Source organism: Neovison vison, chromosome 3, assembly GCF_020171115.1.
Source record: "Neovison vison isolate M4711 chromosome 3, ASM_NN_V1, whole genome shotgun sequence".
Taxonomy (NCBI): Eukaryota; Metazoa; Chordata; class Mammalia; order Carnivora; family Mustelidae; genus Neogale; species Neogale vison.
In genome coordinates, this window is record NC_058093.1 from 146,911,567 (window position 1) to 146,983,655 (window position 72,089).

Genomic DNA, 72,089 nt, shown 5'->3' on the forward strand with positions numbered 1-72,089 from the left:
GAGCCTGGACTTGGTTTGTGTGTAAAATAAACTTTTTTTTTTTTTTAAGATTTATTTTATTTATTTGACAGACAGAGAGGCAGGCAGAGAGAGAGGAGAAAGCAGGCTTCCCACAGAGCAGAGAGCCCGATGCGGGGTTTGATCCCTGGACCCTGGGATCATGACCCGAGCCGAAGGCAGCGGCTTAATCCACTGAGCCACCCAGGTGCCCCTAAAATAAACTTTTTATTGATCAACACAGTGTAAAATGAAAAGTGAAATATTGGAAGGTAGGACTGGGTCATGGGGAATTGGGGCCTTCTTCTGACAAAGCCAGATTTGCCTCTTGCTGTTAGCTGTTACGTGAAGGATGGATTTCACAACGGTGAGACCAAAAGGAGCCCAGGTAGAAGGCCATTGCAAAGCCCTAGGCAAGAGTTCGTGGTGACCATAGGACGGGGAGAAGGAGATGAGTTCAAGGGACAGTTAAAAGTAACATCATTAGGACTTGATGACCATCACTGACTGTCAGGGATGTTGGGAAAGGAGGATTCCAGAATGACTCTCAGGTTTCTGAATTGAGCAGACAAGGTGGGAAATGGAACCATTAACCAGGATACCAGATGTGGTGTACCTTTGGGAGAGAAAGATGATGGGTTCATTGTTGCATAGTGTGTAAACCAGGACTTACTGGCTGCAAGCCATGGAAACCCATGTCAAACTACCTTAGGCAATTTCGCGGTTCATAAAACTGGATGATGGAAAGGTAGAGATAGCAAAGACTTCACAACTAAATCTAAAACCATCAAGACTTGTTCTCTGTCCTGCACTCTCTCTCTCTCCACTTGACTTCTACCTATAACTTAGGGCTCATTCTCTCAAGGCCCTCCAAGTGGCAAGGGACATGTCTGCCAGCAGTTCTGGAATCTAAGAAGAGAGTTACACTGCTACATTAAAAAAAAAAAAAAAAAAAAAAAAAAAAATCCCAGGAAAGATATCCCAAGGAATAAAAGAATGAATGAAAAAATCTAAGTGTCTGGGGCACCTGAGTGGCTCAGTGGGTTAAACCTCTGCCTTCAGCTCAGGTCATGATCTCAGGGTCCTGGGATCCATCCCCGCATCGGGCTCCTTGCTCAGCGGGGAGCATGCATCCTCCACCCCTCTCTCTGCCTGCCTCTCAGCCGACTTGTGATCTCTGTCTCTCAAACAAATCAATAAAAATCTTTAAAAAAAAGTAGAAACTTAAAAAAAAAAAAAAGCATAGAAACTTGAGGCCATCTCTGGTACCTCCAGGAGGCTGAAACCTGGTGCATATTAGGAGCTCGATATTATGCTCGTTAAATCAAAAGAGGACTAATGGCAGTTTTCATGAGTAAGATCATTTGGCATTTATGAAAGTTTGGTTGCATACACTTTGTCTATTACGTAGATTAAAGCAAGGCAGTCCTCTGTCCCCACACCTAACTCATGAGTTAAAATACAACACATATGATAGGATTTTCTCTTTTTCTAAGATTTTATTTATTCATTTGAAAGAGAGAGAAAGCACAAGAAGGGGGAACCGCAGGCAAAGGGAAAAGGAGAAGCAGGCTCCCAGCTGACCAGGGAGCCCGATGTGGGCCTCGATTCCAGGACCCCGGGATCATGACCTGAGCCGAAGGCAGCCACTTAACCTTCTGAGCCACCCAGGCATCCCCTCCCAGGTGAAATCTTCAGGGCCACTTTCTGCCTGCGGTCATATGCCCCTCACAATGCCTGGGAGAGCTCCTTTTTGCTGCAGGAGTCAGAAGACATGTCATGCTTCTCATCAAAAGTTCCTTCCTACCCACCACCAGCCCCACCATGTCTACACCACCACTGAGATTTTCCCAACTTGCCCTCCACATTATTACCCACCAGTTAGGAGAAAAGGTTCAGAGCCCTAGCAGACTGCTTTTAAACACCATAAAACAAACTTGAAACTATCACAATAAAAGCTGGTTTCTCTTCATAACTGAGTTCCTTTGACGGCAAAGACGGGGTGGACACACTCAACAGTTATAAAGGGAAACCAGCTTCCAGACCTACAGTCTTAGTATTATGGTACGTGACACTGCTTGCCTATTGTCTGAACCTCAACATTTTCTTTTAGTTAGTTTGCTCAGGCTGTCAGTAGCACTTACTGAGCCCTACTCTGTTATGCATGATACCACACTAAACACCAAAAGACATAGAAAAGCAGCCAGGCTTCCCCAGGGCACAATCGAAAGAGGGACAAGGGGGCGCCTGGGTGGCTCAGTGGGTTAAAGCCTCTGCCTTCGGCTCAGGTCATGATCCCAGGGTCCTGGGATCGAGCCCCACATCAGGCTCTCTGCTCGGCAGGGAGCCTGCTTCTCTGTCTCTCTCTGCCTGCCTCTCTCCCTACTTGTGATCTCTGTCTATCAAATAAATAAATAAAATCTAAAAAAAAAAAGAAAAAAAAAAAGAAAGAGGGACGAGAATGGTAATTTTTTGCTAGATCTAGATCAGACCCCTCCATCTCAGTGTTTAGATTCTGGTGCCCCTGAACCTCTTCCTTCTGATCCTATGGGACCCCGCACAGATTCGTAAGTGGCCACAATCATTTTTTTTTTCTCCTACTTTATGGCGGCTTTTAGTTCACTCATCATTTTGAAAGTGTATCTGCTTTCTCTGCTGCTACTGCCACACCTCCTGTCATCATCAGGTTGTCGTGGCCTTGGCTAGAGCCACACATTTATTTTGTTCTAGCTGAACAGTGGCATCACACACACACACACACACAATGTACTCTATTATGAGGCCACAAAATAACTCTACTTCCAGCTGTCCTGTCATAGAAAAGTCTAAAGATCTAGTTCTTCATTCCACTTGTTTTTTATTACAACCCTTCTGCCAACGAAGCTGGCACTTGTCTACAGACACTACCTTATCAAGATAACACTGTTGGGGCACCTGGGTGACCTCAGTCCATTAAGGGTCTGACTCTTGATTTCGGCTCAAGTCATGATCTCAGGTGTAGGAGATCGAGTCCCAAACTCAGGCTCCATGCTGAGCACGGAGCCTGCTTAAGACTCTCTCTCCCTCGGGGCGCCTGGGTGGCTCAGTGGGTAAAGCCGCTGCCTTCGGCTCAGGTCATGATCTCAGGGTCCTGGGATCGAGTCCCGCATCGGGCTCTCTGCTCAGCAGGGAGCCTGCTTCTCTCTCTCTCTGTCTGCCTCTCGGTCTACTTGTGATTTCTCTCTGTCAAAAAATAAATTTAAAAAAAATCTTTAAAAAAAAAAAAAAGACTCTCTCTCCCTCTGCTCCTCACCTACTCCCTCTCTAAAACAGAGAAACAAACAAGGAAACAAAAACTGTTTTAAAAATCTCTAGGGGCTGAGGCAGAAGACCTTCTGGAAACCTTCACTCCTATGATCCCTGAGCCTCCTGATTTCCTGTGTTCCTTCTTTCCTGCCTTAACACTCCCTCTCCCCATTCAGGCCTGTTATTTGCCTTTTAGGTACTCACTCTAAGGGGGCTTGTGGTTTCTCTAACAGCTCAGAAGTCTGGGGCCTGAGTGAGGGCAGAGTGAGCTATTCCCCTCAAAGGGGCCCACACCAGTCTGAATTCAGAGCAAACAAAAATTGGGCCTCTGTCCCTGGGATTCCCTCTACTCAAACACAAGGTATGGCCAGCTGTTTGGAATTCAGAGCCATTTTCCTAAGGAAAGAACCAAAAAGGAGTATGTAGGGGCCCAGAAGAACTCAGAAAAGTCCACTCGACTCCCATACCTCATCTGGAGTTCTAACTGTACTCTAGAACCTACCTAACAGCACACCATGGTTCCTATGGTTTCTGCGGAAAAATGAGTTCTGAATTCCAGCCGTGAACATAGCTCTGCCTCGGCCATCAGCAGGAGCAGCCCAGCATTCACCCTCCACAGCCTGCCAACCCAATGGTAGGGAAACGCCAGCAGCCTAGAGTGTTTTATTTTTAAGAAAGGAGTTGGGGTGAGGGAAACTCTGGGAGGTGGAACCAAGCTATGGGGAATGGGGTCTGGGAGGTGGAACCAGACTGTGGGGAATGGGGAGTCGGGTTCAGGGTGGGAGATCCCAGATGCCTCTGGGTTTTAGGGTCTTCCAGAGACGCAGGCTTCTCCCCTGAGCTTTAACCCAGAAAACACGTCTGGCCTGCACTACAGCATTGCTGCCACAAGAGAACAAAGGTTGAGGGGCAGGGCTTGGGGGGGGGGCTTCCAGTGGAAGAGGGGTAGGAACTAAGGAAGATGTGTCTGTGGGTTTCTGTGGGAGGTCAAATAAGGAATTAAAAAAAATAACTTTTAAAAACTAAAGCTAGATTGGTACTATGATCAGCACTATGTTTGTTAAGGAGGTCAGATCAAATTTAATACACTTTATCGTAGCCTTCTGAAACACACAGCTCACAGAAACATTTAGTGTTGGTAAATCCCCTTGGATGTGACCCATTTGCAGACATGAGAGAACATTTGACTTCTACGTCCCATCTCTCTCTCATTTGCCCTTTAATTAATACTTGGCTTGTGTGAAGTCAGGGTGAATTTACTTACAAATAAAAAAAAATTTACGTGTGGAGAAAACAAGTATGAACCTCTACTTTACTTCTCTGGATCTGTCTGAAAGGTCAAGAAAAAAATGTTTCCCTGGGTTGTGGAGTACACAGATGTGTTCCATACAGTAGTCCCCCCTTATCCACTAGGAATAGGTTCCAAGACCCTGGGTGAATGCCTGAAACCATAGATAGCACTGAATCTGATATAGGTTTTTTCGATACCTATGTACCTATGATAAAGTCTTTTTTATAACGGGCACGGTAACAAACTAAGAATAACTAATAATAAAAAGAACCATTATAAATTAATGTAATGTAATAACAGTTAGGAGACCGTGATCTCTGTCTCTCAAAATATCTGACTGTACTCACCCTTCTTGGGACGATGTGAGATGAGAACTGGCCTACGTGTTGAGAGGAAGTGGTGTGAGTGACACAGACGCTGTGTCGCAGCCGCAGGCGCTGTGACGTAAGGGTAAGCGACTAGGAACCTTCCGACCCCGCATCAGCAGGAGCACCACCTGCCTCCAGTTGGCTATTGATGGGGCTGAAATCAAGGGAAACAAACCTGCGGAGAGCAAAACCACAACTAAAGGGGGACTGCTGTATGTTTAATGATTCCTGTTCCCGGAGACTCAAAAAGGTACTTTTTAAAAAAGATTTTATTTATTTGATAAGAGACATAGCAAGAGAGAGAGCACAAGCAGTGGAAGTGGGAGAGGGAGAAGCAGGCTTCCCACCCAGCAGGGAGCCCGATGCAGGGCTCCATCCCAAGACCCTGGGACCATGACCTGAGCCGAAGGCAGATGCTTAATGACTGAGCCACCCAGGCACCCCAAAAGTACATTTTATTTTTTTTTCAAAAGTACATTTTAAATGACAACAGTAATATGTGTTTTTTTTATTGCAAGTACAAATAATTTTTTTTTAATTCCAGTATAGTTAACACACAGTGTTATATTAGTTCCAGGGTACAATATTGTGATTCAACAACTCCGTACATGGCTCACGCTCATCCTCGTTAAGTGTACTCTTCAACTCCCATCATGAATTTCACCCATCCCCCCACCCACTGAGTGGATGTAGATAAGAATTGTTTTCTCTTACCCGAGCCCACTCTTCTTTTCTACATGTTCGATATTCTGATGTCAAACTACTTTCATCTGACCACATACCAGAAGTGAAAAAGAGAAAGATGATTTAGAAAATTTACCAGATTCAGGAAAGGTTGGGTCCGATGGGCTATTTTATGCACCAGAATCCTAGTAGCTTTGGTAATGAGTTCCATAACTTCTTTGGTAATAGTTCCATAACTTCTCGGATTCGATTAATTCCACAGTAATTTCTGAGATGATTATGTGCTAAACAATTTAGTGTGTGACATGGAGCTATACACAGAAACACACAGCACGGCCCCATCACCTGTGGAATTCATATACCTTTATTCAATTTACATGCATGAAAAAGTGGAGAGCTCTGTTTCACATGCAACCAACTCCCACACCGAGTGCCTCTTGCCCTCTGAAAGGAGAGAAGGGGCAGGAACCCAGGTGAGCTCTAGGAAATGGTTATTATTTGAATGGACTGAACGGCCACTTGGGAAAACGCACATAGGTTAAGCCTCGCCCCCAGACTGTAAAGAAACTGGCCTGCTTTTGAAGCAGGAGAGTGTTGGTCATTGGAGAGGGATGGGGAAACAGTGCGAGAGAGAGGATGTTGTTTGGAAAGATGGTCCCACCAGTGGTGTGGAGGTGAGTAGGAGTCAACTCACTAATTATGAGCTCACTGCAGTCTCTACAGGGAGATGGGAGGGTCAGCACTGGCGTCAAGGCATAAAAATGAAGCGAGGGAGACACGCAAAAGACGTGTACATGGATCTAACTAACTCACAGCTCACTAGACCAAGGAGTCCGTTCGATTCCCTTTAAAAGTTCTAATCTTGGGTCTTTTCTTTTGAGCCATTTCCTCTCCACCTTTCTTTTTTTATATCTGTTGAAATTATTATAAAAGTGCACATGTTTTTAAAAAAAAACAAAAGTGCAGGTGTTTTATTTTGGAAAATTTGAAAAATAGAGAGAAAATATCATGAAGGCATTGAGATGCACCTGTCCCCTCACCACCCAGAGATGATCTCAGAGAACCATTTGGGTGTATATTTTCCCCGAGCCTTGAGCGAGGTGGAGTACAAAGATAAAGCAGCTTGATTTTTTTCCCCTCACCATTGCTTTCAAGTTTGCTTCCTCAGTTCTCCCTGCTCGAACCTTTGCCGTGATGTAGGCCGAGCTACACCTGCCCCTCACTCTCCGATACTGGAACCCTTGCATGCCCGGAAATAAATAAGTCCAGTGTGATCTACATCAAGGCAAGGCCTTTCTCTTCCTGGAGCTGAGAAGCAGGCAATGGCCTGGTCTTTCCTGCTTCTTGTCCCACCCGCACAGATCCCGTGGGAAAATCCACATGCACTTACCCCAAAGGTAAAAGCAAGGCCTGGGTGCCCCTCCTGCCCGCACCCCCACCACCAGCACCTGCCCAGCCAGCTGCCCAGCTTCAGATACCTCCAAGGGCAGCAGGTAGCACACTAGAATCTAACCCTATAAATGCACTTCAAATAATTCCTTCTGAAGAATCTCTTATATAGATTGTTCCTGGTGGGAGTGGTGAGTACTAGGCTTCTTTAATTTATTTATTTATTTATTTATTTGACAGATAGATCACAAGTAGGCAGAGAGGCGGGCAGAGAGAGGAAGGGAAGCAGGCTCCCTGCTGAGCAGAGAGCCCGATGCGGGACTCGATCCCAGGACCCTGGGATCATGACCTGAGCCGAAGGCAGAGACTTTAACCCACTGAGCCACCCAGGCACCCCTTTTTTTAAATTTCTAATTAATTTTTTGAATTTAATTTTTAATTTTTTTAATTCATTTTAAAATTTATACTAAATACTGTGGGACAATGTCTTAACCCCTTTCTTGAGAAGATGAGGATAGTCTTAACCACAGCTTCTATCTATTCAATAATAGACAAAAGAGAAAATTCCATTTCACATCCTAGTACCTATACACACACACACACACACAATAATACTAACAATTGGAACCACATACATCATTTTGCATCCTACTTGCATTCCATTAGTATCGTGTGGTGAGCATTTCCCATGTCAAAGAAGTATTTCCCAAAAATGTGATTTTTACTAGCTCATAAGTTTTCATTATATGACTGTCCATTTCTCATTAATTATTCATCCATCACCCAATTAGACATTTATAATTAGGCTAAAATAATTATCACTGCAATAAACATCACTGCATATAACCTTGTTCACATCTTTGATTGTACCTTTAGGATAATTCCTGGAAGGAGAATATTACAATCAAAGGTTATGAAGACTTTTTTTTTTTAATTTTTATTTATTTATTTATTAGCTTGCAGAAATTACCTACATTTTAATATGGAGATTTTTTTTAAGGCCCTTGACACATAAAGCAGAGAAAAGCCTTCAAGAGAAATGGAATACCACTCACACACATTGTACCCGAGCACTTTTACCATATTTTTCACCTTTGCAATTCGATTAGTGAAATAGAATATCTAACGGTTTTTATTTATATTCTTTTGGATTGTTATTGAAGCAGATTCTTACTTATTGATTCTTTGTATTTTTTTCTTCCACAACTGGTTCATGGCCTCATTTTTTTTTCTTGCAATGTTAGTATTTTCTTACTGATAAGTAAACTCTCTCCTTGTAATAAGAAGAGCTACCCTTTCAATTTTTGTCATATTATATTTGTTGCAAATGTTTCCCAATTTGTTTGTTTTGATTTTGTTTTTAATATTTTCTCTTGCAGAAACATTCAACTTCTGTTCAGTCAAATCTGTTGATGTCTTTTTTGTATAACCTAGCTTAAATGGGAAGGGATTTATTAGAAGGGGAGTAGTTAGCTCACAGAAATTTTAAAAGAAATTCTGCAGAAATCAGGGCAACTCTGTGGATTTTAGGAAATGAAACTAATCTCATGATCAAACCTATAAATCTGTCCTTCTGCTTTTTTCATTTCCTCCGGTCTCCATTTGGCTTTATATATTCCTACCATCAATTTTCTCCAGATTGATATCCTTTTAGCTTCTATACCCAGAGAGGGCAAGAGGACTTATCTTGAGGTAAAGAAATCCTAGGGAAGGACTCTGGCTGGCTTAGCCATGTGCCAAACTGACCTCCAGACCAGTACTGTGCCAAGAAAATAAAGAACCCTGGTTTGCCAGATAAAGGGTTTATCAAGAGAGAACAGAGCAGTTAACCTGAAGGAAAGAGTGGATTGAAGCACTAGGCAGACAAAGTAAAATAAAACAGAAACAAAAAACCACTTGTCCATTAAAGATTTTTCCTTAGTTCTTTCTTCTCCTAGAACGATGCTTCTTTCTTCATCCTGAAATCGAGAAATTTTTCTCCTGGATTTCATTTTTTACATTTGGCTCTATCTTCACCAAATCCCTCATCCCTCCTTCTGATAGTGTCTTCATCATTTCCACTGGCTTGGCCATGGCCTAGTTCAGGGTCCTGTGTATTTGCGTACGACCCACTGAGCTCATTTTCCTGAATCCCCCCAACCTCTCCCACACACGGGCTCCCCTTCCTTAATTCATGCTGCATGCCAGCATAAAATCGATGGTCCCAAAATACCACATCCATCCCTTTAATGATGTCATCGTCTTCCTCTTCCAAGCCCCCAGTGCCCCACCCATTCACTAGAGAGGAGAGGACAACTAACGTGACAATAAAATGTCTCATGCAGCCTTCACAACTCTGCTTGGCGGATAAAATCTCCATGGGATAGAGGGGAAACTGAGGCTCAGAGAAGCAAAATGACTAAATAACATGTTGTTTGGATGTGGTGGAGCTGGGAAGTAATCTATGCTGCCTGAATCCTTACTCCAGAAACCAAGCTCCTCACAGTGGACAGGCCTCCAGGTCGAGTCTAAACACCTTAAACCTTTTCAAATTTCCAGGCTTTGCTTCCATTTGTTGCCACACCTCTATCTCTCACTACCATCAAATCTATTTGCCTCCCAGGCCTTCTGGCTTCTCTTTTGCCTTCTTCTCTATACTTGAGGTAAAGAAGTACTTTCTCACCAATGTTCTGCCTACCCACCCCATACCCCTGACCCCGTTTTCACCTACTGAGGGTTCACCTCCCCTGAGTCTCTGTTTAATTTCACTCCTTCCAAAAAACCTTTCCTGATTATCTCACAAAAATAGTTCTTTCTCAAAATGCCTACAATATGTTTCTCTGATACCCATTAATTTCTCTTTTTGCCCATTTATTTTTTAACTCTTGACCATCTTTGACCATCTTGCCAGCTAGATTGTGAGCCTCTCGGGATTAAGTCCATGCCTCATATGGCTTTGAATTCCCACATGCCTTATAAGAAGAAATGAGTCAAGACTTGTTGATCCATGTCCGTCTCCCAACCTGCTGTATGAGGTGACATAATAATTCTGAAGGATTTTCCTCTTCTTTCTCTCCTCTTAGTTCAGTGTTAAGCCTTTCAAATCTTTGGCTTTTCCCATTAGGATCAGTGATTTTCACGAGTGAAGAGCATCAGTTATAAAATTCTGAGATTGTAGAGAAATATATCAGGAAATTTTCACTAGCATATATGTAGTTTACCTCCTCATAAATACGCAAAGGGAAACTTGCTATCACAAGTTACTGATAGATCTTTTTTTAAGACTTTATTTATTTTTTTTTAAAGACTTTATTTATTTATTTGACAGAGAGACAGCAAGAGAGGTAGGGAACACAAGCAGGGTGAGTGGGAGAGGGAGAAGCAGGCTTCCCGCTGAGCAAGGAGCCCTACGTGGGACTTGATCCCAGGACCCCAGGATGATGACCTGAGCCAAAGACAGATGCTTAACAACTGAGTCATCCAGGCACCCCAAGTTATTGATATATATTAATAATAGTTCATAACATCTAAATAGAGAGGAAATCAATTTTAAAGGACAGTGCATTAAACTTTCATCCATTACTATTCACATTCTAGTAGATTTTATAATATTCTCGGATATAATAAATTAGCCATTTTGGGAAGACAATATTTTCAAACAAATGTAGAGAAATCACAATTTTCGAAAAATGTAGAGAAAGATTGTTTTGTTTGATGGAGGTTCAGAGCATCCATTTAAATTGCATTGCTTTGGAAATTGCAAGAAACTTTGAAAATTATAAATGTTTACAATTTGTATCCACATTGTTATTAACACAGTAGCCTGTTAAATCCCTTGCCATGAATATGAACAGACTGTGGGCCATCCACATTTACCAAGAGGGAGACAGACATTATTCACAAATTTTAATTGCTCCTATGGCACCAACAGTCTGAAAATGAAGCATAAAAACATAGCCTTGGGGAACAATGACTTTAGTGCAAACCTGACCACAGGCACCAATGCCTCTATCACAATTTTGTAGGGACGAGAATAAAACCAGTTTATCGTTTAACCCCAAGTGCTAGTGGACAGTTAGCATATTTTAAAACTCATCCTATCCACTACAAACTCAACAATTCCTACACATGACCCAAAATAAAGAAGTCAGAGATTAGACTGATATGGAAAATGTCTATCATGCTCACCCTTAAAAGGAGTTTCTCCTGATCAAGGTCCAAACATTCTACTAAACACTGGAATTATAAATCCTCTTTATTCCAGAAAAATTAACCATCTAGTATTGCAAAATGAGTATCAAATTTGCTTCCAAAAATTGAACTATTATAAAATACAATTTTATAAAAAAAATTTTTAAGAAAAAAATGAATCTTGTGAAAAAATAGTAAGAAAAAGAGTGAACTATTGAGAAGTTTTGGTTGGTTGTTTCTGTTTCTGTGTTTTCCAACTAGAAAGTATTCATATTCCCTCAAGGACCAGTGTCCTATGGGAGAAGGTTTAGCAGAGAGATTTACAATTAAGCATGCAGTATGAGAAGAACCAGCCAATAGGCTGCCTGGAAAATTAAACTGATCTACCACCCTAAAGCTAAGATTTGAAGGGTTGCAAAGCTGAGGGGGCGGATGAGAAGCAGGGATGGTGAGAAACACCAAATCTGAGAAGAGCCACAAAAGAGGCTACCATCGATCATGAAATCTAAAAATACATTCCCAGTCTTACCCTGACTTTGGCTTTCCCCACTGATGGCATCACTATAACTCTGATTGCTCAGGTCAAAACCACAAAGCCAGCTGGCAATGTTCTCAGAAATATGGACTGAATCCTACTGCATCTCATTACCCTGCTTCTGTCTGTCCCTCCTACAGAAAATTATCAGCACCTTTGAAAACGTCGCTGCTTTGCTTAACACCCAGCAATGGTTTCCATTCCACACAAAGTGAGGCTAACGTCCTTAAAATGGCCCCCAAATCTTTGGTATCATCTGCTCCCAACTTAGACCTTTACTGTAGATGTGTTGCTCTATCTGGCTCGTTCTTCCCCCACATTTCCACTTGGCTAACTTCTTAACCTACAAGTCTTTGCTCAGACGTCTCCTTCTCAGTTAGGCCTACCTTGACCGCCCAGTTTAAAACAGCACTATGGCCTGGGACCCTGCAGTCCATACCATCTTCACTGTGTTCCATTTGTTTCTTTTTTATGGTATGATCACCTTCTAACATACTATGTAATTTATGTATTACATTTGTTCTTTATGTTTTTATGCCCCTTCCCTTATAAAATCTGTAAGTCCTCAGGAACAGAGATCTTTCTTTTGTTCACTAATTCATTCCAGATACCTTGGAGCATCCGGGACATAGTAGAAGTTAATTAACTATCGCTTGAATGAATTAATAAATGGCTCCATATTTTATCTGTCAAGAAACTGAGGCAAGACAGGATAAGCAATTTGCCAAGATGTAAAGTAGCAAACTTCCCTTTGTTTGGCTCATGTTTCCCACTATCTCCAGAAGACATACTCCATGGGTTAGAACTTGGTAGAGAAGCAGAGTTTTGAATGGATGAACCTCCAAAGTTAGGAAAACCAACAGCACACAATAGATTTTAAAGGCGGGAGTATAATTGGAAGTGGAGTAGTATACTAGGGAGTGAAGAGTCCTCCTGGATGCTGATTATCACCCAAAATAAGGGCAAAAATTTAAAAAGAACATAATTATTTACATGTTCGCCCATCAAACTTATTTACATAGTTTGACTATTTCTTAAACATGAATTTATAATCTATTAAAATCATGTTTTTTATTTGCAATATGAGTGTATAATCTGATTTCCTTTACAGTTTTATAAAGACATTTTCTTTAGCATCTCTTATCAACTAATATTTACTTACTTATTCCAGATTCATTCCAACATTTTTTCTTTCTTGTCTACAACTTGTATTTTACTTCCTCCTTTAGTTTTTCTCATTCTACCATTTATCAGTCTTTATTATTTTATATATTTTATGTGATATCTGCCACAGCTTATCTTTGCATTAACTCTTAGTTAACTTAACTTATTAGCTAATTAAACTCTTCCTACCTTTTCAACATTTTGATACTTGTATGTCACTTTTTCTGACTGTACCTTTTTGTGATAACTACTCCTTTATAGTGAGACTTTTAACCCAGTTTGATATAAATTTGGTAATCAATGCTGCTGATATCTCTTTGATTTTGAAACCAGAAATTTCTTATCAAGATGGTCTTTCCTTTTGGGTTTTCAACTTTCTCTTTATATTTGATAATTCCATCTGAATAGTCTTCCTTTCCAATCTGCATATCTTTTGTTTCTTTCTCTTGCTTTATTGGTCTGGTTAAAACTCCCAGTACTACACTGAACAAGAACATGAAGAGTAGATATCTTTGTCTTGTTCTCAATCTTAAGAGAAAAACATTCACTCTTTCACCATGAAGTATAATGTTAGTTATTGGTTTTTTGGTAGATTTTCTTTAGCAAGTTGAGGAAATGCCCCACTATGCTTAGTTTTCTGAGAGTCTTTATCACAAATGGGTATTGAATTTGTGATATGCTTTTTCTGCATCAATTGAGAGGATAATAAGATATTTCTTTAGACTGTTGATATGGTAGGTTACATTTATTGGTTTTTTAATTGAGAAATAATTAACATACAACATAATGCACACATTTAAAGCATACAATTCTGGTGACTCAGTTGTTAAGCGTCTGCCTTGGGTTGGGTCATGGGATCAAGCCCCCCACTGGGCTCCCTACTCAGCAGGAAGCCTGCTTCTCCCTCTCCCACTCCTCCTGCTTGTGATCCCTCTCTCACTGTGTCTTTCTCTGTCAAATAAATAAATAAAATCTTTTTTAAAATAAAATAAAGCATAAAATTCCATGGCTTTCAACATATTCCCAAGATTTTAAACCATCACCACTAATTCCAAAACATTTCATCACCCCAAAAAGAAACTCCATACCCTTCAGCAATCACCGCCTTTCTCCCCACTCCCTAGTCCTTGGCAGCAGCTAATCTCATTCTGATTTTATGCATTTACCTATTCTGAATATTCAAATAAATGAAATCATCCAGTACGTGGTCCTTTGTAACTGACTTCTTTCCCATAATGTTTTCAAGGCTCATCTATGCTGTAGCATATATCACTAGTTTATTCATTTTTATGACTGAATAATATTCTATCGGATGAATATAGCATATTTTGTTTATCCATTCACTGGTTCATAATATTTGGGTTGTTTCCACTTTTTGGTCATTATGAATAATGCTGCAATGAACATTCCTGGCAGGTTTTTCTATGAACATATGTTTTCCATTGATGAACTTTTAAATATTGAACCAGCTTTAAATAACTGAAGTAAATTCCACTTGGTGGTGATGTACATTTGCTTCTTTTTATATGCTGCTAGGTTTTATCTGATAAAATTTTATTGAGGGTTTTGTGTCTATCTATATTCATGAGAGATTTTGGTCTCTAGTTTTATTTAGTTTTCCTTACATTGTCTTTGTCTGGTTTTAGCACCTGTGCTGCCATCATAAAATGACTACAAAGTATTCCTTCCTCTCCTATTTTTTTGGAAGAAACTGTATAAAATTGGTCTTAATTCCTCTTTAAATATTTAGTAGAATTCTCCAGTGAAACCATCTGGTCCTGGAGATTTCTTTTTCAGGAGCTTTTCAATTATGAATTCATTTTCTTACCAAGACACAGACTCTTAGCTATAGAGAACAAACTGGTGGTTACTAGCGGGGAGGTGAGGAAAGGGATGAGGTAAAGAGGTGACAGGGATTAAAGAGTGCCCAGTGTCATGATGAGTACCGTGTATTCTATGGAAGTGTTGCATCACCAAATTATACGCTGAAACTAATATTACACTAAATGTTAACTAAATGGAATTTAAATAAAAACTAAAAAAAAGGTTCCATTTTCTTAATCATTATAGAATATTCAAATTGACTATTTCATGTTGGTTGGTAGTTTGTGATTTTTGAAGAGATGGTTCATTTCTTTTAAGTTGTCAAATTTAGAACATAACAATGTTTGTAGCATTCTCCTTTTATTCTCTTAATGACTGCAGGATCTGTAGGGATAGCCACTGTTTCATCACTAATATTGGTGATCTGTGTCTTCTCTCTTATCTTTGTCAGTCTTGCTAATCACGGTGTATCAATTTTACTTGGTTTATTTCACTCTTCTTCTTTTTTTTCCCCCTTCGGTAGGCACTTAGGTTACTGATTTGAGACCTTTCCTCTTTTCTAATAAAAGCATTTCATGCCATAAATTACATTCACCTCTGCTTTAGTTGTGTCCCACAAATTTTGAAATATTGTGTTTACATTTTCATTCCATTCAATGTATTTTTTTTAACTTCCCATTGATTCATGAATTAATCAGAAGTGTGTCATTTAGGGGCACCTGGGTGGCTTGGTCATTAAGCATCTGCCTTCGGCTCAGGTCATGATCCCAGAATTCTGGGATCAAGCCCGCATCAGGCTCCCTGCTTGGCAGGAAGCCTGCTTCTCTCTCTCCCACTCCCCTTGCTTGTGTTCCCTCTCTCACTGTTACTCTCACTGTCAAATAAATAGAATCCTTGAAAGAAAAAAGAAGTGTATCATATAATGTCCATGTATTTCAAAAAATTTTTTGTTCTCTTTCTGTTATTGATTTCTAGTCTGATTCTATTCTGATCAGAGGGCATACACTATATGATTTCAACTCTTCTAAATCTGTTGAGATTGGTTTCACAGCACAGGATATGGTCTATGTATGTGAAAGACGCATGGGGAGTTGACAAAAATGTATATTCTGCTGTTGGTAGAATATGCTATAAATATCAATTAGATCCCTCTTGGCTGATAATATTATTCAGTTCTTCTACATTTTTTCTGATTTTTTTTTGGGGGGGGGTCTAGCAGTTTTATCAATTGCTGAGAAATGGGTGTTGAAGGCCCCAAATATTATTGTGGATTTGTCTAATTCTCCTTTCAGTTTTATCGGGGATTTTTTTGGTTTTTTTTTTTTTTTTTTTTTGCTTTGCATCTGTTTTGAAGCTCTGTTGTTTGGTGCATGCACTTTGAGGATTGCTGTATCACTTAGTGGATTGCTCCTTGTGTAAATAAATATTACCAGGTTCCAGGGGCATGCGGGTAGCTCAGTTGGTTAAGCATCTGAGACTTAGTTTTGAATCAGGTCATGATCTTGGGGTCACAGGATGCAGCCCCACATCAGGCTCCATGCTTTTCATGGAACCTGCTTAGCATTCTCTCTCTATGCCCCTCCCCAGCTCATGCTCATTCTCTCTCTAAAATAAATAAATAAAATCTTTTATACACACACACGTATTTATTTATTTATTCATTCATTCATACATTTATTTATTTATTTATTTTTAGGTTCCATGCTACAAGTGGGAACATTCCAGGCAGTCTGTGACTGAAGTATATCAGTAGTCAACCTAAATATTGTTGATGTGCAAAACAGGTTTAAAAACATTTTAATACACTTCATTTTTTTTTAAAGATTTTATTTTATTTATTTATTTGACAGAGAGAGATCACAAGTAGGCAGAGGCAGGCAGAGAGATGGGGGGGGGGGGAAGCAGGCTCCCCACCGAGCAGAGAGCCTGATGTGGGGCTCAATCCCAGGACCCTGAGATCATGACCTGAGCTGAAGGCAGCAGCTTAACCCACTGAGCCACCCAGGCGCCTCAATACACTTCATTTTTTAAATCAGTTTTAGGTTACCACAAAACTAAGCAGAAAGTACAGAGAGTTCTAGTATACACCCTAATTCTACACACACACTGCCTCCCCCTCTCTCATCCTGCACCAGACTAGTACTTTGTTACAACCTATGAACCTGTGTTGACACATCCTTATCACCCAGAGCCTATATAACTCACATTAGAGTTCACTCTTGGCACTGTGTATTTAATGGGTCTTGACATATGTATGATGACAGAGATCTGCTATTATAGTTACATACAGAATAGTTTCACTGCCCTAAAAATCCTCAGTGCTTCTCCTATTTATCTCTCCCTTCCCCTTAACCCCTGGTACCACTGATAATTCTACTATCTCTTTACACACCAGAGCCTTTTAACCTGACCTTTTATAGTAGTTAAAATAGGTTAGCTGCTTTAACACATGTACACAAAAATACACAATACTTCAAACTCAACAAAAATATTTTTCCTCTTACATAAGCCTTGTATCTTACCTCTCACACACTTACATCTGATTTGAGGGCATCTCCCCTCCACATGGTGATCCAGACTCCTTTCATCTTGTGGCTCTGACATCTTTAACATGTGGCTTCATGGGTATCATACTCATTGACATCGTAGATGGGAAAGGAACATGGAGGATAATATGTGAGGGATTTTTAAGGGTTTGGTCTGGAAATGGTGTAAAACTCAGTCTTATGGCTACTTCTAACTGCAGTGGAGGCCAGGAAATGTAGGTTCACTGTGTGCTCAGGAAGAAGAGAAAACCAGCTTAGTGACCATCTCTCCAGTCTGTGTCACCTAAAGGGGTCTATGGATAGACTTCAGGGGTTTTTTTAAGAGTTCAGAAGATACATGCAAAGTGTGGCCTTTGATTGCATTTTCCTAGGGAAAGGGATAGACTAGCCCTGAGCATATCAATTAGGAGAGTATGCTGGGAGAAGGCGAATTTAAGCTGAGGCTTAGCAATAGATAGACAGAGAGGAGGGCTGGGATAGAAGGTCAGATGAATCTGGGCACAAAAACATCACAAGCAGAGGCACAAAGATGGAGATTACAATGTGTGTTTGAAAAATGGCCAAAAGCTCAGACTAGCTGAAGGATTGAGTCAGCAGGTTGATACTGGCAAGTCTATGTGCCAGGACCTATAGTAGACACTGGCACTATACGGGTGCAAACAGAGGAAGAGGGAACTTGGACAACTAGAGTTGGGTCATCCTGCTACAGACAGGGAGGATGCAATGAGACCCTGCTGCAAGGACACTCGCCTTACCCCTAGAAGATTAACAGACATGGTAGACAAGCTGAGCCCTAAAGGACAAGTGGGTGTTCACTAACAGTGGGCAGAGGAGAGTTGTATTCGGGGCATGAAGGCATAATAAAGAATGTACAATATACACCAGAATGGCTGCTGGAAGGCCTCTGTGGCAGAGGCCAAGAATGCAAGAGGAAGAATGGCATGAAATCAGGCTAAAGCAGAAGGTGGGACTCAGAGAAGACCTTATAAATTATGTTAACAAATTTGGATGCTATTCTAAGGACAAAAAGGATTTTTAAGCAGGCCAATGGAAGGAGTAAACCTGAATTACAGTCATCTCAGCCACATAGGAAATGAATTAGAGGACAGCAGACCGGACATAAGAGTATGGTTTGGAGACTATTGGGACAGTTCATGATATAATTAATGGTGGCCTTGACTATGGGAATGGTGGTAAAAATGCAGAATGATAGACAGATTTGAGAGTTGAGAGGTATGACCCCCCCCCAAGACTTGGTCTTTACTGGGTGTGCAGGTTAAAGGAGAAATCAAAAATGTTTCCCAGGTTTTTGGTCAGAGGAACTGAGTAGATAGTGGTGGTATTGAATACTAAGCTAAAAACTGTCTTTTTTTAAAAAATGAAAACCCTTACATTTATTTTTTAAAGATTATTTTAGGGAGAGCAAGGGGGAAGGGGACAGGGAGAGGGAGGGAGAGAATCCTAAGCAGGCTCCACGCCCAGCCTGACTCAAGGTGCAATCTCAGGACCCTAAGATGGTGACCTGAGCAGAAATCAAGAGTTGATGCTTAACTGACTCAGCCACCCCAGGTTCCCGGAAGAGAGTGATTTAAGGAGCAGTCAGTGGTGTCAAATCCTGCCAGGGAAAGGGTAAGCTGAGTAAGGATAAGCAGTGCTCATTGGATTCAGTGACAAGATGAGAATAATTTCAAGGACATAGCAAGAGCCCATGGGTCCACTGCAGTGTGCCCTAAAGAAGGGGAACAGATAGTGGATTCGGAGAAGAAAGAGTGGTGAAAGTAAGTGCTGTGCCATCAAGAAAGAGTTCCTGTTTGCTAATGTAGGAGAGAGTTTTATAATTTATTTGTCAGATACATGTACAGAGAGAGAGAGCATGCGCAAGCAGAGGGAGCAGCAGGGAGAATGAGAAGCAGGCTCCCCACTGAGCAAAGAGCCTGAGCCAGGCTCCATCCCAATCATGACCTGAGCTGAAGACAGACACTTAACCGACTGAGCCACCTGGGTGCCCCTAGTCTGTTTACTTGCTAGGACCAACATCTTCGTTAAGCTTTGTTTAGTTTGCAGTTGTTCCAACCTTAAAATCATTACAATTTGACAGGTTTAAAGGGCTAGTTCAGCAGTCAGCCTGGGAGTTGATAACATGTAGCCAACTCTGTAGTTTTCTTTCTGTTCTGAGATCCTTAAAGCAACTCTTCTGCCCCAGTGTATCTACTTACGTCATAAACAGCAGCAGAGCAATGAAAGAGATCCCCTACCCAGGTACAAATTAGGGTATAATGTGACTGGGGGAGAAAAGACAGTGTTGTTAAATGAACTTAAATGAAGGAATCCCAGGCATATATGTAAGAGCAAAAGCAAATCTTAAATTTGCTTCATAAACAAAATTTAATACAAGACAAATTTAGACCCAAATGGGAAGATCCCTGAGCTTCAATATCTCCTGCCTTGTTCATAAATCACAATATTGATCAAGTATAAATTAATGCATGAATATATACATTTGTGTATAGGAAATTATGAAACCTCATTTATTATGTGGGAATGAAGCAGAAAGCAAATTTTATATTAGGAACACCTAGGTTAAACCATTTAGCATTAAAAAAAAAAAAAACCCTTCCTGAAGGGATCTTATCTATACGAATCTATTCTTTACATTTCTCCCTCTCAAAAGAAAAATGTTTTGTAAACTATCAATCCCACTCTTTCTTTGGGTCCTTGGGAAGAGAAGTTAAGACCAAGGTGTGAGCATTAAATGACAACTCACAAAAAGAGGTGGCAAAAGGAACTTTTGAGAATTTCATTTGTAATTCTACTACATACATATTTCGTCCCAATGACCTATGTATCCTGGGAGTGGCCACTGCATGTTTTGATTTTCTCCCTTGACAAGATTTGCTTTGCTAGAAGATCTACCCTTCAAATAATGGTTATTGTTTAAACTGAAATATCAGATAGCAAACATATAGTATATGTATATTCTATAAGAAAATGTTGTTATACAAGCTATTCACTGATACACTGAAAGTTTCAGTACCTTTGTTAAGATGTTACAAAATAATATGTCCTTGGGGCGTAACACAGAAAGGGTGTAGATGTAGTAAATCAGTGAAAATTGTACCTAATTAGGAAGGTAGGGGAGAAAAAGATCATTTTTCAGTAGAGCTAATGCTAAATTCGTCTGTAAAGCCAAAACCACACCCCAGATCAGTGTTCTCAACCCTAGCTGAGCTTCAGAATAATCTGTGTGGCTTCTTAAAAACATGTCCAGATTCCCACTCCAAATTTCCCACTAAATCCAGATATCCACAGTTTGCGTCTCCCTGCTCTGATTTTAGCTTTTTTTAAAAAAGCCCTTCTTGACTTTGCTGTACATCCAGTCTTGAAATCCCTGCTCCAGGGATTTCTAACAAATAAGCTGTTAGAGAAGCAACACACAGGGTTATATAAGGTCTAGGGAAACCTTGGAATAACAGGAAAGCTGTAGTGTTAGCTAAAATTCTCTAGGCCTTTGATTGAGGGGGTGGAGTAAATTGAAGTAAGGATTCTGCACGTGACTGTAAAGGGACAAACTAGAGAAAGAGAGGACATAGTTTAGCTTCCTCTTGAACTACTGTTCTTTGTAACATTCTAAGCAATTTAGAAGAGTAGGAGCTCAATTAAAATTCACTCATAGGAGTTTGAGGCAGTAAGATATTAAAAATAAATCCAATATAAAAAGGTCCCAAGTTGTCATTCAAAAAACAAGAGGTCTAGAGCTGCTTGAAATATATACTTGAGTACTTGAAATATGTACTTGAGTACTTGAAATATGGCTGGTGTGAAGCGAACTGAATTATGCTGAGTGTCTGTAAGTGTAAAATACACACCATTTTCAAAGACTGAAAAAAAAACTATAAAATCTCACTAATAACTTTATATTGATCGCATGTTGAAGTGATGTTGTAAATACAATGAATCAAGTCTACTTTTTCTTATTTTTTCTAATGGGGCCACTAGAAACCTTATAATTATGCTATGTTGCCCGCCTTATATATGTCTGTAGGACGATGTGGGTTAAGACTAACCTGGGGATACTAACTGGTACTAAACGGGGGGGGGGGGTATGTCATAGCCTAAGCCATTTAAAAATAAGCCTCCAAAAAAGATAGCACTGTGGGGTCACCTGGGCCACAATGTGGAAAGAGCGCCTTGGAGGAGGAAACAATGACTTAATTGCCTTGAAAAGCCCCCAAATGACTGAAGTTCAGCACATCAAGGCTCCCGCTGTCAGCCAGCGGCCCCCGGGCACTGGAAACCGAGCCAGCCGGGCGTGGGCGGGCCCTGCCGGGAGGGAGGAGCGCTCGCGGGTCGAGCAGGGGAAGGCCCCGGAGCCACGCGGCTCAGGAAACCACCCCCGCGGCCGGATAGGAGGACACCTTACTGGCCCCTCCTCCGCGGACTCTCCCTAGGCCCCTACCCCGAAAGGAGAAAATCTCGTCCTCAACCTGGCGAAACAGCGTCCTCCGAGCCCATGCCTACGCTCCACTCCAAGGCAGCTCACACAGTGCCCTAAAAGACCCGACCTCGGTGGGCTAGAGGGATAAGGAGAAAGGGAGAAATCAAGGTGTGCGCTGCAACTGCTCGCGCCTGCGCGAAAACCCCTAGTCCGCCTCAGTTTCAGCCTGTTACGGGGCCTTCGTCCCTCCTACTTTTCCCCGCCCCCACCTGGAGACGTCACAAAGAGTGACGTATAAAGCGAACAATCACAGTCCGTCCCCTCGTGAGCCAGTAGGGAGAGGGGAGGGAGGGGAGGGGGGAGGGGAAAGGACGGAAGGAGAAGGCTTCGGGGACGGGCTTGTCCCGGTCGCCCAATCAGAGAGCTCTGGGGAGGAGCGGGGCGGGGCCCGAGAAGAGGGTGGGGGGGGTGGGGCTAGGGAAAGGAATTAGAAAGCTGCGGGGAGGAGAGGGCGGGCTCCCAGAGATTAAAAGCAGCCAATCAGAGCGCGCCGGCTTCATTCGGAGCGCGGCGTGGGGCGTCGCCGCCGCCGCGCGCGCCGGGGGCTGGTTAAGGCCATGAAACAAAAGAAACCCTGAGAGGGGAGCCGCTGCCACCTCCAGCAGCCCGCCCCGCTGCCGTCCCCACCCACCCACCTAGTTACCTACCTCTGCCTCCTTCCTCTGCCCCTCCACCCCGCCCTCTCCAGTCTCCGGGCGGCCCTGGCGCTCCTCCGCCCGGGTCGCCAGCCCCGCCGCCTCCCCAGAGGAAAGGTGTTTGCGCGCTGAGCAGGGCCCGAGCCCTGTCCGCCATGGGGCTCGCCGCCCGCCGCGCCTGACCCGGCCGCCGCCGCCGCCGCCGCCATTGACAGCGCGCCGCCGCGATGCCGAGCGGCAGCTCCGCGGCCCTGGCCCTGGCGGCGGCCCCGGCCCCCCTGCCGCAGCCGCCGCCGCCGCCGCCGCTGCCGCCGCCCGCGGGCGGCCCGGAGCTGGAGGGGGACGGGCTCCTGCTGAGGGAGCGCCTGGCCGCGCTAGGCCTCGACGACCCCAGCCCGGCGGAGCCCGGTACCCCGGCGCTTCGGGCCGCGGCGGCGGCGGCGCAGGGCCAGGCCCGGCGGGCGGCGGGGCTGTCTCCGGAGGAGCGGGCTCCGCCCGGCCGGCCCGGGCCCCCGGAGGCGGCCGAGCTGGAGCTGGAGGACGACGAGGAGGAGGAGGGGGAGGAAGCGGAGCTGGACGGAGACCTGCTGGAGGAGGAGGAGCTGGAGGAGGCAGAGGAGGAGGACCGACCGTCGCTGCTGCTGCTGTCGCCGCCCGCGGCCGCCGCCTCCCAGACCCAACCGATCCCGGGCGGGTCCCTGGGGTCGGTGCTGCTGCCCGCCGCCAGCTTCGATGCCCGGGAGGCGGCCGCGGCGGCCGCGGCGGCGGGGGTGCTCTACGGAGGGGACGATGCCCAGGGCATGATGGCGGCGATGCTGTCCCACGCCTACGGCCCCGGCGGCTGCGGGGCGGCGGCGGCGGCCGCCCTAAACGGGGAGCAGGCGGCCCTGCTCCGGAGGAAGAGCGTCAACACCACTGAGTGCGTCCCGGTGCCCAGCTCCGAGCATGTCGCCGAGATTGTCGGTCGCCAGGGTGAGTGCGGCAGGGAGGAGGGGAGTCCCCCTGGGCTTGGCCCCCGGGCGTGGGTGGGGAGACGAAAGAAAAGAGCTCCGGGCAGCAACACTGAACCCGGCGAGTCCCCCGAGTCCATCGCGAAGGGGTCTGCGAGGAACCGTGGTCAATGAGATGAGAAGATGGGTCACCTTGCGAAAACCCACGGTATTCCGCTGGTTTTTGCGTGGTAGAAGGTGTTAAGTTTCTGGAGCCACCCAATCCGGTGGTGTTCACTTTACTCGGGCTGTATTCGTGGAACAGTAGGCTGGCGTGGCACCAAAAACCTCAGTGAGGTGGTAAAAGGTCGGGATTCGGTGAATTCGGCGTTGTGCACGGAAAGCTGCGAGATTGCAAGTTTGCGCAGCCGACTGTCTTCTAAAAGGCACTCAGCTTTACCTTACGGCAGCTCGTTTCGGTGAAGAAATGGACAGAAATGGAGGCTTTGTATAAAGAGCCCGTTCGAGAGGGAAGGGAATGTTCAAGTGGTGGGTAAAACCATCACCCCCGCTCTACCCCTCCGCTATTCAGAAACTTAGCTTTTGAAGAGCAGCCTAACTCTGTTGATCTTTTTGTATTCTCTTTTGATACATTTGAACCCTGGAAAAGGCACATTGGCTATCTTTTAGAACACTTGCATTGTACACGATGAAGAAAAAATGGACAGTAAGGTAATTGAGTTAAGGAACTTTATGCGTTTATACAGTTTTCAGTAAATTCTCTTCACTTGCCAGCACACCAGCACTGCAGACAGACTCCTCCCACATTGTTCAGACAAAGGACCTATGTCTCAGATTCCAGGAGTAGATTTGTGAAGGTGGGGGAAGGGGATGCCCAGAGTACCTCAGTATCCGACATTTTTAGGGAAGGTCCTTTGCACTTTAGCATAGCTTTTTCTCCTGTACTAAGGGAGTAAATATTACCCCCAGCCGTCTTGTTACGATGTAGCTTAGCCTGGTTGATGCATGTCTCTTTACTGTTAGGTTGAGAGCATTGTGGGGTCAAATAAAGAGAAATAATGGCGCTGCTGCTTAAATGATCTCATCTTTCCCAAGTGGTCTAAAGTACACATAAATAAGAGGTCTGTGGAAATGGTGGTTTCAAATATCAAAGTTGGCTCATTTCTTACCTCTCAGATTTTAATAAGAAAAACCCATCTGAAATCTGGGTAAAGGAGATAGCTTATTCAGACTGTCTGATGACTGGTACTTTAAAGGCACAGTTCAAAGCTGGTACCATTCAATTGAGAGTTTATGCCTATAGTTAGTAAATAAGATTCAGATGCCTTTTTTTGTTTGTTTGCTTTATTTGGGTGGGTTTTGAGAGGGGAGTTGTTTTGCAATACTTATGGATACTAATCCAGGAGAGCACTGCTTCACCTTACATAGCATAAAATTGTAATATCTCAGTTGAAAAGTCCAGAATGAGTTGGCCATTCAGTTAAGAACATCAAGGAATTGCTGTGTTTCAAGCCTCTGTTTTGCCAGGTGTGGAGTTTATGGCAGTTGGAAATGTGAGATTGATCCAGACAAACTTGCTGCTCTTAAAAAACTGTCTAATCAACTGTGGAATGGTACTAAACGAATGTGTAGTTAATGGCATTCTCCACAGTATGTGACAAACAGTCATACATGTGAAAATATCAACCCGGGAGGGACTTGAGAATGGATAGGACTTCAACAAATAGAGATGAAGAATGACTGAAGAACAATGTGAGGGAAAGTGTGGAGGGATAATAATCTGGGTATAATTAGAAAGTTGTGATTTGGGGGGAGGATACTTGGGGTCTTAAAAGGGGTGTGTGTGGTTACAAAGGGGCTGAGAAGGTGTGCCTTCTGGCCAGAGTATGAAAAACCCTTAAAATGCTGTACTAGGATGGCGCTTCCTCAGCACAAGTTGCTTCAATGTGCTTATGGTGCCATTTGACGGTGAGAAAAGAACATTTACTTGCCAGTTTGAGGGACAAGATAATGAAATCTTTTGTATATTTAGTTCAATACAAATAATACAAACTTTTGTCTTCATCTGTATTGTACCCTTTAAAACACCAAAAAATGGTCCCTAATTGTACAAAATGTTATCTTTATACAAATCCATTATTTAAAAGTAAACTGAATTCATTCCCAGCTTTTATTTTGTACCATCTATTAAAATAATTTAACATTTTATAATTTATTTAATAGCAAATGAGATAAAGTCTTTAGTTTTTCTGTGCTTATTGGGCTGTGTTTATTGGTTAATAAGGAAATGTGGTTCTATTTATGTCTTAGGACATGGAGACAAATTGCTGACTATTCCTCTTAACACTTTATAGTTCCCAGAGTTAACAGTACTGTTACAAGTATGTCATCATCCTCTATATTCTCTTAAGAGCCAAAAGTCTTGCCCCCCCTTTCCTGCCTCTAGTGGATCATTGACCCCTTTGCTACCTCCACCCCTCCACCATAATAAAACCGGTGAAGTGTTTTCCCACTCATGGAGGACAAGGCACCTTACAATGTTTGCGTATTTTTGTTTTTAAAGATTTTGTTTATTTATTTGAGAGAGAGGGAGCACATGAGTGGAGAGGGGCGGAAGGAGAGGGAGGAAGAATCTGATGGACACTCCACATTGAGAACGGAGCCCAGTGTGGTTCTGGGTCCTATGACCGAAAGCCTGTCTGTCACCTGAGCCAAGACCAAGACCTGAGTCAGACACTTAACCCACTGAGTGAGCCACCCAGGCACCCCTGCACTTTAAAAGTGTGATAATTTATCTTTTCTCTAAGTGAATAAAGAGGGCAAATCACTTAATTTACTTGTTTGCTTTGGATGAACTAAATTTTCATTCTAAAGAATTAATCGTTCTTGCCACTTTATTCATTTACCTGAAGTTATAATTTTCTGTTTTTGCCATTTCTTAATTGGTTTTGGAAATAATTATGACACAGATGGAGACATTTCCGACTTCAGCTCTGAAGCAAAGGGTAGGACAAATGGAATTCTGAGTCATATAGACTAGAACTCATGTAAATGGCCTCTGGGTTCCAGTATCTTTCAAAGAAAAAAAACAAACAAACTGCTGCTTTTGATAGTGATGAAAGTTGGCAGTATTGACCTCATATATAGACTCCCCAGTAGCATATGGTCATTTGCAAATGTTAAATTGGCCCCTTCTTTTAAACCTTTGCATCTCATATTGAAACCAACCATACTGTAAAATAAAGCTAGGAACTAGGAGAGGCTTTTTGTATAATCATAGATGTTTTAGAATATGGACATTGAGGGTGAACCTGACAACAGACTTAACTTATGTTAAATATACTACCTGCAGGACACGTTCACAGTGGTTAACTAGAGGTTTAATTTAAGGCAGTGGATTTGGTTCTAATTTGTACAGTCATTGATACCCAGTTGGACTAAACTAGAACTCTATACCCATTCTTAACTACATTGTAAGGAAATACTGAATGTCATAAATTCGATTGTTTTAAAAACTTGTACCTCAGGGTTTTATGTTACTGTTTAAACTTAATGTGGGTCTTTAGCTATTTTCGTTAGTGACTTTATATATGTGTTTTCTGTATGTTTTCTATTCTTTATATATGTGTTTTCTGGAAAAGTCATCTTCAGCTTTTTTTTTTTATTGTACACCTTGTCAAACAAATTAAGCTTGTATTCCCAATGTCTGAATATTAATGTATGAATGATACATATGTGCTACAAAACATGTAAAGAATTTAAAGAATGGGGTAAAAATGGAAATTCGAGTTCTAATTTTTTTTTTCCTGCACTCCAGTTGAGTTTCTTGTACCTTACTTTGGCTGTGGCTGAACTAGACCCCTTTGGAAATTGTTTTTTTATTTATATTGAGCTACTCTGTCTCCACTGATTCCCAGTGGTTTTGTACATGGTCACTTTTTAAATAATGAAGATGTTACAGTGTTTCAAGTTGTCATAAATGCATCCTTGTGACATTTTTCCTGTTTCATTAGGATAGAACCACTCAAGTTTTAACACAACTAAAATAAAGTGTGCACTTATTTGTGTATGTCTGTCTGACAGAAAAAGAGAAACTTGGGTCTTGCCATACATAAATTCCCTATTCAAGAAGAAACACATTTCATGAGGACAGAATGTTTCAGAACAAGGCTAAAATACAATGTCTTTTTTCTTTTATGGAGAAGGAGGGATTGTTGGCCTTCTCTTTGCCAGGTACTACAATCCTGCTAGGCCATGATCCCCATTTTACAGATGTAGAAACTGGATGTCTGAAGACATGTTTTGCATGTTTTATAGCCTCTTCAAAAACTGGAACTTGCATTTAGACCAGTTTGATATCAAAGATTTAAGTTGCTGCTTCTGTATTCAAGCGTCCTGCTCAGGAAGGTTAATGATATTTGGGTTAATTTCTGCCCTAATCATGAACTTTGGGATACTTTATTCCTAGTTTGGATAACTTAGTATCTTCACTATCCAAATTAATTTACTTAATAAAATTTGCTATCTCTGCTATCCAGAAAGCACAGTTATCATCCTAATATTCTTGTTCTCCTATGCCTAACTAAAAATTCTGTCATTTATAGTTTGGAAAGTGAATTTGTGTTATATAGATGGTGGCTTTAAAAAGCAGATATTGTAAGTTCTAGGCTTTAAAATTTAAATTTAGTTGATAACAGTTGTATTAGCTCTGGGACCATTGGGAAAGGTTCAATGATACTGTTTTGCAAATGGGTGGGGAATCTACTGCCTGTTCTTCCTGCCTTATTCAGCTAATGACCTATTTTGATACACTAGGAGGAAATGGAAAATAAAGTAGTAATATAAGGGTGTATTTTCTACCCCCTGGTTACCAACAATCTAAAAATGATCCAGGGTGTAAAGTATTTGGAAAGTGTTACTATGTTAGAGATTTCTCTTTAGAAATATTTCAACAAAGTTTATGGGTTGAAATTCTGGGTAGCTCTTCTTACATCTTAAAGTTTTCAAGGGAAGAGGTAGCATTTAGTTATAAGATAGTGCTTAAAGCCTGTTTCCCCCTCTCTCTACCCCTGCCTTTTGCCTACTTGTGATCTCTTTGTGTCAAACAAATAAAATCTTTAAAAAAAATTTTTTTTAAAGATAGTGCTTAATTTGTCGATTTGATTTTGAATGAATTTAATATTTACACGTATTGAAGGATTTAATACTTTTGCCTTAAACTGAATACAAAAATGTTTCAGAATGCATGTTTTAATATAAAAACTACCCCAGATTCCCTGAACAGTGTCTGCTTAACTGTGGTATATTGGAAAGAATCAGCAACCAGAAATTAAAATTCCTAAATTTGATTACTCTGTACCAATAATTCACTTTGTGATCTTGGACAAGTCACTTAAACTCCTAGGCTTTAGATAACCTCCTCAGATGGATGTAATCTTACCTGTAATACCTCTGGACACTGAATGATCTACAAATAAATTGAAACACATGAAACTTTACGTGATAAGTACATATTTTTGTTAAGTTAAATCTGAAACTAAGTTGAACCACTCTTTCATGTACTTTCTTGGCTTTAGCAGTTTCACACATTATATTCTTCTAATGCAAAAGAACTAGATTCAACTGGTATCTGAATGTCTGTTGGCTACATGGCATTTCTGTGCAGATGGGTTTAAATTATGTTGTGATAACAAAGCCCAGCATCTCAATATTAAAACAATAAAGGTTTATTATTCTCAGGGGTGCTGCTTATTTCAGTCATTCAGGAACTTAGGACAACACAGCGGCCACCATCTCAAGTGTTCGCTGGTCTTCCCTTCTCTCTGCCTTGCCTCTCTGTCTACTTGTGATCTCTCTCTGTCAAATAAATAAATAAAATCTTAAAAAAAAAAAAAAAACCAGCATGTCTTATTCCACTGTATAAGACATGCTGGTCTTTTTTTTTTTTTTAAGATTTTATTTATTTATTTGACAGAGAGAGATCACAAGTAGACAGAGAAGGGGGAAGCAGCTCCCCGCTGAATAGAGAGCCCAATGCAGGGCTCAATCCCAGGACCCCGAGATCATGACCTGAGCCGAAGGCAAAGGCTTAACCCACAGAGCTACCCAGGAGCCCCAGGACATGCTGGTCTTTAAATGTTAAACCCGGAAGTAGTAATTACATCTGCTCATATTTCATTAATCAGAGCAAGTCATCTGACCACACCTACCTTCAAGTAGGTGAGAAAGTCCATTACAACCATGTGCCCACAGAAGAGAGCTAGAATATTAGTGAATGGCCATGATGACTACCGCAGTATTATTTTATGATCAAAAGAATTATTACAGAATTTTTAATGTTATTTACGCTATGTAGAATTTGTAATTTAAAGTTGAATTCCCAATTGAAAAAAAGAGAAAAGTGTATTTTCAGTTTAAAGACTCCTTTAGAAAACTCCAAATAAATTATGGAAAATTTACTTTGAAACCCAACTGATTTTCAGGTAGATTTTAAAGTGATAGGTTTTTTTATTATTATTAAACTGCATCTTAATGCCTTCCAGATGGCTTATTTACCATAATTTGTGGCTTTAATTTTTTTCCCCATTCCACCGTATGGGGGTATCATATGGACATTTGTAAAGATTAAATCTGGCACTTAAACTTTTAAAATAAATTTCCAGTATTAGTGTTGCCAAGCCCAAGTATATACTAAATTGAATGTATGCACAGCCTAATGCTATTGGATTAGATCAAATCTTTATTCCATGACTGATTCTGAAAATTTTAAGTTGCACTGCATAACATTAGAACCTCTTTGATGCCACTGTTTGGGATTTAGGAACAATTCATGTGGGCATGGTTTGTTTCCTTTGTCCAGTAAGCAAAAACTGCAATTCAGTGTATGCAGGGAAGCCTGATTTGACTACAGTTAAAGTTGTATCATGGAATAATAAGACTAGGACTTAAAATACTAAAACTGACCTTTTTATTACTTTTCCTTCTTCTGTACCATTCTTCCCTTTGACTTCTATCTTTCAATCAATATCATTTTAGTATACTGTAGGAACAGACAATGGAGCCTGGGGTTAGAAAACTTGTTAGAGACTTGGTTTCACCATTTGTTGCCTGTGACCTTGGACAAATCAGTTAACCTTGCAGAGTCTCTATTCTTGTGGGAAAAACCTGTTCCATCAACTTGTTCTTCCTGGTCCCTTCCCATACCCCATTTGTTGTGGGGATCAAGTTTGAGATGATGTCATTAGTACAAACGCATGGCACGATTGAAAGTGTAGAGATAATAAACTATATATGGAGTAGGATAAAGTTTATACTTTTTTTTTTTTTTACTGCAAGGTTTGTACTCTGAGAAAATGCTAGTTGAAAACAAAAATTATCACATTATAAATTTTCCCGGGGTATACCACTAACTAAATGATGCACAGTGTATTTTTTAAAGTTTACAAATGAATCTGATTCTATTATATGGTACCCAAACAGAAGTAATTCTAAGGTTTCTATTAACGTCCTCCAAAAGGGATAAACCTAATTTTAAAATCCCCAATTAGGAAATTTATTTGACCGTTCATCTCTAATTTACACCCTCTTCTAGGTGTTTCAGCTTTAGTGAAAGGCCAAATGTGAGCCCTTTTTTTAATTATTAACTATATCAGTTCTCTTTTCTAAGTGAAAACAGAGGGGGCATTTTAAATTTAGTTTAAGAATCAAGTAGAAAATGAGGCAGGTTGAGAGAATGGTATATTTAGGAGTCATCAGTTTCTAATTCTGGGCTTCAGTTTTCTTCGTGTGTAAAATGAGATTGAGCTAGATTATTTCTTATAACGCTTACATTCTGATTTTTGTCCAAAAAGAATCCCTAAAATCATGCAAAACTACACCAGATTTCAAATTCCCATTTAGGTTGACTTAAACATATCTCCTCCAAGTTTTGTACAATTTAAATACAAGTTTTATCTTTAGGAGGTAAATTCCTTAAGTGTTTTCAGCTTCCTATAGAAAATTGGTTTGTTTGTTTGTTTTTTAATGGTAAACCTTCAAGCGTATGAGACAGTTTATCTCATCTGATGCATTCTCTGTTCCACCGGACACATAAGGAAACAGATCTATGGGGATATAAGTAACATACCCAGGGCCTCAAGCTAATAGAATTAAAGACTTCAACACTCATATCTCATTAAGTGGTAGAGCAAGCAAACAAAGGCTCAGTAAGAATATAAAAGGTTTGAACACCACCACCAATATAAGAAAAGAGAATAAGAGATTGATATCTGTACATGAACACATGTAGACATCAAATCCTTCTGTTGCTTGGAGCGATACAAGTTAGTGAGGGCAAGCACTGAATTTTAGTCATCTTTGCATCCTTGGTGTCAGTTAAAGTACCTGAAGCAAAGTAAATACCTGCTGCTTATTTTATTGAACTGGATTATCAGATTAGATTTGCCATTGTACTATTACTGTTTCAGTTTCCATATTACAGAAATTGGAATTTTCTTCTCTTACCTTAGTCCCCAACCCTTTATGTAAGGAGCCAGTCAACCTAAGATCAACTTCGCTTTAAGGGCAGTAGACATGTACTTGACTTAAGGCATTAGATATCAATATGAATACTGATAACAACAGAACTAAAATCCTATAAATAAAGCTATTTGAAGTCCTGTCAGTGATATTTACAATGAGACTGTATTCTTCACAAATAATTTCAGAGGATTTTGACTAGAAGAGCTACAAGAACACTTGAACCTTAGAAAGGAAAGCTATTACTTGTATATTGTGCATTTAGGGATAGTTTGCATTGCTAATCTAAACAGTTTATTTAAATTTTGAGTTCAGTTTGTGTACATAAGAAACACTGTTATTGGGATTTAGCTGATATTCATCAGTCTTTGAAGATACATTACTGAAATTGAGTTCCTGTAAAATTAAAGGAGCTTTTGAATAGTGTGTCTAGGCTAGCTCATGAAGAGAAGGACCACCCTCGTTCTAATATATCATGGAACATGAAATAATGTGTTTCTGTAGTGCTTTTGGAGAAAAATTGTATGGAGTAGTAAGAGTTTGGGGTTATTAAGACAATATGGGTTGGAGATCTGACTTTTCAGCTGGGAGATCTTGAGCAATTCCTGCCCTGCTTAAATCACGGTTATGAAGATTAAATGAGAATATATCTGGAAGAATTTGGAAAACTGGAAAGGGTGCTACAAATTTTTATTATTTTTTTTAAGATTTTATTTATTTATTTGACAGACAGAGATCGCAAGTAGGCAGAGGTAGGCAAAGAGAAAGGAAGGGAAGCAGGTTCCCCGCAGAGCAGAAAGCCCATGCGGGGCTCAATCCCAGGACCCAGGGATCATGACCTGAGCCGGAGGCAGAGGCTTTAACCCACTAAGCCAGCCAGGTGCCCCAAATTTTTAGTATTTCAAAGCTAAGGGTATTAGATCATTTTACTCAGGAAATAATTGAAGCAGTGTTTTGGGGGTGATTGGGTATTCTGAAAGAGTACCCTTTGCTGAAATACCTACTTGAATAATGGGCATAAGCATTTTTAATACATGATTTCATTTAATCCTCGCAAAAACCAAGTGAAAGAAATATCTTTAATCAGTCTCACCCATGAAGGAGAGATAAAGGTTTAGTGACCTGCTAAAGTTCACAAAGCAGGTTAATAATGATCCAAAGTTTAATGTTCCCAACCATTACTCAACCTACCTTTCCTTGAGAAGAGGAAGAATAGGGGTGTGTGTGTGTGTGTGTGTGTGTGTGAAATAACATTATATCTGATTGTCCCAAGTGCTTTTAAGACCAAAAGAGAAGCAGTGACAATATTTCCTAGGAGAAGGGGGACTTGGTCAAAAAATTTAAGCATTGGAAGGGACCTAGAGGTTGAATGTCCTAGCATTGAAACCAGGAGTAGTTGGTGATAGATTAGAACCAAGGCCTACAGACAATCAGTTTTCTCCTTTCTACATTGTTTCCTTGCTTGCCTTAGAAGATTCCTATGCCATAGCCATAATAGTAAGAGCCAGTACCATTGTTCTGTTACTGAGTTCATAGAGCCCTTCACATAGCCTCATCTTCTAAATGGCCATGTTTGTTACTCAAAGCTATAAGGTTTGGAGGGGAAGTAACAGGAGGAGGTTTTCCATGTTATTTAGGGAAATATCTGAGTAGAGATAGAAGAGAAACAAGACTTGTTTAGGAGATAATAAAGTCTAAGAAAAGGCAGGTTCTGGCTGCTTGATGGGAGAGAGTTGGTGAGAGGAAGATTGTAACGGCAAGCCAGGGAGTTCTAATTTTCTCAGAGGTCAAGAGCTACTCAGGGAGTTTTCACTCCCCCTCCTTATTTAAAGAAAGTGTGTATGTTGTGTGTACATACACTGATACCCTAGTAGGATCCTTTTTCCTCAAAACAAAATAGTTGGGGGAAATTTTTGAAGAAAGTTACATGCCAAGGATGACCCAAAGTTAAAATAAACACGTAAGGCAGTTTTGGTGTTCGTAAGGGTTTTAACGTCTTCCAGTCACCTATATGTAAGTTGCATGTAATTTATGGAGTGACTGGAAAATACAGTGAATTTATGGAAAACAAAATACTCTGTCAAAAATCAGCAACACTGATTTTTGGTGCCTGGGTGGCTCAGTCGGTTAAGCAGCTGCCTTCGGCTTGGGTCATGATCCCAGAGTCCTTGGATCAAGCCCCGCATCAGGCTCCCTGCTTAGTGGGGAGTTTGCTTCTCCCTCTCCCTCTGCCTGCTGCTCTGCCTACTTGTACTCTCTGTCAAATAAATAAATAAAATCTTTTAAAAAATCAGGAACACTTCCCATAACATTTGGAGCTACTGACTACTACTTTTAACCTATTCCATGATACCACCACCCCACCCCCCGCAAAAGAACACTTGGCATTGCAGCTCTGTGTACACCTATTTGGAACACGTTGAGCTTTGCATTGTTGCGTTGGTTTTTTTCCCCCCTTTTTAAATGTTGATTGCAACCTACTAAATTAATACAATAAACCTTGCTCTGAGAAAAACTGAAGATCCCATCATTTCAGTTCCTTTTCTTTTAACTCCTCTCCTAGCAGGGGAATCTCTCCCTCTTAATCACTGACACATTTGGTGGGAGAGGTTCTCTTTACCCTGAAAAAGCAAGACAGAATCTTTGCCGTTACCAGGGATTGCAGGGACCGTAATTCTGACTGCAGCTAAAAGGTTTTAAGACAAACACAGCTCTAGCCTCAGTGATACAGAAAGAGGAAATGGGTTCTTATACCAGGGATAAGTTGGAGACTTTTTTATTTGGGGAATTTACTTCCAAATCAAAATAAAATTACAACTATTAAAGTTGGTGCTATCCTAGTTCTTAACCTCTGCATATTCTGGTATACAGCATGCCATACGTTGGTTTTTGTCAGTAGCTATAAGAAAACAGTTATTAGGGCATCTGGATGGCTCAGTCATTTGAACCTCTGCTTTCTGCTCAGGTTGTGATCCCAGGGTCCTGGGATCAGTTCTTAGTCAGGCTACGTGCTCAGCTGGGAGTCTGCTTCTCCCTCTGCCTGCCGTTCTCCTGCTTGTACCTGGTGCTCTCTATCTCTGTCAAATAAGTAAAATCTTTAAAAAAAAAAAAAAAATTCTAGTCCTTACCTCTTAGAATTAAAAAGCCTTGTTCACATTTGAAGTTATGATATCATTTGCCCTGCTGTTCATACAGTCTAAAATATCAGTTCTAGCCAAAGATTGATTAATATTCTAAGTCTAGTAAAATGTGTCATTTCTTTGTATTTTTAAAATTTTTTCTGATTTAATTATATTTCTTTGAAAAAGCTAATGCATTTCTATGGTTCAAAATTATAAAAAATTAGGGTGTAAAAGGAAATTAAGTCTCCCTCCTACCCTGTCCCCCTAAATCAACCAGTTTTATGGCTGCATTGTATTCCATTATATAGCTATGCTGACCACATGCTAATACAAACAAGTAATATAATACAAGGTCATTTTGCACCTGTGCAAGTATTTCTACAGAATCAATTCTATGAGTGGGATTGTAGGGGCAGAAGGATTCGTGCAGTTGTGATTTTGATAAATAATGCAAAGTACCGTCAGGCCACTCATACTCAGCAGCTAAATATGAAGGTCCTTTTCCCTATTCTTACTAGCTCTGGCTTTGATGCTGGATAGTCTTAGAGGTGGAAAAAGATACCTCAGTTCATGTGAAAATGGGAATTTCATGGTCCATAGCCATTTATATATTTCCTTTTCTATGAGCTGTCTGTTTCTTTTTTTTTTTTTTTTTTTTTTAAGATTTTATTTATTTGACAGAGAGAGAGATCACAGGGAGGCAGAGAGGCAGGCAGAGGGAAAGGGGGAAGCAGGCTGTCTGCTGAGCAGAGAGCCCGATGCGGGGCTCCATCCCAGGATCCCGGGATCATGACCTGAGCTGAAGGCAGAGGCTTAACCCACTGAGCCACCTCCATGCCCTGAGCTGTTTCTTTTGATGTGCAGTCTGATTTATCTGTACTCTTAAGGCCTATGAGTTTTTTTGCCCCTCTGAGATTATAAATTCTTCCATGATTTTTTTAAATATCTTAGACTTTTCAGATTGAAAGTCAATCTAAAATACTTCAAAAAGCTTTTTAACCTTCCTTACCTGTAAAATAATAAAACAAGTTTGTTTTCTCTTTAGTTTGTGTTGCCTATTTAGAACTCTCCCTATTCAAATTGTCCCCAACTTTAGAATATATATAGTCTAGAAATCATGTGTTTGTTGTTTGAAATTCATAATATGTATGTTCCTATAGAAACAGTATTATGGTTGATGAGATTTCCTATAGTCCTAATCTGATTTGAGGCTAGTGTGTGGTCGGTATTATGGAGGGCACGTGTTGCATGGAGCACTGGTGTGGTGCATAAACAATGAATGCTGGAACACTGAAAAGAAATAAAATAAAATGGGGAAAAAAATCTTTCTTACAAAATTTAGGAGAGAGAACAGATATATTCTGTTTTTGTTGTTAGTGGCTTAAAGGGGTTGGCTTAGCCATCTTCCCAATTACCTTCACCCTTATCTGCAAAACTTAAGAGACACTGTCTTTGGGGCAGAATTGGCCTCTTCCTCTTCTATCTCAGAAGTGGATTCTGGGGCGCCTGGGTGGCTCAGTGGGTTAAGCCTCTGCCTTCGGCTCAGGTCATGATCTCAGGATCCTGGGATCTGGCCTCACATCGAGCCCCACATCGGGCTCTCTGCTCGGCAGGGAGCCTGCTTCCTCCTCTCTCTTTGCCTGCCTCTCTGCCTACTTGTGATCTCTGTCTGTCAAATAAATAAATAAAATCTTAAAAAAAAAAAAAAAGTGGTTTCTGCTCAGAATGTTTGTCTTCTGTTCTTCCTCTTGAGCCAATTATTAAACACCTCTTTGTTAGTACCAGCCATAGGCCAGAGAGTGTTTTGTGTACCTTTAGGCATATTTTTTTAGTTAATAATACACCTATTAGGTATTAAACAAAAAGTATTCTACTAAGGTCAGCTGACAGTTGCTTATAGTCACAAGTATTTATTTGGAGAACTTTACGCAGTTCAACTTTCTAGTGGTCAGTATTCGTATGGGTTGAGAGGAGATAACCCCAGACCCTTTTGTTATTTCTCCCTTGTGCTTAATAGAAATTGCCCAGTGCTTTTCTGCAGGATGAACAGGACCTTCTAAGTTAGAAATGTGATGCTAGCACACCTTCTTGTTAAGTTGTAGCCCAGAGTATCTGAATAATAACAATAACTGCCCTGGATGTATAGGGTAAACAGTGAGTTACTGGTTGACGTTAGCCTTTCAGAATTTCTTGGGCAGCTCTCTATCAATCACGTGTCGATTGGCCTATAGGAAGTACTCTCAGTTCACAGCCCCAAGCGACACCTTCCGTGTTGAATTGAGAGAGTCTCCTGAAGATTCAGATTCTGTATAAATAAGTAGATATAAAAGTTTTGGGGTGCCTGGGTGGCTCAGTGGGTAAAAGCCTCTGCCTTCAGCTCAGGTCATGATCTCAGGGTCCTGGGATCGTGCCCGGTGTCTGGCTCTCTGCTCAGCATGGAGCCTGCTTCTCTTCCTCTCTCTGCCTGCCTGCCTCTTTGCCTACTTGTGATCTCTGTCAAATAAATAAATAAAATCTTTTTTAAGAAAAAGATATAAAAGTTTTATTGCTCTCATCTTCTAACTCACTTTCTGTTTTGGAGCAAAAGCAGTAACACTGTCGTATAGTTAAGTTACACCATCAACTTAATCTTGAAGTTCATTATAGATGTAAACTTAGAGCTGCACTCTTAGTAGTTAAAACTTCTGAGTTTTATAGTAGCATAAATTCAACTCATTGTAACAATTTCCTGAGAGCCCACAAGCCACCCCTCCCCCCTCGGCCCTTCTTACCTCATCCAGTTGTGTACTATACTAAGTGCTTTCCTTGCGGTTTCGCACCAAGTCTTCTCAGTGAATATAACCTCACGTTCAAGTAAACCTGACGCTAAAAGTGTTTTCACGGTAGGCACCTGGGATCCAGCAGTGAGGAGAAAAGCCTTTTATTTCTTTGTAAGTTTTACATTTTGTTGGAAGGTGGAATAGGTCTGGGTTAAGATACATAAGTCTAGTGGTAGGTTGAATAAACTTGTGTTGAATGTGTTATAATTGAAGTTAGCATAATCAACTCCTTTCAACAAAGTTGCATTAGCAGTATGGGGCTATTATGAGAGAGTCTTGAAGCGCTCAGCAAAAAAAGCTTAGCTGCAAAGCAATATGTATAAGAAAGACCCAGTGTTCTTATGCAGAAATCAGCACATGCCCTATGGGCACCCCAAAGGCCTATACTTCTCGTCAACTGCCCAGTGGTTTGGGAATGTTTAGGAAGGGAGCACAAAGCAGTCTTGAGGGATAGGACCCTTCGCAGAGGATGAGACATCTAAACTAAAATCTGTATGGCCAGCAGGAATTAAGCAAGTAGAAGTGGGAGTAAAGAGCCAGGACAAAGGAGCGTTGTGGTCGTGGAAGCAAGGAAACATGGATAGAAGTTTAATATGGTAGAAACTCATGGCAGAGTTTAAGAAGAGAGGAAGGGAGGAGCGCCCGAGTGGCTCACTGGCTTAAGCGTCTGCCTTTGGCTCAGGTCATGATCCTAGGGTCCAGGGAAGGAGCCCTGGCCTGCATGGACCTCCCTGCTTAGCAAGGAGTGTGCTTGGTCCTCTGCCCCTCCCTTACCCCATGTGCCAGTTCTCTCTCTCTCTCTCAAATAAATAAGTCCTAAAAAAAAGAAGAAGAAGAAGAAGTGAGGAAGGAGAGGAAGAGGAGACCAGTAAAGACAAGCATCTAGAGAGAGGTAGCCCAGTCCCAGGTAAAGGGGGCTTTGTGTGCCGCATTGTTTGGACTTTATCCTTATGGTTAAAGGGAGCCGCTAATGCGCTTTATGCAAAGAAGTGATGATGTGATCTATGTTTTATTTAGAAACCATCATTTGACTTAAATGACTGTAGAGAATGGGTGGGAGTAAGGTAGGCCTGGAAGCAAAGGGACTTGGGGAAGGGTGCAGTTACACAGTTTAGAAACAATGAAGACCTAGGTTTTTTGTTTTGTTTTGTTTTTAAGACTTAGTTTTTATACATTGTAAGTTTATTGGGGGCAAAAAGGGGGGGGAGGAAATTTTTAAGAAAAAGACCACCCAAAATGTGACATGTGTCTTTAAGAGCACCTTCATTTTAAGGAACCTAGGAATAACATATGACATATTCATGAGGACAGATCTGTTATAGCATCTTCACATTAAGATCTTTGAAAAGTATAATCCCAGAGTCCTATGCCTTAGTTGTGTATTTGACATTTTAAGTTACACTTTGAAGCCCTCTAATCTCACATAGTTGGCACTGGTAATAGGTGATTACTCTAAAAGTTTAAAGAATTATGGATAGTTATGAATATGCATCTCAGATATTTTATTTTAACTTAAATGCACTTGGGATTTGGGCCAAAGGCTTTTATTTGAGAATGGGTCTGCCAATCTGAGTAGTCTTTTAATAAAATGACATGCAGTGCCCATGTTCCATACAATTTTCAATATGTTTCTTTTGAGTTTAGCAGGAATTTTACAGTGAATGCAGAGTCATCCTGTGTTAGTTTCTTACCCCAGGCCTTTACAGTTGTCTCACCCATACATAATTCAGCAATACCCTTTTTTTTTCTTTAATGTACACATCTTTTACTGAGAGTTTCTTTTCTTTTCTTTTCTTTTCTTTTCAAGATTTTGTTTATTTATTTGAGACAGAGAGAGAGCATTAACAGGGGGAGTGGCAGAGAGACAAGCAGACTCCCTGCCAAGCAGGGAGCCCAGACCCAGGGCTGATCCCCCAGGACCCTGTAATCATGACCTGAGCTGAAGTCAGATGCTTAACTGACTGGGCCACCCAGGCCGCCCTTTATTGAAATTTTCAAAAAATAATCAGCTTCATTTTCATACAAGCATAGTGTCTTTATGCATTCATATTGCACTGGTTTATGTCAAAGTTAATTTAGTTAATGCGTGAGTAGGACTAGTATAACCAGATAGGAGGAAAGCTTAGCCTCAAATTCAGTTGATGGAGCAGATGTGAGATGGCCTTTGAGCCATGAGGATTGTGCTCATGGGTTTTACAGAGTGGAGAGTAATGTGAAAATACGACAACTAGGTGGAAGTCGGTTAAACAACTTCTGTCTTAGAGTTGTGCAAAATTCCTGAGGTTCTCAGACTGACAGAAAGACCATAGACTTTGAAGTTAGAGTAGGTTTAACTGTTCTTGTAAGCTTCGTTTTCCTTGGCAATAAAAGGAGTGCAGTAACCTGTTCTTAGGGTTATTATATAGCTTGAATGAGACAATAGCTATTCAGTGTCTTACGTGTGCACTAGTGGTTTTTCTTTGCCACCAACATCCTGCAAGGAAGTTATTTTATTACTCTTCTGAAAGTCAGACCTGCATATGGTATAGCTTGCCTGTACAGAGTATTCCGCGCATCATGTGCAGTGACTGATAACAAGAAGGAGACAACAGGCGTGACTTTTAAGATCTCCCACTCGAGGTGCCGCCGCTTCTAAGTGAAAGGCCAGCAGACGGGTATACCTGAGGGTGGGGGAGCATTTGTGGAGTTGGGAAAGCTTTCTCGTGATCTAGTGACAGGTTTTCATGATAAAGAAAAAAACTGCCCAGAAGCAGACATTTAGCTTGAAAGGAGCTTTCTGCAATCTGTCTTTATCAGTATTACTGACATAGATGTTGATTCTTACGAAATATTTTCTTTCTAACAGGTTGTAAAATTAAAGCACTGAGAGCCAAGACAAACACGTATATCAAGACACCTGTTCGTGGTGAAGAGCCCATTTTTGTCGTCACTGGACGGAAAGAAGATGTTGCCATGGCCAAAAGAGAAATTCTCTCAGCTGCAGAGCACTTCTCCATGATCCGTGCGTCTCGAAACAAAAATGGCCCTGCCCTGGGAGGGTTGTCATGTAGTCCAAATCTGCCAGGTCAAACCACCGTTCAAGTGAGGGTCCCCTATCGTGTGGTAGGATTGGTCGTTGGGCCCAAAGGAGCAACTATTAAGAGAATTCAGCAGCAGACCCACACATACATAGTAACTCCAAGCAGAGATAAAGAGCCTGTCTTCGAAGTGACAGGGATGCCCGAAAATGTTGACCGAGCACGAGAAGAAATAGAAATGCATATTGCCATGCGTACAGGAAACTATATTGAACTCAATGAAGAAAATGATTTCCATTACAACGGTACCGACGTAAGCTTTGAAGGTGGCACTCTTGGCTCTGCGTGGCTCTCCTCCAATCCTGTTCCTCCCAGCCGCGCAAGAATGATATCCAATTATCGAAATGATAGTTCCAGTTCTCTGGGAAGCGGTTCCACAGATTCCTACTTTGGAAGCAATAGGCTGGCTGACTTTAGTCCAACAAGCCCGTTTAGCACAGGAAACTTTTGGTTTGGAGATACACTACCATCTGTAGGCTCAGAAGATCTTGCAGTTGACTCTCCTGCCTTTGACTCTTTACCAACATCTGCTCAAACTATCTGGACTCCGTTTGAACCAGTTAACCCGCTCTCTGGCTTTGGGAGCGATCCCTCTGGTAACATGAAGACTCAGCGTAGAGGAAGTCAGCCATCTACTCCTCGTCTGTCTCCTACATTTCCTGAGAGCATTGAACACCCACTTGCTCGGAGGGTTAGGAGCGACCCACCTAGTACAGGCAACCATGTTGGCCTTCCAATATACATCCCTGCTTTTTCTAATGGTACCAATAGTTACTCCTCTTCCAATGGTGGTTCCACCTCTAGCTCACCTCCAGAATCCAGACGAAAGCACGATTGTGTGATTTGCTTTGAGAATGAAGTTATTGCTGCCCTAGTTCCATGTGGCCACAACCTCTTCTGCATGGAATGTGCCAACAAGATCTGTGAAAAGAGAACGCCATCATGTCCAGTTTGCCAGACAGCTGTTACTCAGGCAATCCAAATTCACTCTTAACTATATATATATACATAAATACTATATCTCTATATGGACTCGTAAAGGCATGGGTATAATGGTACCCCCAGTAAACTTCCTAATGAATTCTTATGACTGTTATCAGGCTTTATTGGGATTAGGCTAAAGTTGTTAGTAAACTTATAAAAGGCTGCTATGGTAACACTAAACCTAAGTGGTCTCTTGTCTATTAGTTTGGTTTGAATTATTAATACTATCCTGTAGACCCAGAGACATAGCTTGTATAAGAATCGTTAAAACTGAAGTTCAGCTTGGCTGAGTGAAGATAATCATAGGTTGTGTGAGCCTATGAGAAAAGTTTATACGTCTAGATTTCACAACCATGGGTCCCAAAGCCTAGCCACATTAAGAGTTTATGGAGGGTACTTGGCATTACAGATGATTCAGACACTTCCAGTGCTGCCTTCTTTACACTGCCAGTTTTGACAAAACAGGTTCGTTTTTTATTTTACAACAACTTATGCCTAATTCTGCAGGATTGCAAGTAACTTTTTAATGCATTGTGATTACTTCTTGGTAATAATAGGGCTGATGGCAGTTTACTCGATCACTGGTTATAATTTGGGACAAAAACTGCTACATTGACCTTCATCTCGCCCAGAACGCTCACGGCTGGTATGATCAGTGGATCAGGAATGCAATTGTGTCGATTGTGAATTCCTACCCATTGCCTGCCTCGGTGAATGTGGAAATGGCCACCTGGGTTTTCCCATTTCAGGAAGGGCTTTGGGATGCACCTATATTGGCTAATAATTGAGGATGCGAACATTCCATTCATTAGTCTGATCAAGCTGTTGATTAATTTTTAGACTATAGATCAAAATGTGAAACATTTTATGTTCAATCCATATTTGTCTTGCACATTATAAATATATTTTTATTTTTTAGTAATTTAGGGGAGGGGGAGGGAAAGAGGGATAATAATGCCCTTAGCATAATTTACAAAAGCAGCTGTGATGACCTTCAATCAGTTTACTTCATTTCAAAACTATTTCCAATCACAAGGAAAGATTTCTTTAAGATACACTTTTACATTTCACCTGTGGATGTCTATAACTTCATCCTCAGTATGTTCCCAAATCTGTGCTGGCATTGAAAGGACAAAACAATATACTGGTGGGTTTTTCTACTAATTATTTTTTGAAGCGTTATTTTCCCAACACAAAAGAGCTTTTTTTCTCAATATAACAAAAAATTGAAAATCCTATGTGTATTGAATAGTAAATAGACAAATTTTATTTTTTATTTCCACTTGAAGAGTTACATTTCGTATAAAAGTTTACAAATAACGGTTTTTATTTTGATTTTTTCAGTATAAAAATTGCCTTGATGGCATATTATGATGTAATGCTAATTGCTTGTAGGATAGTTAAATGTCAGTATTGAAACCTAATCTTTAGCTGCCGTCTTGTAGATACGAACGAATGTTCACCAAGCATGTATTTTGTATTTTGTTGCATTGTACACTGCAACTAATAAGCCAAGGAAACGACATATATTAGGTGCGTGTACTGTTTCTAAAAACCACAAACTAAGAATGATAAATTATCAATATAGTTTAGTATTTGCTAATTTTACTACACTCTTTTGTTATGTATATGTAGGGAAGTCATAGGGATTATAAATTCAATTTGAGTAAAGTTTAAAACCATATATTTTATGATAAAGGGCCTTTAACTTAAGATGGCCAAAGCACTGATATTATATATTTGCTGTAAAGAGAATTATAAGAGTTTTATTTTTCTGATATTAAAAGTTACTTAATAAAGACTTGTTTCCATTAACTTGAATGTATTCTCCTTGGTGTTTTTCCTGCAATCATTAGTTTAGGCTGGAAGATAGCCATTTGCCAGAATTGAACATTTTCTTTTACAACGTTTCCCCTCTCCCAAGCCAGTTCCCTATGTCCATTCTTAGAGTGATTTTTTTCTTCAGTGTGTTCTTAGAGTGTTAACTGTGTCGCTTACGCTCCATCCAAATTTAGCTTTTCCTTTAAGTGAGTATTTTTCATTATAGGGAAATTAGAGATTTAGCTAGTTTTGGATTGTTCCGTTGCTTGCTTGTGTAGTCGACCATGATTACTATTATCCTAACTGTAAATAATGACTTTTTACATATTGATGTTAAAATCCTGAATCCATCCAGACTCTACTCAGTTTCTATCCTTTGTTACAGGTTTTTGTCTTTTTAATCACTAAATCTAGAAGATGAATTTCTTTCTAATACGAAGGTACACATTTTTAAACTTTCAGTCAGGAAGTACCTTCTGAAAGGTTTGTGGTTGATGAAAATATTACTCCATTAATGAAATGATTTGATACTGATTGGAGTAAATTCCTGCCATTTGTTACAAAGCAGAATAAAGACCTTTCTAAGATGTTCTAAAGAAACCAAAATTCTGTTCATTCTTAGAGATATTACACAGTCACAGTGAGTCTTTTCATGGTAGGTGTTGGACAGAAATTCTTCAGCCGCACTAGAAAACTGGAGAACAGAGATTTGATGATGGGTAAGATCAGTGCCGCAGAATCGTTTTGTGAGCTTTAGGATTAACCTCCACAAGCATGAAGGAGAAACGTTTGGGTGTGGTACAGGACTGTCGTCTGGCCCCTCTGATTCCGTTTTTCTTTCCGCCATTTCGGTGACCCACAATTAGTTACTTTCCAGCCGGGAGGCAGATGCGCTCTGTAGCCTAACACAGCCTCACAACACCTGTGTCCTTCCCCTCACTTCGTCTCATGTAGGCATTTCTCTCATCACAAGAAGAAGGGTGACATTTTGAGTGAGAGAGACCACATTTACATAACTTTTGTTTTACAGCATATTGTTGTCAGTGTTTTATCATTCTTGTTAATCTACTGTGTCTAATTTATAAATCAACTTTATCATAGGTAATGCAGGTATAGGGAAAAACAGTACGTTTAGGGTTCGGTACTAATCGTGGTCTCAGGGATCCACTGGGGGTCTTGGAACATCCTCCTCAGACAAAGGAACAGAATGCTATACTTCTACAACTCCCAACATAGACTAAACAACCAACGAATATGAATTTCTAGTACCTCATACAAGGTCAAGATCTTTCAGAGGACCTTGCAAATAATCCACTTTGGAGACTTTCCTTGCCAGAGGAAGCCAAAGCTGTCTGAAAATGTTAGCAAAACTGAGAAGCACTTAGCCAAGTTCTAAGTCTAGAACTGCCTTTCCTCGGTGTTTGCATTCATTTTCTTGCGTAGGGAAGGACAGGGAGAGAGGCTCTAGGAAACCTGTGCACCTGCCTTTACCAGGGAATTGCTACACCAGTGGTGGGTCTGCAGTGTGAATGGTTAAGAAGGAGGGAAACATTACATGTTTCCCCCACTATCTGAAGTTAAATGTTCTGTAAAACCTTTTGTAAAGAAGCAGTTAAAAAGTGTAAATCCTCCTCTGATTTGTTTTGCTTAACAAAACGGGTAGTAAAGTGGGGCTATCATAAAAGCAAAGTGGAGCAAAGCAAACTGTTGGATAGCAGAGGTGATCATCTTCCATTTTCCTGGCCTCGGAGGGCTGGTGCCGGGCTGAAAGCACTTGGTTTGCCTGGGAGCTCAGGTATGATGGCACGTTGTTCTCTCTATACTGGATCTTAACGAAAGAATTCCATTGCAAAGCAGGTTTTTATCAAGAATAAAGGCGGCTAGGGGCGCCTGAGTGGCTCAGTGGGTTAAGCCTCTGCCTTCTGCTCAGGTCATGATCCCAGGGCCCTGGAATCGAGCCCCACATCGGGCTCTCTGCTCTGCGGGGAGCCTGCTTCCTCCTCTTTCTGCCTGTCTCTCTGCCTACTTGTGATCTGTCAAATAAATAAATAAAATCTTAAAAAAAAAAGAAAAAGAAGACTGGAATAATCAGGTTTTGAAAATAGGTACAGGTATGTTCTTACACTTCAAAATTTTTTAATTTATTTCTTAATATGTAATATTTGTTTCACGGGTACAGGTCTGTGATTCATCAGTCTTAACACCCAGCGCTCACCATAACACATACCCTCCCCAATTCTTATCAGTGGCTCCCTTAGCATGAAAACCAGACGGCGGTTCTCAACATACTAAGATTCTCAACATACTACCAACTCCACCCCCACATTCCCGGCCCCACTTAAATTTCTACTTCTATCATTCCAAAACTTTTTGTAAATAAGCGAGACTAGGGGTGTTTATACTATATAGTGAACATCTTTTTCATGACCGTATACTTCCACAACATAAGTCAGCTGCAGTAAACTTGTTTGATGGCTATTCCATACCTTCCCGTTTCCTGTTAGTGATTGAGTAACTGGGCAGTGGGGCACTGATGAATTAGGAAGGGACATTGAAAAACCTACTGAGACTGCATTTAATAAAGATTAAGAATAGCTGTTTTCTTGGGGCGCCTGGGTGGCTCAGTCAGTTAAGCATCTCACTCTTGATTTTGGCTCAGGTCATGATCTGGGTCAGGAGATGGAGAGCCTGCTTAAGATGTTCTCTCTGCCCCTCCCCCACCAAAGAAGACTAGCTGTTTTCTTTCAACTGCCATACTTTCCTGCTTGGGTATCTTGGAGTAATTATTCCCTTAAAGGATCTTCAAGCTGACCATGAGAAATAATTGAAAATGTGAAAGAATTAAATTTTCTTGCCTATTTGGGATTTTCCATGCTCCCTTTGTATTAATGTTTATCTCCTTTTATGTTTTAAAGGTAACATTTATACACCAATGCAGGAGACCTTCCTTAGAGAAGATAAACATTTAGATACTTTAAATAGTAGGTAGAGTTCACCAGTGAGAGGTGGGAATTGGTAGGCCAAAGAGGAAAACAGCTGAAGAGAAACCATAGATCTCTAGCCCTTCTGGGTGTTCTGGAAAGGTCTCATGGAAGACAGAGGTGTTGAAAGCTGATGCCTTTGTGTTTTAAAATTATAAATCTTCAATCTAAGTTACATAAATAACTTATTAAACATGAAAGTCTTGAGAAGGACCTATGAGGGGCACCTGGGTGGCTCAGTGGGTTAAGTCTCTGCCATCAGCTCAAGTCATGATCTCAGGGTCCTGGGATGGAGCCCCACATCACATCGGCCTCTTTGCTCAGCAGGGAGCCTGCTTCCCCTTCTCCCTCTGCCTGCCTCTCTGCCTACTTGTGATCTCTGTCAAATAAATAAAATCCTTTAAAAAAAAAACTGATATTCAGCTGAATATACAACAAAAAACTGAAAAGAACTGGCTTGGTACTAAGAACCTTGCTAGTTTGAAATGGGAAAGGAAGGCCAAGATTATATACATTTTTGTTCAGTGCCTACCAGCTCATTTCAATGTTTACCCAAAGTCTCTAGCAGTGTTATGCATAATTTATTGCATACATTAATATTGAACATCAAGATGGGGAAGGTCAGTCTCACCATCTTACAGACTGCACAAAACCTCAAAATATAGGTATGACCGACCTATGCCCCAGCGACAGATGGTGGGGCTGTTAAATTAGAATGCTCTTGGATAAGTCAACAGTAGTTAGCCTCTACTAATTGAAACATGAGAAGGCTTTTAAAATGTGATTCTGGCACTGTAAGAATGCAATAATTAATATTTAAAACCGGGAAATAAATGTTGGTATTTCCCTGTCAAAGCACCAAGGCTCGTATCTTCCATGACATTTCCCAAGATCAAAAGCAAACAGTGGAACTTTTGACATTTTCTGTTGCTGCAATTTCAGGGGAATTACCAAGACATCATAACAAGTGACCTGAATGGGGTAGCGATTTCAGGACTACCTGAGTCATAGATGTAATGTGCTGAAATAGGGAAACCAGGCATTGTACTTTAAAGACAGATTTACAACTAGACAAGATTTCAAAAAGGATTGGTAGCTTGTGGATTTTGCTAATGCTGATGATGTATGTGTAAATGACCTTTATTTAAAGTCTTCGAGGTTCACTGTTGGGTGACAGAAGAATATGATAATAGAGTTAATGAGAAATAGCCATGCCTATTAATTATTAAGACACGGTTAATACCACTTGTGAAGAAAAGTCTTCTGAAAGTAAGACTTTAAAACCACAGAGAAAAACAGGAAAGATGGACTAATTCATTTCTTCCATGTTGGTAGAGTCTGCAAGAACTTGCTGGAAATCATTTTAAGAATTGCGTATGTGTGAAAATAATTGTGTGGGTGTCTGAAAGCCGCTCTTAAAGCTACTTGCTTAAAACAGTCTGTACTACTACCTCAGCTGAGGACTTCTTTCTGTATCCGACTACAGTCAGAACAGATTATGAATGGGTTCTTGGTGGGGTTTGGAGTCAGTGGAGCTTTCCTCCGCTCAAATTCCATATGTTACCGAATTTGTACTTCTTGGAAAGTACATCCTTCTTTCCACACGTGTGAAGTCACCAGTCGTACGGCTTAGGATGTTTCTTTCTAATTCTGGAAGTCCCAGTTGTCTAGGAGCTAGACATACCTTCCGAGATTGTCTTTTCCGTACATGGCAGAGCTTCCAATTCTGAGAACCACAGTCTCATTCTGAAGTTGAGGAAGCACACGCTCAGCATCTCCTTTTCCTGGTCTACCCCAGTGGCTTCTCCTGATCCGCACGAAAACCAAACCAATCTTATTCTCAGGCCTAGAAGCTTTCGGTGAGGACTCTGGAGTCAGGATCATATTTTATGTTTTCTCTTCCCAAGCAGGTGATTCCTACTGCTTTCTGGACAATACAGCTGCAGGTCAAAAGATCACGGTCAAGGATTACAGAAATGGTCCTTTCACTTTTACTTTCTTTACTAATAGATCAACCTTGCTTTTGTTCTCCCATTTCCTCAACCCTTTCAGTGACCTCCTTCAGCCCTTGACCCTACTTCTTTTAACTTTGCCAGGAATAACGTTCTTCTGCCTTCCCTTCCATCACCACTACTTGGACACCCTTAGGTATATCTTCCCAGGTAAAAGAATCAAATGGACTCCAAGTCTGGCTCTCTGAGGCCTTGAAATCCGAGGAGAACACGGACAGGAACTGAGCCTACTACCTTGTAGACAACACCTCATTTTTTAGTCATGTCCTGTGCCTGGTCATTTCATCCTGGAAGCTGCTTCTGGACTGGGCCCACAAAGCTTATTTTTCAGCTTTGGATTCCATTTCAATTCAAGCTCTCCCTTCTTTTCTGGCTTTTACCGAGGGCATCTCATCCCATATTTTGCAGACTGTATACTTTGAGTCTCATTTTCTTTATCTGTAAAGTGGGAATGATTCCCTGTGAGGAGGACATGAAACTCCAGAAACAAAACTCGAGAGGTGCTGGGAGGTGGACTAATAGGCGTTTCTGGGTCGTATCCCTCATATTCTGCTGCTTAAAACCCAGCCCAGCTCTGGGAAAACGGGAAGTACTGGTAAAGAGCAATGTAAACCAAAAGTAAAAAGCCCACGGGTTTTAAAACAATACCTTCAGTTGGGTGACCCAGTCAGTACAAAGTGAACTCAGGTGGTTAATCTTATTACATTTTACCGCAGCCCTAGGGGTGCAGGCACGGACCCTTCTTTCCATTTTGCGGGGGAAAAGCTGAGGCTTGAAAGTTTAACTAGCTTAAGGTAAAAACTAGAATCCCCAAATCCAAAAGCATCTTCAGAAAGATTATACAACTGAGATGTGAGCATTTTCCATTGAACTCTGGTTCCAGAATTCCTGGGCTTGCCAACCAAAGATTTCACTAGCACTTCTTAATACAACAGGGTTACATTGTATTCCTGTTGTGACCAGGAAGGACCTGGGCTGGGCTGAGGCACTAATTCTTATTTTCAGAATTGATGTGTGGACTCTTATTGGGCACCGAAGTGCTCTGCCAGCAACTGAAAAGTCAAAAATTGGCCAGAACTGTGTTTGGGTCACGATTTTTACTTAGATTGTTAATTTCATCTTGAAGGCCCTAGGATGAACAGATATTGGCTCTGCCCAGATACCTTCGTTGACTTTCTGAGGAATTAGTCTTTCCCTAACCATGGGAACTTCCCTTTGTTTCGTGCTTTATAGTCTCTTAAATGTAGTTTGCCTTATCCTAGGGGGAATAAATGGAGGGGGGGGCACCTGGCTAGCTCAGTCAGTAGTGTGTGCGACTTTTGATCTCAGGGTTTTGAGTTCCAGCCCCACACTGGGTGGAGGGATTACTTAAAAATAAAATCTTTTTTTAAAAATGAAAGATGGGCCTCATCTATTACTGGTATGTGATGCCCTTTTTTTGTGTGTGTCGGACCCCACTGCAACCTCCAACCGCTTTCCCATGCTGCCCCTCTCATATCTATAGCTATTTCACGTCTGACCAAAGAGCGGAAGTCAGTCCACTGATCTCTGAGTGTTAAGTCAGAATCCAGTTTCTCTAACTTAACCTTGTATGTTATGACTGCTAAAGCTGTCCTCATTGAGAAGAGGATTCCTCTCCCAAGGATATTTGCAGGAATTCTCATTTGCCGCCAGATCCCAGAATTGTAAATCTATTTGCTTCCTTCCCTCCCCTCATCTGGGTGGGTGAACCCCAGCTTCTCCCTTGTTTCCACCTCAGCACTACTGACATTTGGGGCAATAACACGGTGGGGGGGGGGGTTGGGGCAGGGGCTGTCCTATGTGTTGCAGGATGTTTAGAAACGTCCCTGCTCTCCAGCTACTTGTTAATCATACAAACACACACACACGTCCGCACACACACCCCCAGCAGCAGCAATCCAAAATGCCTTCAGACATGGGCAAAATTGCTCCACTGGAGAACCACTGCTTTAGATAAACATCTGACCAAGCCCTCATTTAGCCATTTAGTCAACCTGAGCAAGTCGTAGGTATTAGACATTCTATGGGCAAGTGACAAAACTTTTTAAATGGTTAAAACAGCCACCATTTGTGAGTATTTGAGTGAAGCATGCTCTCAAGTATTTAGATAGTTGCCTTTAATCCTTAAACTCTGCAAGGGAAGGACCCCCTCTTTTTCAGGGGAGAAGCCCATCTCCAGTGAATGCACCTGTGAGGCCACACGCTGAGGGGCAGCACCAGTGGGATTCCAAGGTTCCCCTTCACCCCTGCTCTCCACTGCTTCCTTCCCCTTGAGCGGTTTGCCTTCCAAATGGGATAAGCCTCAGGCTCCCTTCTTTATAAAGCCTTCTCTCGGCCTTTCTGGGGACTCCGAGATCTCTCCGCTGACAGACAGCAGACCACTGCCCCAGCGGCTGGCTTCGCTGCTCACCAGATCCTCCCTCCGTTTCATCTGCCGCCTAGGATCGGTGTCCACGAGGCTGGCAGCTGCATCAAGTCCCCTTGAAATCTATTTGGTCAAAGATACTATGTTGTTTGCGGAGCAAACAAGGAAGGACTAAGCGGCCTGAAAAAAAACCCACATTCTGGGTGCGAACATTTTATTTGAGAAGTTAGGACATCTGCACTTTTCTGAGAAGTCTCATTTTTCTGTGGCTTATCCTTTTGACCCTGGTTCCATGAAGGAAGCAGAGGTCTTCAGGAACATCACTTCTAGGCCCTGGGAGGGGTTGGGGGCCGCTATCTTACTTTGTAAGATGTTCTTCGTTCACTGTCCATCAAAAGATGGAAAAAGATCCCTAAGTGTGACTCCTTGGTCCCTTTTGCCAGAATGATGTCCAGGGTCACCGAGGCAAAGTCAGACTCAAAGTGGATGTCTGCTTTAAGCTGCAAGCCCAAAACTTCTTTGAAGCCTTGCATTTAATCTTGATCAATGAGCAATTTGCATTTTCTGAAACATCCATATTGATATTAAAATGACTTAACTCCCCACATGTACTACTTTTTAAAAATTTTTTTTAATAAACATATATTTTTATCCCCAGGGGTACAGGTCTGTGAATCGCCAGGTTTACACACTTCACAGCACTCACCATAGCACATACCCTCCCCAATGTCCATAACCCCACCCCCTTCTTCCAACCCCCCTCCCCCCAGCAACCCTCAGTTTGTTTTGTGAGATCAAGAGTCACTTATGGTTTGTCTCCCTCCCAATCCCATCTTGTTTCATTTATTCTTCTCCTACCCCCTTAACCCCCCATGTTGCATCTCCACTTCCTCATATCAGGGAGATCATATGAGAGTGAAATCGATGCGCCTTAGTGTGTGTTTCTCACATACCACATACCCCTGGGGTTGGTGCGTTTGTTCGAGGCAGGTGGACTCAAGATCTTTAGGAACCCTTCGTGTGCTCCCTGTCTATAAAACGGTGTCATGAGAAGAACTCTTCCAGCTTCACAACAGATGATTTTCCTTGGGTTTCTGGGAGCCCCTTCCCTTGGGCATCAGCGAATGGATTTCCCCGTGGTCATGCTCTGCAGGGGCTTCATAGGCGGCCGGGCTGCCGTTGCTTCTAAACACAAAAGAGGAACAAAAAGCTCTGGACTTGAGTAACAGTCTATTTTGATCAGGAAAGATGGCACAAATAGGGGAGATGCCAACAGAGTACAGCAGGGGACAGGAAGCCCGAGGCAAGGAAAGACTCTCTCTCCAACTCAGGTCTCCAGACTTTGGGGTTTCCGGTCTCCCCAGTGCCTCACCTTCTCTTTATGACTTCATTCCAGGAAGAGTTCCTTCTGTCATTGCGTTTGACGCCTCTGCCAATCCTGTGAAGTAGGGAAGTTCCGCCATTTTGCAGATGAGGGGGGAATCGAGCCTCGGTGAGGTTGCAGAACTGAACCCCAGGAGATGCTGGTCCCAGAACAGACTGGGGAAGCTGAGCCCATGCTGGCCGTTGAGTCGGCACAACCTCCCGGGGAGGCCAACCTGGAACCTAACTTTTCTCAAAACTTTTCAGCATTTAAAGGGCTCTGAAATCATAGCTTATATTAGCTATGGTCCCAAAATTCCCTTGGGTGTAAAGTACTTCATCCATAGAAAGTACCTGTCTATTCCATGGTGTTCATAATAATCAGACGCTGCTGGCATCCGTGTATCTTCTTCCAGCGCCTGTGGGCACCACACCAGGGGTTCACACACTCTAGCCTATTATCCGCAAGGCCAGCCTGACCCCCTTAGCAGATACAAAGCTGTGTGGTGCTTCTTTTAAGATGGAATCAATCCTACATTGCTGCCTCCCCTCCCATCATTCCCACAACACAAGCCTGTGCTTTGACCCCCTGGGTCAGCTCAGGAGGAGCTGGGCCAGGGGAGGACTGCTAACCCCACTTACTCGCGCATCAGTACGGAGCGAACCACGTTGTTGGGACTGGGAGGCAGGCCGGTGGTATCTCCAGCTTCCACAGTGAACCCAAGCGGTGGGATGGCCACACGGAGGTGTCGCACCCCACGGAACCGTCCCCAACACTCCCAAGTGTAGAGGGGGATTTGCATATCATTTCAGAAAAGGCAAGGAGACTGGGGAGAGGACAAAAATGTGTTAATTCTGAGACTGACCAGAGAGGGAGATCAGAGAAAAAGGTGACCTTCAGTCCAGCAGCCAGGCACTTGACTAGAGGGCCCAAGAAAGACAATATGGCTCCATAAGGCTTCTGGCCTTGGGTGGGGGTAAGGACCAGGGTAAGGACAGGGTGATGACTAGTCCTGCTTGCAGCCCTTTCCACCAGAGCCAGTTGGACCTGGCCAGGCAGAAGAATGGGACTCTGGGGGCGGCAGATGGAAACTCTGGGCCAGGATGAAGCCTTAGGAAATGTTTCCACCCCCTCCTGGTCCCCACTCTTTCCCCGGCCCCTCCTTGCTACCAGACAACCTCCATGGTTCCCTCCCACCAGCCTCCGTCAGCTGGGTCCAGTGCCTGGCCTGAAGAAACAGACACACAGAAAGGACTCTGTCCTCGGCTAGCCGGGTCCTCCCCTCCCACTCACATCTCCCCTGGGGCTTAGGAAACAGAACTTCAGTGCATTCTTCTAATGCTGATTGAATTCCTTCCTTCTAGACAGCTTTGTGCGCCCTTGGCACAAATGAGAAAAAGAGCAGGAAGGGTTTAAAATAGCACACAACTGGCCAACTCGCCCCGCCAGCCTGGGCTAGTTATTACAAACAAGAATACCCAGGTGATTCAATTTGTCACCACTGTCTTTGGCCCGGGCTCCCGCGTGGGTCTGCATTTTTAAGAGCACACGTGTCCGGTAGCCAAATGGAAACGAACACACTAGCTGCACGTTCTGTTGTGCGCGCCAGGGCCGCTGCAGGGCATGGCCCCGTGTCCAAATAAAATGTGGCTGTCATCCCTTCCTGGCCTCGGGCCCCCTCAGGTGACCTGGGACTTGTGATCATCAGGTGCTGTTGGAATCAGCTATTTCTAGGAACCGGAACCTGGGACTGCCATAAAAGGAAGCCACTTCCTGGGGTTTTTCTTAAAGGCACGTTGGACAGACTCTGGACAGGGCCACCTCAGGCCAGAGTCTCCTGATTGCGTGGAAATGCTTTACTGTGGACCCTCAGCACTCCTAGGGAGCACCTCCCTCAGACTTTTGAGAGGGCCTGTGTCAGGAGTACAGAGCCGTCATTTATAAAGGAAGTTTTAAATCACTTTATTAGTTATTACATCTGTTCTAACAAGAGAAGAGGGAGCCGTCCTGGGGTGAGGCTGCTGGTCTGTCCGCTAGATTCACTCAGTAATGCAACCCAGTAACTCGGTTCTGGGTCTCAGCAAAATGACAAGTGGACAGCGGGGGACCTTCCGGGTGACTTGGGAATGACTGAACGTCAATGGCACAGATGCCACGGATCTACCACAGTCTTGTTGCCAAGCCAAGCATCTTGACTGGGGATGGAGGAGAACGGCAATTGCGACACACTCCCGGTCCCTTCTGCTCCCTGCGCCTGGAGAGGAAGCCCTGTACCTTATCAGGATTCCAGAGCCTGGCTGATCTGTGCATTTGAGTGATGCTTTAAATCACAAGGCATTTCACAGCTATTATCTCCCTGTTTGAGGCCAAGAGGGCAGATTCTGAATGGATGAGAAAAGCACCAGGACGGGAGGAGCCGTTCCGCTCAGATCACGTAATTATTAGTTAGTGGAAGCCAGAATTAGAAACTCCAGTCTGCTCTTTCACAACCTGGGCGCTCTTTGTTCCTCGGCTCTAATTTTCCCCACACCTTCTCCTGGCCCAGTCAGCCAGAGGGAGCCACTTGCCAGGGATAGGTGTCTAGAGTCAGCCATGAAGGACTTCATCTCTGCTGCTTAAGACAGGAGAGTCAATTAAAGTTCAAATGCCCCTGGAAGGAGGGATCTAAGTCGGGGATCGGCACACTTTCTCTGCAAAGCACCAGATAATAGGTAGTTCAGGTTTTCCAGGCCATCTGTCCTCTGTCGCCCCTCCTCCAGCCCTGCCTGTAGCGTGAAAGTGGCCGAAGACTACACAACGAGGAAACAAGGCCCTATTTATGGACACTGACATTTGAATTGTGTGACTGTCACATGTCACAAAATATTACCTTTTTTTTTTTTTTTTAAGAATTTCACACCATTTCAATGTGTGGAAACTCTTCTCAGCTCACAGGCCATGCAAAAGCAGGCAGAGGGCCAGACCTCTGCTCTCAGAGGTCCTGGGTCAGTAGCTGTGCATGGCCAGGTAAAGGCTCAGATGAAAACACGAGGTGGGGAGAGCCCAGGAGACCAGCCAGTGCCCCAGGCAGGGAGGCAGGGTGCAGACAGGTGACCCTTGCTGTCTCGATGCCGTCCCCTGGGTCCATCTCGAAGGAAGCGGCTGCCCACTGGCCAGCTGTGCAGTCATGAACCCGCGACATTTGCGGGAGCTTCTCGGGCCTTAACGCCGGTGTCGGTCGTCAGCTGAGGGGGAGCCGGCCGCGTCCACCCGGCACCGCGCACGGCTGCACCCGGATTCAGCTTTTCCTCTCACGCCATCCATCTGTGGGGGTCCTTGCCTCGCTCGCCTCCGTAAATGAGGACGAAGGTCAGATTGCTCCATGTTGCGGTGACATTTGAGGGGTTTCCTTATGGATTTGCTGTTTTTAAAATATAAAAGCTCCTTTGAGGAGGAGGCTGTCACTGTAGACACGGTAGTAATCAAGTATAAGGCGCTATTGTCCTCAAAGCACTTCTTAAGATTTCACCTGGTTCTCCTGAGTGGAGTGAATAGGAGATAGAATTAGCACCATTGTACAGATGGAAAAACTGAGGCTCAGAGCACTCAAATGACCTTACCAACACAAAGCAGGAGGGCAGGATCTGCTTCCAGGTCTGAGTCCAAAGCCCTGACTCGGTGGCCTTTGGCACAGCAGGTTGCCTCTAGGAGGTAAGGTGAGCAGAGAAGGGCTCCGGTAGGGACCAGGAACCTTGCCTGAACCCAGACCCCTCCAGCCTCAGCCTCCCCTTTGTCTCACTGTGAGCCCTTAGGCAAGGCAGCCGCTTTGTGATTCTTCTGCTGCTTTGCCTGGGGGTGGAAATGGGCTTCCATCTACTGGCTGTGCCTGCTGCCCGCCCAGCCCTTACCTCCCTCTCCCTGCCTCCCCCAGCAGCACAGTCTCCAGGGAGACCTACCCCGAGCCTCAAAGCCCTTCTGCATGAAAACCCCTCCCAGAGAAGATTTTTTTTTTTTAAGATTTTATTCATTTATTTGAGAGAGAGAGGGAAAGAGCACAAGTGGGGGATGGGCAGCAGGGAAGGGAGGAGAGGGAGAAGGAGACTCCCCACTGAGCAGCGAGCCTGACTCAGGCTCCATCCCAGGAGCCTGAGATCATGGTCTGAACCACCGAAGGCAGATGCTTAACCGACTGAGCCGCCCAGGCACCCCTCCCAGAGGGGTCTTTACTGTTCTTTGTTCTTATATATGTATTAGTTCATTGTCTGACCTGCACTCAGCACTCAGGATTTCCCTGTGCATGAATGAATGAGTTAAGGTCTCTCACCTTCATGTACCCGGGGAACCGGGGATAAGTTCTCCAAGTTCAGCTTTCAGTGCAGTAACCCACAAGGGCTTTTCAAATGTAGTCCAATGGAAGCAGTCCATAATGAGGTTGCAGGGGAGCACCCCAAGGGCCTGGCACTCTGCACACATTCGCCGCATCCCCGGTTCCATCCACAGCAGGCACCCTCATCACCCATGGCTCAAGGCCAGCGGCTGGCTGTAAGGATTTGGACCCCAGTCTTGAGAACCCACACTGTTCTCACTGGCTTCTCATAGGCACTATGCTGTGGGTAAAGGAGCCTCCATAATTACCCCTAAGGACAAACCCTGGGCCCCATGAGGAGTGCTGAGGAAGGAAGGAGCGCAGGCCCCCTCACCCAACCCCAGCCCCTACCCTAGCCGGCTAGCAGGCCAGCGCCTGCGCCTGGCCACACTGGGGGCTCGGCTGCTCCCTGCAGGCTGCGTGCCACGGGCTGGAATTCTAATATTCTTCATTGGCAGCCAGGGTAGGTAGGTGCAGAAAAACGACCTGACAGCAGGCCTTCCCTCTGAAGCACACAGCCTAGGGATGGATGTGATGGGGGCCCCCATTTATAAGGGACATGGACTCTTTACCTCCTAGCCTGAGCTTGAAATCCTGCCATCAGAACTACATCCCTTGGAGTGTCACTGCTTCTGGTTTTCAAGAGACTCCCTGGAAAAATGCTTTAAGAAAGAAAGGAAGGAAGGAAGGAAGGAAGGAAGGAAGGAAGGAAGGAAGGAAGGAAGAAAGAAAGAAAAGAAGTTGTCTGTGAATATTTTGTGGGAGGGAGCCCAGAGCAGAGGGGGATGGGGAAAAACCACCACCCTGTGCCAGGGCCCAGACCTCCACACCAGGCCTTTGTCACCGGATGAGAGATGCCGGACTCCGCCCCATCTTTGCCCCACTTGTTACGAGTGCAAGGGACAGGGGAGCAGTGTGAGGCCTGAACTACTCCCCCACCCCCGCCGCACACACTGCTCACAGCTTCCTTCTCAAGTCCCCCCAGTGCTGACCACAGCTTCCTCCTCTTGCCCGCCCCCCAGCAGACCACCCCACCCAGCTCCTGCCCCCGCCCCTTCCCCCAGGGGTAGTTCAGTTCCTCCTCCAGTACCATCCTTCTCAGAGGCAGCAGGAGAGTGGAAAAATAAGATATTTTTGTCTCGTTGCCCAAAGTTTACCTTATTGAAGATTTGAGGTCAAAAGCTAGCGAGTCCCTGCAGAGATGCCATCAGATCTCTGCGACATCACAGCCTGACAGTTCCAAGCCCTGTGTCCTCAGGTGAGGTAAGTAGGTGGGCTCTAAGCCCCTTACCCCCCACCTGTGCCCCAGGCAGCTGAGCAGTCCCTTAGCCCTGTTTCTAGCTCCCCCCTTTCCAGATATGGTTGCAGAGCCAGGCTTCAGGCTAAAGGATCTGTCCCTGCGGGAAACTTCCAGGCTGTGTGGCCAGCTGGGCGGTGGCTATCCATGGTCTTCAGGGCGACCCTGGTCTTCACCATGAGACAGGCTGACCTGGCCTAGCGTTGGCCTGCTTCCCCTTGGGCTGGGCCCACTCCTGTAGACCCCACAGGCCCCAGATGCAGCAACAGCACCTGGGGACCTGTTAGAAGCCCAGACTCTCAAGTCCCACCCCAGAGGGAGTGACTCGGAAACCCTGGAGGTGGGCCCAGGGACCTGTGTTTTAACAAGCCTCCTGGTAATTCTGAGGCACCTCCAGTTTGAAAAACTAGATCAGCCATCCTTGAGGTTTGCGAAACTAGATCAGCCGTCCTTGAGTGTTTGCGCTGCACACCGACCCCACCCCGCCCGCCCTGACCTGCGGACAAAGCGCTGTTCACGCCTTCACATCGGTTCTCTTTGTCTTATTTTATGCGTTGTATCTATTTACGTACACATTATATTTTCCATATAAAAAAAAACATCCGCAAAAAAAGATTGAAAAGGGTGCAATCAAGATGAAATTAACAGTATTTGGAAGTGTCTTACTTTTCTCTGGTGAGTCAGGCCGCGGTGGACATCAGCGCCTACGGATGTAAAGTGTCAGCGGTTCGGCCATCTCCTGGTCAGATCTGCGGGAAGCTCTGTGGTTTGACCTCATAACCTGGCTCACGAGAAGCTCCCGCGGAGGTGAGAAAAGTCAGCTCTGCCGTCCAAGGGCCGCTCACACTGATTTCCAAATCACGGTCCTCTCCAGCCCCAGGTTCCCTTACAAGGATGACCTAAAGCCACCTGTCATTTTCCGGGTTAGCTAACTTGAGTGTCGAGAATCGAACCTCTCCGTTCCCTCCGGCGTGCCCGCGGCGGTTGCCCCGAGCTGCAGGCCCCACTTCTCCCTCAGGGCTCCCCTCCCTCTCCACCCTCAGGGGTCAGGGGCCAGAGTTCATAGGCATTTGATGTTGACAACGCTGCACAGCTTTCTCTTTCCCCGAAGGCAAACATTAAACAGACTAATGGTTCCTTTCCCGGAGCCCACGGAGGATCTTCCACACCCTCTGGAATGTGTGTACCCCGCTTTGCAGACCCTGACCCAGACTGAGCACAGCGCTCCTCCTCTTTCCCGAAAAGCCCCATGGAGACCTCTGAAGAGCCGTCATCTGTCTTAAGGACCCGCCAGGAGCTGTAGGGTCCACCTAAGGAAGGCTGTTCCTGGTGGGCCCCAGGGGGCCACCCAGCCCCCTTCACTCCATGACCCGCTCTCCCTGACTCTGTTACCAGCCAGGAGGTCCCACATGGGAGCCAAGGGTCTCAGCCATCCGCAGAGACCCCCGCGGGCCCCCTGCACCTGCCTCAGCGCCCTGCCCCCGCTGGTCCACTGGGGGGTGGGGGGGCTCGGGGCGGGGCGCGGGTGAACGGGGGCGGGGCTCTCCCTGTGGGGGCAGGTCCCAGCTGGCGACCAAAGCAGAGGGAGGGGCTGCTGCCTCCCTGGGGGGCTGCGGGGCGGCATTTCTGAAATTTCATTTCCTGTCACCATTCCGCGGCAGGTGTTTCTGTTTTTAAGTACGTTTCCAGTTGCTATTCCGGTCGTGTGAGGCGCTAGTTTTTTCCAAGGACCGAACTGCTATTTTTTCCTCCGGTGGAGGCGCGGTCAGCAGCCAGTCCCCAGCCAGGATCCGCGTACGGCAGAGTCCTCTCCCTGGGCCAGCCCCAGCCCAGAGACCTGGGGACACGCCAGACAGCTGGGGAGCCCCAGTGGAGCGGGGAGCATTCCCTCGGGCAGCTCAACGGCGCTCTGGTTTTGGTCGCGCGGCACACATCACGCGCACCTGGCCCCACCCAGGGAAAGAAAAATAAAAACAAGCCAGGCCCATGCACCTTCTGGGGACCCAGCCCCACGGGGCCTTAGAGTAGCGGGGTACAAACGCAGACCAGAGGGAAGCAGACGGAAAGCTGCTCACAGGAAAGTCAGAACCTCAAATCCATTGACTTGGGGTTTACAAACACCCTGAGAAGCACCAGATACATTCCGAAGGTCCCTGACCCCTCCATGAGAATTTCAATTTTCCTTTGAACAAAAATCTTAAAAATCAACGTAAACATGTTCCACGGGCATATGAAAAGATCATCTCATAAGAGTTTCTAGAGATTTTAGAGCCACAAAATATTGTTTAAAAGAATGGAAAGGAGGACCTCATTCATGAACAACATCACAGTGTTCTAGAAGTGCAAGTGGGGTGTTTGCAGGTTTTCCAGTGGGGGAGACACACGGAGTAACTGCTTCATCGCACCACACAGGTGGTGTCACTAAACACGGTATTCAGTGTTGGGTTCAGGAAAATAACATGGCGGATCCTGTTCAAGAAAACGTGCTACCGTGAGTTTCACTGGTGTGGAGACTTTGTGCCTTTCATTTGTACACTCGTCTTGGTTAGCGTTAGGTAAGGGCTATTAAGCATACAGAGCTTAAATACTGTTGCGTTCATAGTTATTTAAGTAATATAAGTGAAATAATTTGTCATCCCTGGGGCGATCATTAGATTTTTGGGTTCCTTTTTTTATTTATTTTTAAAGATTTTATTTATTTGAGAGAGAGCATGAGCAAAGGCAGGGGGCGCTGGGGAGAAGCAGAGGGGGACGCAGACTGCCTGCTGAGTGGGGAGCCCACCATGAGGCTGGATCCCAGGACCCCGAGATCATGACCTGAGCCGAACTCGGACGCTTAACTGACTCAGCCACCCAGGTTTCCTCTTTTTAAAAAGAGGTTTATACATGACTCAGATTTTAAAATTATCACTTTGGTGTTCAAATTAGATATACAGAATTATCTAGAATGAAGGTTGTTGCTGGAGCAGTCTTTCAGGTTTTAGGACTAGCAAAGGGAGGGAACGCGTGGGAGGTATCCTATCACTTGTATGTTTACTAGGAGCTGAGTTTAAGCAGAACCTGTTCATTACTGGTGCCCTTCCTTGTGCCTGAAATCTTAGTTTCTAGTGCTTTGTGGTCAATAAGTAAAAAGTGAATTTCATGCATGTGCCATTGCCTGCAGGACAAAAAGAAATGTGATTTGAACATACACAGCACAGGCTGTCCCCCCACCCCCACCCCCACCCCGGAGCAGTGGCAGGCGGGCAAGTTCATCACCCAGGAGTGAACTAGTGCCTCATCGCCCACTCCACCTTCCCAAGTCCTTCCTGGCCTCGCTCACCTGTGGGTTGCAGGTCATCTAGCTTAGGCCCCAGCTGTCATGCCATGAGGGCAAGAACCACAGCTTGGTTTGGGTCATTTCAGACCCTGAGAGCCCTGCCTGGCTCCCAGGAACAGAACTAGAAACAGCAGGGCAAGAGGTTTAGGAATGATAAGTTCCTGCACGTCACGAGCAACCCATGAAGTGGCAACGTATCCCGGCCCCCCGTGATGTGGGAACCCCACCAGGGAGCAAATCCAATCCCAAGTCCTGCTGGTACTTCCAGCAGAGCCAGAAATTCAGGTGGCAGCAACCCTCAGGACAGAAACCCCAGAGATCTGGACTCCCTGCCTTCGGAGAAGAAACCTGCCAGCATGTTCTCCTTTGGAAGTGGGTGGTCGGTGAAGGAGGATAGAGTAAGCTGGCAAACAGAACAGACACTGCTGGAGCAAAGGAAGCCCTGGGAAGGGATTTTTCAAAAGCTGGATACCGCAGGACCAGGTGGGGCTGGGGGGCGTTTCCTGGAAGGACAGGGGTTCGTACCATCACCTCTGTCGCCTGAGAGTGTCTGACGGCACCCTAGGTGTATTCGTGTGCCCAGGCTGCCAAGAACAAAGCACCACAGACGGCAAGGAGGGTGGGTAACACCACAGGAATAGATCTGCTTACAGTCTGAGAAGCGGCAAGTCAGAGCTCAAGGTGTTGGCCGGTTCAACTCTCCTGAGGCCTCTCTCCTGGGCGTGCGCATGGCCACCTCCTAGCTGTGTCCTCACGCGGCCTTCTCTCTGTGCGTGCTCGCCTCTGCTGTCTCTCCCTCCTCGAATAAGGTCACCAGGTCCTGCTGGATCACGGACCACATGCACAACCTCATTTAACATAAGGATATCTTTAAAAGCCCTATCCCCAAATACAGTTACAGTCCGAGGTACTGGGGATTAGGACTTGCAACGTGTGAATTCAGGAGGATGTATTTCAGCCCACAACACCAAGAAGATGGCATTGGGCAATGTGGAAACTCTGGCCCCACACTGTGCCCTTGCCAGTGAAGGTTATGCTGAGCCCCACTGGGCCCACCCGACCTCCCCCCCCCCACACGCCAGTTTGGTTCAGATCCATAAGAAAACTACGCACTAGTTCCAGGAATGCCTTGTCTCACCTGTCCTCAGCCCCTGGCAAGGATGTGCCGACGCTGACCTTTGGCCCAGACTCCAGTTTTTGAACCACAGGCTGTTGAACCAGCACTGAGCACTTGTTGTGTCCATCTTTGTGAAAGTGGAACAAAGAGCCTATTTTGTGTTGACCTGTAGAAGCTAGGTAGGCCCCAATGGCCCTGGGCCCTGGGCACTGATCCCAAATCTGCTCAGCATGGCACAGGCCACCTCAGGTGCCCTTCTGGATTCTGTTTACTCAGACAGCTCGGCAATCTGTCCAGCTCCCAGGGCTGGCTGTCACACACATGGCCCTCGGCATGCCACATGCTGGGTCTATGAGTCACCTTCCCCAGACGCTGCTGGTTCACAAGAGCTTGGGGATTCCGACAACTCCGTTAGCAGCAATACCTCACCCGCTCACTGGTCTTCATCAACATGTAGTGACTGGCATGCGATTTCCACTGCCATTAGTGACAAACCAGGTAAATCAGACCAACTCCTTCACCAAGGCCAACTAGAAAAGCTGAATTAGTTGTAAAAGTTATGAAAGGCATCTGAGAGCTAACACGAGACTGAACACTTAGTGGACCAAGATCCCACGCAGAGCAGACACTCAGGTAGGCAAAGTGGGCGTTCAGAGCCTGGGCGCATTTGCTGATATGCAGAGGACGGCAGGTGGAGACTGAGCCTTGCTTTGGAAAGCTTGCCAGGCTGCTGGGCAGGCCCACGTGACTGCGGTAACATACACATCAGAAATGAGTAAATGGGGGCGCCTGGCTGGTTCAGTGGGTTAAAGCCTCTGCCTTCGGCTCAGGTCATGATCCCAGGGTCCTGGGATCGAGCCCTGCGTCGGGCTCTCTGCTCAGTGGGGAGCCTGCTTCCTCCTCTCTCTCTGCCTGCCTCTCTGCCTACATGTGATCTCTGTCTGTCAAATAAATAAAATCTTAAAAAAAAAAATTATAACAACAACATGCAAAATTGAGGGAATGGGAGTTCCATAGCCCTTGCTTAGGAAACTACTAGAGAATGAAGTTTAGACAACCAAAATGACAGTATGTGGTCTGTGTGTGTGTGTGCCCGCCGCACTCGTTAAAGGAAGGCTGCATGACGGGTATAAAAGAGAGAGTATCGGATGTATTAATGCTCCTAAAGGAAGAGGAGAAAGGGGTGGCATGGAGTGAGCACACACACAGAAAGTAACCTTTTCAGCTGTTTTCAGTAACCAAATTTTGAGAGCAGTGTATCACTTCCCACCAAAAGAAACCAGTGTCTCAAGGGAAAATGTCTGGGCAAATTGTACAAGATGAGCCCAGAATATCTTGTCCTGGGCGATGGGAAAGCAACTATCAAAGACACAGGAGCCAAGTAGACTTGGCCAAATATGAGACAATTTGAGTATCGAGGACAGTTACTGAACTGGGTGAAACATGAAACACACCCACAACAGTTTCCCTTCTCTGGGCATGACCCTCGTTGACATTGAACCACACAGGCTTGGGCTGTGCAGTCCACTTACGTGCAAATTTTGTCCAATAAATACAGTGCTGTCCTGTCCACATACTTTTTCTTCCTTATGATCTTCTTAATAAAAATTTTAATTTCTGGAAACAGAAACCCTACCATGGAGCTCCCACTACCTGTTGGAGTTGGGGGGGTAACTGGGTAGACAGGAGGCATCCAGAGATTTAAGGATAATGTCCTACCCAGGCCAAGATGCACCTTTTTTCTTTCCCTGCTTGCATTGTTTTTGTTTGCTTGCTTGCTTTATAACCTATTGAGTTGGTTCAAAGGGCATAGAGTTCCGTTGGGGAGACATGTATTTATGAGTTTAAAAAACGGTAAGAATTCCTGGCAAATGAATATGCTCTCAGGGACGTGAGTAAGACATAAGTAAGGCAGGAGACTTACTTCTCAGGGCTGGGGTGGAAAGACTTTGGGCTCATAATGGAAAATCTGGGTTTCCAGCTTGGCTCTGTGTGACCTCGGAGAAGTCCATTCCACCTTTCTTCATCCTCATCGGCAAGTCAGCAAAGGAAGCCTCAAAGGTATGCTCTGAACCTCTTTGTCCAAGGAATGTCTTATAGGCCACTTGGTTAGGACCAACTTTCTGTCCGGGCTAGTGGGTGCTAGAGAAAGGGTAGAGGCCAAGGAGATACAGCCATTGTGGGGGGAGGGCGGCAAAATAACCCACAGAAGAACTCTAAGATACTTAACAAGGGCAGACAGGGGTGGCTGCCTCTCCAAAGGAGGCTTCTCACTGCCCTGGGCTCCCCTGGGCTGAATGGGACCAAGATGATCCCGTGTCTGGCAGGTCACCTCTCCTCCCCACCCCACCTGCTCCCCACTTTCCTCAACCTTTAGTAAGGAGGTTCAGTGAGTTCTATATCCCTGTCATGGATCTAAGTACTGCAAAGAAAATTCATCCTAAATTGTCATCCAACCTGGAAGGATCTACGTTCCTTGAAATGGGAACCCAGAAACCCACTCTCACCTAGGCCTGCTGATGAGTCCAGCCATCACGCTGCCCTCATTGTCCAAGGCGAATGACTATAAATTACCCTGTTGATTCATCAGCACCAAGGGCTGGGAGGAGGGAGGGGAGGGGATTGTATATAACCAGGAAGTCCAGAGGACCTGGCTGGAGAGAAATCCTTGAGACACACGGGGTTGGTCATCCTAAAATCCCATTGACGTCTCTTTTCCTTTTCTATTTTTTTTTTAATTGATAAATCCAATTTTGAATGTGTGATCTGAGTCCCGGCCGAGCCACCAAGCAGTAGATCTGGCCGCCCTAGCCTGCTGCTTTCTAATCTCTATAATGGGTCTATGGCACTGCTGCCATGTTACAGAGAGAGACACGAATTGTGAAAGAAAGCACTGTGTGAACTCTGAGTGTTGGGCATTGTCTGTTCATTTCTTCAGACAGCTTCTGCAGGGTCACCAAACACGTGCTGGGCACGGCCAGCTGGGCACAGGGCAGCTTTCTCCCAGAGAGGACGCTCCTGAATGTCAGAAAGAACATGTGACCTCATGATAAATTCTTCACCACCAATTCTTCTTCTAAGTCACCCAAGAACCCCTGCTTGGCAAAGGCCCCAGGTCACCATGGATGTACTGGAATGTCCCATAGCCGCATGGCCCAGAAATGCGCTGCTGCTGGACTTTTCCAGGCTCTCAGGGGAAACCCACCTTTCCAGGAGTCAGGTACTTTTGGATTTGTTTCCTTTTCTGATTTGTACCCACAAGGAGCCTGGTTCCCTTGCACTCCCTGGGAGGCGGGATCATGCAGTGGTTGCCGGGCTGGATCTGGTCATACTGGCTCATTGGATGTCCCTGGGCAGGTCACACTCAGCAGCAAGCTTTGGGAGGTGTCCCTCTGGTTTCTCATCTGTGTATGCAGCAAGGAAACCATAACTGCCCCCTTCACAGGGTTAGGTGAGGATACAGTAATTCACACAAGTACTGAACGATGCTTCGCCCCCCCCCCCGAAGCCTTCAAAATGTGTTAGCTAATTACTCACAGGGAAGAGTTAAAGCTGTATGAAATGCTTATTTCTCAGAGAGGCAGAGAGGCTCGAGGAGGCCTCTGTTGTGCAATAGGGTCTCAACATGAAGGAAAAGCTTTTCTGGCCGGCGCACCTTCCATGTCACGAAAGGGCAACCAAATGGGCCCCAAGTGGCCCAGGCCCGAGGCTTGAGGGTAAGTTCATGCACAGCGGCGAGGAGAGGCTTGTCACCAGTGTGGACAGTAACTGAAACCATCCACCCGCCCAGCAGGAATTGTGGCTCCGAACAGTAGGCCTCGGGGAGACAGGCGAGGACCCCTTCTCTCGCGCTGCTCACTTGACACACATTTAGACATTATACACTGCATCCCACGGCACTTGACGCAGAAACACCGGGACCTCCCAACCCCCAGCCACGGCCACGCTGCCCCAGGCGTGATTCAGGGTCTGGGCTTATTTATGAGAGCCCGTGAGTTCATTTCAAAATGTCAAACGATCCTTGGTGACTAATGGTCCCTGCTGTGCTCAATATCTTCACAGAGGTTGTCCTTCCGCGCTCTGAGGGACTCCATGCTCCGGGAACATCCATCTGGGTGTCTGTTGCAAGGAGCTATTGTGTCATCAAATCACCCAAAAAAGCCAGGGAGCCCAGCCCCTGCTGAAGTGAGGACTGGGGTGCCTCAGCAACAAGGCACACCCCAAAGAACAAAAGAGGCAAGAGCTGGAGAATGGGGGCATACACATTCACCCACCGAGAAAAAAATAAATGGAGCATTGGGCCACTGGGTCTCACGTGTTCCAGAAACAATTTTATTACTTTACCATTTTTGCTCATAACTTACCCATTGAAACCTGCTCTGTGGGGCTAGCTCTGATTTTACCCATACGTGAATCTCTGACAGGTTCTGTGGCTCTCCTTTTAAAAAAAATCCTCTGGCCGCTATTTAGCAACGTTTATTATGGAAATTTTCATGTATAACCAAAATTTTTTAAAATGCTATAATGAACCCCATATAGTGAGTCACACTGCTTTGCTAGTTATGAACCGTCTTGTCTCATCGGTTTGCATTTCGCCCAGAACACACAATGGAATACTTTTTTAATAAGGTTTATTAATTTTTTTTTAGAGAGAGAGCACAAGTGGGAGGGGCAGAGGTAGAGAAAGAATCCCAAGCAGACGCCCCACTGAGCAGGGACCCCCCTCCCCCCACCGACGCAGCGCTCAATCCCGCGACCCCAAGATCCTGACCTGAGCCGGAGTCAAGACTGGGACACTCAGCTCACTGGGTCACCCAGGCGTCCCTGTGCTGGAACCTTTTAAAACAAATCCTCTGGTTATTTTTACAAACAAAATTGTCTTAGTTGAACTCAGTCTGGTGACATAATCTAGGATCCCAAACTCCCAGACCCCATGTCAAGGGGAAGTTCCCTCTCCCACCTGAGGCTGCTGCAGGCTGGGAGCCTTCTCCTCCCGCTTACAGCTGCCTCCAGCTCCCTCAGGGTGGGGTAAGGAAGAGAGGAGATGTTCCCGCTGGCTCTCAAAGGCTACAGGCCAAGGTCAGCTAGGAATCCCCCATGGCCTCCTCATATCTCTCTCCCATGCAGGTCTTATCTCCTCAGACCGTGCCCAGGTCGGATGGGCAAGGGGTGGAGACAGGCAGGTGTCATGTTGCCTGGGTTGGAGAGCAATGCATGCCGGGTAAACAGCACACAGCATGGCCACCCTTCACTATGATGACATTTTTCCAGTGGAAAGAGAATTTCGGTGGGAGGAAAGGAAGATGCGCCCTGCTTGTATGCACTAGGTGAAGTGCAGAGTTCTCATTCCCGCTGGGGGACCTGACATCTCACTTAGGAATGTGGAAAGAAGGCAAGGCAAGAAGTGACTTGGAGTTCTGCTATGCAGTGTGGAGGTCACAAGCCAGTGGAGCCCTGGAAATGTACTGTAAGTGCAAGCCACGCACTGGGCTTCCAACAGTAAGACCATGCCTTACTACTAGTTTTAAAATTGATTACGTGCTAAACTGATAATACTTTTACAACAATACATCAAATGTATTGTTAAAACTAATCTCACCTGTTTCTTTCATGTGGCTACTAGAAAATCTTAAATGTACAATCGAAAAATGTTCTATTGGAGGCTCCCATCATCCTTCTGTGGAGAGCGTGGCCTTTGAGACTCACCAAAAACCGTGAGGGGAAATTGTTGCATTTTAATATCATGTTAGGAACACTCTTCCTCCCTCCCCACCAAAAACAAAAAAACAGAAAACAAAAATAACAACAACAAAAAAAACACAAAAACTGGTCCTGGAGGGATGCCTGGGTGGCTCAGTAGGTTAAAGCCTCTGCCTTGGCTCAGGTCATGATCCCAGGGTCTTGGGATCGAGCCCCACATCGGGCTCTCTGCTCAGCAGGGAGCCTGCTTCCCCCTCTCTCTCTGCCTGCCTCTCTGCCTACTTGTGATCTCTGTCTGTCCAATAAATAAATAAAATCTTCAAATAAAAATAAATAAATAAAATAAAAACTGGTCCTGGAGCCAACAAAGGTTTGATCTGGATGTGTGCCCTGTTGACCCTCTTCTGTGTTACTCATAATAAAGGGAGGCCCCGAGAGAAGGGACTGGTTTGGCCGGGCCCCTGAGTGTCACTGAGGAGCGCGCCCACGACTTCCAACTGCTTCTGCGAAACAGTAGGCAAGAGAGGGGCCAAACTTCCAGAAACCCCTCCTGCATCGATGCCTCAGAACGAAGTCTGTCAGTGTCCCACAGTGGACTGTGGGTTGGGGGGCGAGGCCCATCGGGGGCGGGGGGGGGGCCTTGCACCTGTTGCCGGCTGGGTGTGCGCCCTGCAGACCGCGCAGGGCCCTGGGAGGCCTGGGCCTGAGGTCAGCAAACCGGCAGCCGGAGGCCGGAATCTGGCCCTCAGACCTGTTTGGACTGGCTCGCCACGTTATACAGTTTTTTGAATCGTTTGCCAACGTTTCAACATTAGGAAACATCAATAAAAATATGGCTTTCACTTCTGAAGAATGAACCCTGGCAAACCCGAGGCTTGCTTTCCTGCCTGGCAGCTGCCTGCCGGCGCTCCCAGCAGCTGCCCCTCGGATGTGGGGGTGTGGCCCCGAACCCCCCTGAACCCCTCTCCCCGAAGCCCTGCCACCGCCGCCCACCCTCTCCCCGCGGGGGCCTCGGGCGTCCTGCGCTCAACCTAACCTGCGATTCTTCTTGGAGCAGGGGTAGGAGGAAGGGGAAATGGGTTCCATACCTCGCTCCATCGAGGCAAAAAAATCAAATCTAAGCCAAGAGGGCTTCATGTTCCAGCAAAAAGATCTTTTCTCCCTGGCTGCGCCCCGACTTAGCTCCCTCCTCACCGTGGACACCCGAGTGTGCCACCCCCGCTAACTTCTTTCTGCTGCATCCCAGGATGAAAGGGAAGGTGGCCGTTTAGTCGTTTGCCCTAAGAAAACTGAGGCCCCTTGAGGTGGCCATCCACTGGATGCTGGGGGCTGGCTGGGGAGTGGGGCCCCCGAGGGCCAGGGTTTCTGAGATCTGGGGCTTCTCTCTAACGCTCCAGGGCCAGGTCACCAGCACTGGTCGGCCGTTTGTTGGTTCTTCTGCCCCAGGGACAGATAATGTATCTCAGAGTGGGAACAAAATTCGATACAGTCAGTCTCCTCCACGGCCCCCTCTTGGCTTTTCCCAAGAGCCACATCCAGGCACAGGGAGGAGAAGGACAGGAATTCAGCCAGGCTGAGGGCAGTCACCACTGGTGAGATGCTCAGCTTGGCGCTCTGCTACTTTCCCGACCATCTGGCCGTCCTCTGTCCCTGGTGGCACCCCACCCTCACCGCCCTGGAGCCCAGCCCTGTCTCCAGGATGCGGGGCTCAGACACCTGCAGCTTCCAGAAGAGAGGAAGCAGGGTCCCTGACAAGGCCTGCCATGGGAGGTCAGCAGCCTCCGGAGCCAGGGCCCCTCGCAGAGGCCTCACTGTCGCGGTGACATGCGTCCAGCAGGGTCACGCTCTCTGCCGCTGCCTATTCCCATCCAGTCCTCAAAACTGACGAATCAGTGTGGAAGCAGACACTTGTGCAATTGCCTGGAATGGGGAGCCGTGCTTGCTGGGTAGATGGCAAAGGATGTCATGTCCTTCATTTCACTAGAAAATGAGCGGAGACAAAGCTCTGGAGTAGGAGGAGGTGGCACCAACTTCTTTGACCGACCAGGTGAGCTCTCAATGCAGAATCCTGGATCGCCTGCCCCCGCTGCTCATCACAACATTCCCACTTCCATTTGCTCCTTTGCTTTTCCCTTTTGTTTGTTTAGGGGGAAAGTACCATGCATGATAGGATTGAGTGGGGGAAAAAAAAAAAAAAAACCAAGCAGAAACCATGGTTTAGAAGGCTACTTTTATGGTAGAATGAGGCAGGGAAAGAATCTCATTCAGGCTTGCTTGGATTTACATCAAGAAAATACAGAAGGATACAGAAGAAGCTGGCTAAAATAGTTGCTGGCGGACAAGGGAGAAGAATATATCTTGGAGTATACGTTTAAAAATAAAATAAAATGTCAACTAAATAAAAATACCACAAACAACTCACAAATAGTTTAAAAAGCAGAGCAGGAACTCCTACCCTTAATCCTACTCCTGTAAAATCATACTCATTTTGGTTATTCTCTTTCTGTTCTCATCCGTATGCTTTTATATTTTTTTAAAGATTTTTATTTATTTTTTGTGTGTGTGAGAGAGAGAGAGAGAGAGAGAATGAGAAAGGGAGAGAGAGCATGAGAAGGGGGAGGGTCAGAGGGAGAAGCAGACTCCCTGCCGAGCAGGGAGCCCCATGCGGGACTCGATCCCAGGACTCCAGGATCATGACCTGAGTCCAAGGCAGTTGCTTAACCTACTGAGCCACCCAGGCGCCCCATGCTTTTATATTTTATGTGTGCCTACAACCACGGCGCACAGAAAAGTGTCCCCTGATCACTTTGCTGAATATTGGAAGCATTTCGCAGGTTGCCAGTAAGAATTCGTTTTGGCTGGATACATAAAATTCCATCAGCCTTCTTGTTTCTAAAGACCCTTGGTCTTTATTTCTTCCTTTCTGAAGCTAATGGGGTTGATTCGCTTTGAAGCTCATCACTCAGCAGAATCATAGCCAGGTCGATGGAAGAACAAAACGAGAGTCTGTCTCCTCCTAGGACACAAGCAGAAGAACCCAGCAGGGACCCACACCTTTCCTCCAGGCCACTGGGATTGTGACCTTACACAGCCAGAGTTCCCAAGGGTTTTCATACCCTTCAGAGCTAAGATACTCTCAGATCTGTTTACTTTTCATTTTAAAATGGTTATAGACTCGGGGCGCCTGGGTGGCTCAGTGGGTTAAAGCCTCTGCCTTCGGCTCAGGTCATGATCCCAGGGTCCTGGCATCAAGCCCTGCATCAGGCTCTCTGCTCAGTGAGGAGCCTGCTTCCCCCATCTCTCTGCCTGCTGCTCTGTCTACTTGAGATCCCTCTCTCTGTGTCAAATAAATAAATAAAATAAAATAAAATAAACTTTAAAGTGATTATAGACTCACAGGAAGTTGCAAAAATAGGACAGAGAGAGCCCGGTACTCTTCACCCAGCTCCCCCCAGTGGTTACATCTTAGATAAGTACAGTACAGTATCAAGGACAAGAAAATGACTTTGATACAATGTGTGTTGTGCTGAGCCATTTCGCTGCAGATTCCCATAAGCAGCACCCCAGGCAAGATATGGAACTATTCCAGAAGGAGAAAGGTTTCCCTCGTGCGGCCCCTTCTGCCCAAGCCGTCCCTAATCCCTGGCAACCAGGGACCTCTTCTCAATCTCTCTGCTTTTGTCATTTCAAGATTGTATAAATGAGGGGCGCCTGGATGGCTCTGTTGGTTAAGCGTCTGCCTTCAGTTCAGATCACAATTCCAGGGTCCTGGAATCAAGACCCGCATCGGGCTCCCTGCTCAGCGGGTAGCCTGCTTCTCCTTCTCCCTCTGCCCCTGCTTCTGTGCTCTCTCTCTCTCTCGCTCGCTCGCTCAAATAAATACAATCTTTTTTTTT

At 44.3% G+C, this 72,089-nt stretch overlaps 1 protein-coding gene across 1 annotated transcript; it reads left to right on the top strand.

Moving 5' to 3' along the window:
- The first annotated feature begins 22,356 nt into the window (after positions 1–22,356).
- MEX3C (mex-3 RNA binding family member C) lies at positions 22,357–43,667 on the top strand. The gene is made up of 2 exons (XM_044242951.1): positions 22,357–23,355; positions 40,637–43,667. The coding sequence occupies exons 1-2, from the start codon at positions 22,611–22,613 to the stop codon at positions 41,860–41,862; spliced, it is 1,971 nt and encodes a 656-aa protein (XP_044098886.1). The 5' UTR covers positions 22,357–22,610; the 3' UTR covers positions 41,863–43,667.
- The last annotated feature ends 28,422 nt before the right edge of the window (positions 43,668–72,089 follow it).

Bases quoted from the DNA above. Each gene is read 5' to 3' on its own strand.
- MEX3C (XM_044242951.1), top strand. From the start codon at position 22,611: ATGCCGAGCGGCAGCTCCGCGGCCCTGGCCCTGGCGGCGGCCCCGGCC. The intron at 23,356-40,636 runs GTGAGTGCGGCA...TCTTTCTAACAG, and splicing joins CGAGATTGTCGGTCGCCAGG to GTTGTAAAATTAAAGCACTG.